General features: G+C 53.0%; 1 protein-coding gene and 2 long non-coding RNA genes across 6 annotated transcripts; 1 reads left to right on the top strand and 2 right to left on the bottom strand.

The window, feature by feature from the left end:
- Positions 1-16,350: 16,350 nt before the first annotated feature.
- On the bottom strand, positions 16,351-19,443 carry LOC309864423. The gene is made up of 3 exons (XR_014311518.1): positions 19,187-19,443; positions 17,267-17,451; positions 16,351-17,025 (listed from the first exon to the last, which is right to left on the bottom strand). It is a non-coding gene; the product is annotated as an uncharacterized lncRNA (long non-coding RNA).
- Positions 19,444-32,354: 12,911 nt separating this feature from the next.
- On the top strand, positions 32,355-35,313 carry LOC309864678. Its single transcript, XR_014311682.1, has 3 exons — positions 32,355-32,617; positions 33,536-33,677; positions 34,057-35,313. It is a non-coding gene; the product is annotated as an uncharacterized lncRNA (long non-coding RNA).
- Positions 35,314-51,751: 16,438 nt separating this feature from the next.
- On the bottom strand, positions 51,752-68,045 carry VEGFA (vascular endothelial growth factor A). 4 transcript variants are annotated; one of them, XM_082733160.1, is made up of 8 exons: positions 66,933-68,045; positions 63,829-63,877; positions 60,213-60,409; positions 59,310-59,386; positions 58,963-58,992; positions 56,984-57,055; positions 55,714-55,845; positions 51,752-53,717 (listed from the first exon to the last, which is right to left on the bottom strand). In XM_082733160.1, exons 1-8 carry the CDS (start codon positions 66,996-66,998, stop codon positions 53,696-53,698), a joined length of 645 nt encoding a protein of 214 aa, XP_082589286.1. In that variant the 5' UTR covers positions 66,999-68,045; the 3' UTR covers positions 51,752-53,695. The 4 variants fall into 4 exon arrangements, with proteins under 4 accessions (XP_082589286.1, XP_082589288.1, XP_082589287.1 ...); XM_082733162.1 differs by lacking the exon at positions 66,933-68,045 and adding an exon at positions 66,142-66,910; XM_082733161.1 differs by lacking the exon at positions 56,984-57,055.
- Between the last annotated feature and the right edge of the window lie 2,132 nt (positions 68,046-70,177).

Below are 70,177 nucleotides of genomic sequence, written 5' to 3'. Positions count from 1 at the left end.
ACATTTCGTGTTGGTGAGGTTTCCATGTTCAGATGACAGGTTTCTCAAAGCAGGGTCTGCTTTTTTCTTTTTTCTTTTTTTATAATGGGCTCCAATTTTCCACGAAGAGAAGGGAGAGAGGTTGGTTGATCTGGTGAGCCACAGCAGGAAGTCTAACTCCAGGTAGAAGAATCAGGCCTCCCCTCAATGACAGTGAATTGCATACTGGCATTGTCTGTGTGCCTTCATATGTGTGATAAAATGTTAACAATGTAATTAGAAGTTGCGGGTCCCTGGCTCACACACAAATTGGTGACAATAAGCACAATCTAGAGTATTATCCGATTTAACCAATAGTTGTGCTGTGCTAACAGGCGCGGAAAAACCAGCCACCAAAAATCGCAGACTGGTGGTGAACGCCATATGTTTAATAAAAATGCATAGAGTGAGTGCATGGGTCTTGGCAGAGCTGGCTTTACATTTTGCAAGCTGTAGACCATTCTAGCCTGCCTAGAATCATCCAATGGGCTTGACTTCACCCAACAAATGCCCTCATAGACTTGGGTGATTCCCCCCAAGGAGCTCTACAGCAGGGCCTCCATGTCCCCAGTAAATTTGGGAAGGTCTGTGTTCAAGTGAAACACACTTGTGTCCACAAGGCATTTCATGGATAAGAGGCTCCAGTCTCTAGGTGAGGACTCCCTCCAGCTGGGGGTGGGGTAGGGGAACAGACAACCTGGCAGTGTCTTTCCAAATTAAAAATGCACGTGGCCTCCGCCCCATCGACTCCAGTCCCTGGCACCTTCCCTACAGAGACGTTCCCAAAAGTACCAAGCGAGGTGTGGACCAGGATATTCGTGGGTGGCATTGTTTAGAATAACAAAGGCCCGGAAACAGCCCCGCTTTCTCTCTAGGGGGTCTGGCAACACTATCTCAGAGTGGGCGCGGCAGCCCAGCCAGCGTTTACTCGGAGCCAGGCAGCAACCTCTGCCCTTCGAGAGCGTTCTCTCATGGAATCTGCGCAGAACGCTCTGAGGTAGACGCCGTTATTAACCCCGGTCCCCAGATGAGGAAACTGAGTCCCTAAGAGACAAACTCACGGGTTTCAACACTAAATGAGTTTTTGTAGCCAAGCAGGGATCTAAACTCCAGAGTTTATGCTCTTTTCCCTCTTCGTGATAAAGTATCTTCCCAGTGAAAATTTGAATCACCAGTTCAACGGAATCCCCTGGAGCCATAAAGAAAAGACAAGACAGCTCTATGTGTGCTCACATCACGTGCTTTCCAGATAGATGAAGTGAAAGAGCCAAAACGCAGAGCAGTGTGGGGGAACATCGCCATTTATAAGGGAGGAAAAAAAGTTTATAAATATATTATGGACTATCTTTACAAAGAGGTACAGAAAGCTGGTAAGTTGGGGGCCTCCGAGAAAGGAAACTAAGTAGTGGCTGGAAGAAAAGTTGGAAGAAAAACTTACATTTCTGTTTTGAATGTGTTTTTAATCTTCTATTTTATTTTGAGGTGATCTCAAATTTATAGAAAAATTGCAAAGAGCTAACTATACCCTTCATCTAGATTCGCCAATTGTTACTATACTTGACTTTTCTGTTTTACTGTGTCCATATAGTATCTCTTGGAAATAAAAACTAATAGGGCCAAGTAAACAAGCATTTTCTACCTCAGAAATTCTAAAGAGTATATGATGTTAGATGTTCAGTCTCTCAGAAGGAAGCCAACTGCACAGCTTTTTCAGGAAGTCAACCTTGAAACACTCAACCTCTGGAACAGATGCTTCTTCACCCAGATGAATGTGCCTGAGCCTAGGCTTGTAGAGAAGGGGCATAAGGAGGCTTCCAGAAGTTCAGAGCTGAGGCCAGAGGCTGCTGTGCCTTGTTCCAGACATTGGGCAGGACAGCGCAGGGACAGGGCAGGACCACAGCAAGTGGGGACGAAATGAAGGTATGCCAGGTGTCCGGGTTATGCCAGCGAGCCCTCCCAATCCTACCTTAGTCCCTTTTATCATCTGCTCAGGCCCTGGTGCCACTGAGTTCAGTACCTGAGATGGACTGAAGTCCCTCGCCCTGTGAGCCAGATACCAGGGGAAAAACCCAAGTCTCAAGACAGGGAGGGCAGAGGTGAATTTTCTGCCACCTTTAAAGGCCTTGCCTCCCCTGAGTACTTGCTACTTAATCCAGGAGCCTGTCACTCGCCTCCTTCCCAGCCCAGTCACTGGGGCTCTGCTACCCTATAATCATCTGCCCTGATTTTTCCAGAGCTTTTCAAGGGTCATCAGCCTGTTTCTTGTGTGCGTCATTCTTTCCTGCCCTCACCCTCACCTGGGATTTTTGTGAAGCCACAGCTGTGTCTCCAGTTCAGACTGGGGCTCCCTGAGGGCATGTCTGTATCTTCCACTCAAGACTGAGATTCTTGAGGCCAGGGCTGTGTGTCCCCCTCAGACTGGGGTTCCCTGAGGGCAGGGCTGTGTGTCCCCCTCAGACTGGGGTTCCCTGAGGGCAGGGCTGTATCTCCCCACTCAGACTGGGGCTCCCTGAGGGCAGGGCTGTGTCTCCCCTCAGACTGGGGCCTCCTGAGGGCAAGACTGTGTCTCCCCCCTCATACTGGGGCTCCCTGAGGCAGGGCTGTGTCTCCCCTCAGAATAGGGTTCTTCAAGTCAGAGTCCTTGGAGAGCCATAGATTGGGCACTCTCCCCCTCCTCTGTCCATCTCTTTTGGTTCCAAAGCCAAGGCTGTGTGCAGGCCCCTATTTCACACACTTCCCAGTCTGGGTGCAAGCACCCCCTGAGGCCTTTTGCCTTCCTGCAAGGCCTGTAGCCTACAGCAGCGGGCTAGTGGTGGGGCCATTGCATAACAGCGGCCTGGCCACAGGTTTCCGATGATTCAGCACTACGGGCTACACGGGACTTGTGCCGGGCCAGACCCAGCACAGGGCTCCTCAGAATCAAGGGACAGGAGGTCCAAGGAATCTGGTTCACCTGGGACTCCACAATGTAACCCTGACACACTGAGAAGGGGACACCCTTCCTGGGCCCCTCCTGGCTGCCCTGAGCCTGAGTATATGTACCTAGGCCTGGGTAGGGGTTCCAGCCTGGTGTCGAGCCAGGAGAGCCATCTCACCATTGAGAGCCCCATTGTTGGGGACATAAACCCCTTCAGCAGGGTGCAGCCCTCGAGGAGAGGAGCCTGGAGGCCAGCAAAGGAACCCCAAGGGCCAGCCTGGGCCTGGGGGGCCAGCTTGGCAGTTCTTTTTCAAACCACTAGGTGTCACTTCCATTTCAAAGGAACCCACTGGTTGGAATTTTCCCTAGTCAGGTGCCCCCATCGGGTCTTGGGTCTTAAAGGCACACAGGCCACAGGAGAAAACTCCACTTTCTCCTGAGGCCCCAGATGCTGGAAACCTGGTCAGGAGCAGCCTCCAAGCCTGAGCTGAGGCTTTCCGGAGCTCCATAATATCCCACCTCACCTCTGCAGAGAGCCAGAAGGGGCAGAGCCCCGTTTCCTCACCAACCACCCACCCTAAAGGTTATTATGGGGACGATATGTCCCGAAACCAAAAATAAAACACAGGGTCAAACTACTGTGAGTATATTTAGGGGGACAACACCTGAAAGAGGAGATATATACCCCCAGAGATCCTACTCAGGGCCAAGAGATTCTGGATTCACCAGGGCTGTGTACTCCATCTCCCTGGCTTCCGACTGTCAATATACTAGTCACAAATTTCTGGTGAGGAGAACTCTGAAGGGAGGTTTGAGGGGCCCTGCTTTTTCCCACCTGTATCCCCAATATTCAGCTGATGCCTCTTGGTTGACTGGTGCCCACCTTAACAATTACAATGCATTTTATTCCACGGCAGGCCCCCAACAACGATCATAAGGTTAATATCCTTTTAACTCCATTTCACAGATGGAGAAACAGAGATGTGGAGAAGGTTAGGAGAGAAAGCTCTTTCCTGGAGTCTTGCTGCTCTCACTTCGCCTCCCTCAGTCAGACCCCCACCAGGCTGGGGCCGGGGTCCAGCTGGTGGCTTTTACCCACAGCTCAGGTGGCTGCTTCAGGACACATTGCCTTAAGCTCATTAATTAGCATGGGCTTCTACCCAGTGGTTTCCAAACTTGGTTGCACATTAGAATCACTCAGGGAGCTTTTAAAACTCCCAATGCCCAGGTTGCCCCCACACCAGTGAATTCAAAATACGGGGGAGCTGGAGTGAGAGCCACCATTGGAATGATTTTGAAGATGTCTAAGAGGATCCACTGAGAGGCCAAGTTTGGGGAGTATTGCCAACTGCCTGACCGCTGCGGATTTATCCATGTGTCTGTGGGGATGAGGAGTGTGGGCTGTGGCACAATTAGCAATGACTGGGCTTATATTTTATAAGAGGGTGCTCAGTCATGAAGACCTCACCCTTTAGGCCGGCGGATGGTGGTACTTTCCTCCAGAGGAAGGACCGAAGCACAGAGAAGTGAGGTGACTTGCCCGGGGCCTCAGCTCCTAAGTTAGCAGAACTAGGCCTAAAAGCCGTCTTTAGAGTTCTCAAACACATTCTGAGCCCCTCTGGAGTTCTCTAAACAGAGGCGCTGGTCTCTGAGGATAATGCCTCTGAGACAAGGTCAGCTTCCTCCAGAGCTGTTAGCTTGACACAAAGAAAACAGTTCCCAGTCAGCATCTGACCCCTTACCCTGGTCACTGAGTGACAGCCAGTCATAACCACCAGTGACCCTTTATCTCAACCACTCCAGGCTCACTCCATCCTGGACGCAGCTTGACCCCTAACCCTGACCACCACTGACCCCTTTTTGAGACCACAGGCTGTCCTAACACTGGCCACTGTCCCACTCATATTGAGCATGGCTCAGAATGTGCAGTGCTCTGGGGAAGCCAGTCACAACAGCGGGAACTAGCTCGACATATGATAATCACTAACAAGAACAGAATCAACACATGGAGGCCCGTGGACAAGACAGGAGGCGTATTTGTAGCCATGAGTTCTTAAAAGGATCTGGAATATGACTCTCTTAACCATTAGGTTCCCCAAAGCTAGAAAACCTCCAGCCAATCCTCCCACCTCCTACCTTCTGAACTCTGTGTACCCAAGTCTCACACCTCCCCATTGTCTGATCAGACACACATGCATGCACTCACGCGTACACCCACACCCCCCCACACACTGTCATACTCACATACCCCCTTGCTCCTGCTGTCCCCAGGCTGGAATGCCCTTCTGCCTCCCCACATCCATTCTCCAGGATCCCCCCAAGCCCTTGCCTCCCCAGGAAATCTACAAGGCCTGCAGGGTCCCATGATATCCATGGTTACTGACCCTCTCAGTAAGTGTCACCAGGCCCAAGACAACCAACAGCATGTCACTGAAGCCCCTTCGCCAGGTGAGGAGGTCAGGGCCCATGCAGCCGTGGAAGGGAAGTTCAGATGGCAACAGGGACACTTGCCTTCACATGCACTCATATATGCACACACTCACCAAGTGTGTTTATAGAGTTTGGAGCAACTGTAAACTTGGCTGGCTCTGGCTGCCCCCAGGAGAGGGAGAACCATAAACACCTCCTGCTCCAGCCAGTTCCTCCCACAAGTCAAGTCACCCCCTGGGATCTGGACGCCTCACTATCTCAGGGAACGGGCTGTACCCATCCACTTTCTGCTCAGTGAGTGACACTCACTCTCCTGTCCTCAACACAGGAGAAGGGATCCCTCCCAGGACTCTGCTTGAGGTTCTCCTGAGCCTTTGCCCCAGCTACCTCTACCCTTGGGAATACCTCACCCTTCTCTTCTTCCAGGCAACCTGGCCACCCCAAAAGGCTCATGTTAAGTCTTACCTCCTCTAAGACACCTCCACTGATCTCCATCACACATAATAAATACTTTCTCAGAAGGGGTTTTAGGACAAGAAAAAAAAAAAGCATCTGTGGAATAAGACCTCATATTTCACTATTAGAAACTCATTCCTTTGGCTTAAGAATTGCTCTCTCCTCCGGAAGGATCCCCAGGTATTGATTGCAGTCAATATGTAGGCAGACACCAGCTTGGAGCACATGTTCTGGCTCAAACTCTATCACTACACATTTGGTGGGGGAGCTTGGCCTTTCTCAGTGTACAGCGGGGGGAGCGGGGTACCCCAGAAATCTCCAGGGCTCCTCAGCTCCAGTAGATAGTGATTCCTCCTTCCAATTTTTTTTCCATTTTTTGCCAGGAAATCGCACACTTGTCCTTGACACTTTGAAATGTTGCCATAACTTTAAAGGGGAAGAGCAGTCCTCCTGAGTCGAACCTGAAGCAGGACACAAGTAGGTTAGCTGTAGGAGGGCACTTCCAGACTGTGCAAGGCTCAGGGAACTATAGGGCGAAACCACAGGTTGTCTCCTCTGGAAATCTTTAAAATGCAGGAAAGATGTTCCTCGAAGGCCAAGTCTGACTTTGCTGGATGTGGCCCTTTTATTATTACTATTAAAAAGAGAGAGCGTGTGACCTCTCTTCGAGCAAGGAAGGGGGGGAGCAGGCGTTGATGGAGTTCCCAGTGCCGAATGATGGAGAGCTGAATGCACCCAGGGCCTCACCCCCACCTCTTCCATTGTCCCCTGTTCTCCTTAATGAAGGCTCAAACCAGAGCAGCCAATGAGGCTTAGAAAATCCGCCTGTTGTGTGAGGGGATTTTCCATAAATCTCCCTCATTCAGGCTGCGACAGCCCCGTGCCCTGTGGAGGGAGGGCTGCCCGACTCCTGGGGACCCTCATTAAGAACAGGTGCTTTCTAGCCAGCTCCCTGCTCCTCTGGGCCCCTCAGCTGTCTGGGGGGCTTGGGGGTGGGAGAGGAAACCCGCCAGGCTCCTTGGAGCATCCTCCAAAGAAAATGACCTTGGACCCCTTCAGGCCTTCCAGGGCAATGAAAGGGGCTCTTGCTCACTGACGGCATGGCAGAGGGTTGGGCGGCACAAATTTGCTTGCCACCCATTCAGGTCCCCCCTGGGAAACTTCACAGACCTGTACTGAGAAGTATGGTAGCCACTAGCCACATGTGGCCAGTTACTTTTAAAGGAATTAAAATTAGGTTTTCATTCAGGGGCACAGTTGAAGGGCTCGGTGGCCACATGTGGCTAGTGGCTCCTGTATCCAACAGAGCAGATCTAGAACACACCCACCATCTATTCTCTTGAACAACTTTCCTTATAACCAGTACTAGACAGAGCAGCTTCCCATGGGCAAGGAGGGACCTGCTCAAGGCAGAAATTCCGGCATCAACAACAGGAGCAGAAGTCTGGTACTGACAATGGAGAAGTCTCCAAGGACTCAGGGTGCCCCATCTGAGGGAGAGATACAGTCCTTGTCCTCAGGGAGCTGCCAGCCCAAAGAGGGTTAAATAATTCCTTGGCCAGATCTTGTTTTCCAGAGCAGGTGAGGACGCAGGGTCCAGCTGTCACTTAGCAGACTCATTAGTGAAGTCTTCTGGGCCTTACCCTCCCCAGGGGTAATTATTAACAGGCCTCAGGTGTGAGAGACCTGCAGCCAAGGCCCCGCCCTCCCAATGCCGCTGCCGCCGCTGCCGAATGGGCCAGCTGGGCATCCTGGGGGGCCCAGAGCTGAGAGTCCCACCTGGAGACAGCCCAGGCCCAAGTCCTGCCCTCCAACCCCCGACACAGAGCCAACCTTGCTTCGTGTTTGATAAGATGAACATCCAGCTGGGGAACAGGGCGCTGACCAGGAGAGTTGCCAGCCTACCACCTCCTCATGAAACCATGGAGACCACTCTGCATTGGAGATGCATCCCTGCAGCCTCAAAGGGGAAAGTCTAATCCCCCCAAATCTGGGCACGGCCTCTGGCCATGTCAGCAGGAATTTTCCACATGTGCTGAGATTTCTGTTTGCCTTCCCCATTAGCTCAACAAGCATGGATGGAAAGATGACTAAGGTAATTAGTGACTGTAGCCATCAATCAGGGACCAAGGGGCCAGGCCAGGACGGGTTGCAGGGGCTGGAGTGGGGCTGAGGAGGCTGTGAGTCAGCCAGAAAGCAGGAGGCACAGGGGCCTACGCTGGACCTGGGAAACTCAGGCCTGAGGAAAGGGAACCCAGGAACAGAGACAGTAAATGGTGGCTTCAGCCTCGTTACCATGGAAACAGCTCCAAACAGGCTCCTGCTACCAAAGAGGGTGCAAGTCCCTGATGGGTCAATGGGCACAGGGTTATTGACAAAGGACTGGGGAATGCCACTGGAGAGCCCAGCCCAAACCTCTTGCTGATGGATACAGAAAAGCAGGTTCTTAGAAACTTCCTGTGGCACATCCCAAGCAGGCCCCAGCCATCCTCCACTTCAATAGGCTCCTGATTCTTTTGATCATATGCTTCCATTAATAAAAATTCTGTGATTCTGTGATATGTGCCCCAGCATATGCATATTTGTTTAATTTAGATATACTACCATATTAATAATTATGTACATTATTGAAAAATACGCCCCAAATAGACATTTTTAAAGGGTGAAAGAAGAAATAAATAGAAGCTTCCAGTGCTTTCCCAAACATTGATGGGCCAGCCTTGCACACCATGTTTCAAGACCACTGAGGTACTTCAAGAGTGTGGGTGACACATTGCTAACTGAGCTCCTTAAATGAGCAAATGTTTCTGTGTTTGCGAATTCAACATCAGCCAGTCTTTCCAGGTTAAGGTTAAGATTAGTTGCTATCTCAAAATTGGTTTGAACTTGAGCTGACCCTCATGCTGGGGGAGAGATGGTGGCAGCACTGGCGATGTCAGCTGACAATGGGCTCAGAGTGCTCCCCAGCCCCCATCGTGACTGTGCTGTGTTCTTCCCTCTGTGTGGACCATTGCCCTGCCGCTCTCTCTGCCCCTGAAAGCGAGTCATCCCTCCAAACTCCAGTTCTGCTCTCTTCTCTTCTCTGGGATATCTTCATTAGGTCTTGGGCTGGCCAAGTGTCCTACCTCTATGTTCCCACGGCCCAGGATAGATACCTCCATTCTGGTATTTGCCCGGGCTGTGCTGGAATGATGTGTTTAACCCTCTGTTCCCTCGCTAGACTGTGAAGTCCTACAGGGCAGGGGCGGCTCAGCTCTTCTTTGTCTCCTCAGCAGCCAGCGCACATAGACACAGACAGACAAACAAACCTGCTCCTATCCCCACAGTACTCCCCATTCTGATGTTTTGTTTTGTTTTTAAAGATTTTATTTATTTATTTGACAGAGACCACAAGTAGGCAGAGAGGCACTTCCCCTTGGGTGGTCACTTGGAGGTGACTATTCTATCCAGTCTCCAAGGGGTCCCCAGTGCGGCCCCGCCGCAGGTGCCTACAGCAGGCATCTGCCCAAGCCTCCTTTCCCTGCCTCACTTCCTTACTCCCTGACCACCAGTTCACGAGATCACCTCCCAAATCAGCTACTGGTGCTCAATCCCTCATCTTGATGGGGAACCAGCCCAAGACACCGACCTAGAGTTAGGTGCTTGACACATTCTAATCAAGGAAGGTCTATTGAGCAAATTCTGCGTCCCAGCCATGGAGGGTTCAAAGAGCGGAAAGCTCACTGGGCTGGAGCAGTAGCAGAAAGTTCCTGAGAAGGTAGATGGAACTGAGCCACTGGGGCCGGAGGGGGTGGGGTAGGGGTGGTGGAACAGGCAGACAGCAGTGGAGATGGAATTCCCAGGAGGAGGAAGGACAGGAGCCAAGGAGGCTGGCAATCAGGCAACCAATCAAGAGGGCAATGAGGAAGCACTAAATGACACATCTTATCCCTGGCACAGGAGCTTTTCCCTTTTCCATGCCTCGTTCACAGTTTCCTCTTTCCTTGAATTCAGAGCCTTGGCAGCTAAACCTGGGGCTTGGCATCTTGGGGGAGGGGCTTCTCAGAAATTCCATGCGCTGGCAGAGAAGCAAGCCCCCTCCCTGCCCCCTCCCTTTGGAACAATCCTCATTAAGAGCTTTCCCAAGACAGGCAAAGGGATTAGGCTGACTTCTGGGAAGGCGGCTGCCTCCACCTGCCCCTCTCCCCATGTCTGCAGAAGGGAGCTGAAGGAAGGAGCCAGGGATTCTCTAGGCTCCTCTGCGGATCATTAGGTACAATTAAAAACAGGCGGGGGAAACAAATCTGGGCATGCTGACAGTGGACCCTGTAAATGCCCTCATCCACTCTAGTTTCTGGGGGTCCTGCCTTAGCTGGCAGCCATCCAAGCAGTGGCATCCACCATTGCTGGCCACCTACACTCGGTCAGAAAGTCCCCACCCCTTAGAGCTGAGCTTAGAGAGGTCTGGACTAGGGGTCCAGATACTTGCACCCTGCCTGCCTCTTCCATCTGCTGGTTGAAAGACTTTGGCTGAGTCCCTTACCTTACATGTGACTTAGTTTCCCCAGCTGTACCATAAAGGGACTGGGTACTGCCAGAGTCACTTCAGTTCCGGTGTTTCATATTCTAAGTCTGAGCTGCTTTGTGTCCAAGATTCTTCAGTCCAGAGAGTCTGGGGTGCTGACCCACAGATCATACTCAATGGCTCCGGGGTCCCAGGCCGGGGCCCAGGTGCTGTTGCAAACACTGTGGCATTCAGACGGAAAGAGGCCTAGCATCTGAACACTCAAGCACGTTCCAGGGGGAGAAGATCCTACAGCAGCCCTTCTCTGAGTCTCCCATGCCTCAGCCATGTCAGGCCCACATATTTCGGGTGAAGTTGTCTCTGACCCCTCCTTGAGGAATGAATCTCCAGAAAGAGTGCTGATTCCCTAGAGCAAGAGTAGTTTCACATAGAACAAATCATGAAGTTAACCTCGTTTTCTCCTTCTACAGGGTCTCTGGTCCTGAGGGACACCACGAATATGGTGAGTCTAGCAATATAGTCTAGCAAGCAATAGGGGCTTGGCATCTAGTCATTCACTAGAGCCTCTCGTCCTATGGTTCCCCTATACCACAGAGGAGCAACCTAGAAAAATGGCATGGTCTTTGGTAGAGGAGGTTAAATAGATTCTTTTTTAAGATTTTATTTATGTATTTGACAGAGAGAGATCACAAGCAGGCAGAGAGAAAGAGAGGAGGAAGCAGGATCTCCGCTGAACAGAGAGCCCGATGCAGGACTCGATCCCAGGACCCTGGGATCATGATCTGATCCAAAGGCAGAGGCTTAACCCACTGAGCCACCCAGGAGCCCCAGGTGGAGGAGGTTAAACCTCAAGGCAACTTCCTCACTGATATGAGGTCCCAGCAACCTGGCCATGATCTGGGAGAAGGCTCTAAGCTGATACACCCAAGACCCCACCCAACCCATCCATAGGCAAAGATAAGCTGGTGTGGCTTTTCCAGGTGCCTCCAGATCCGGAGATGACTTGGGTGGGTCCTGCTGCAGTTAGAGTCTCTCCCTGGGCCAGGTGTCCACAGATTAAAGCAAATAGGGTCAGGTCCTTGCACCCTGCCTTGACAGCTTGGCTCTGGGAAATCCTTCACTCCCTAACAGAACACCGCATCCTTCACCTCCCAGGCGTGCATCTTGTGAATAAAAGTATGTCCAAGTTAGAACTATAGTAAGATACAATTTTTCACCTATCAGATTGGCAAAAAAAAAAAAAATTTCCGGTAGCACATTTTGTTGGCCAGGCTGTAGGGAAATAATCACACTCACCCATTGCTGGTGGGAGTTCAATTGTTACAACCTCTGCAGAGAACAATTAAGCAATATGTATCAAGATTACAAACCCATATAACCATTGACCAACAATTCCAGGTCTGAGAATTGATGCTACAGATATACCTTGTACGTGCGAAATGACGCATGTACGAGATTATTCACTGCAGCATTGTTTGTAAAAACTAAAGAAGGAAATGACCTAACTCAACAAAGGACTGGTTGAATAAATGACAGATCAGCCATACAATGGAATATTATGCAGCTGTAGTAAAAAAAAAAAAAAAAAAAAAGCTCAAGGCATTCTTTACATACCACTATCAAGAGCCCTCTGAGATGGAGTAAACTGAAGAAGTAAGATACAGAACCATGTGTAAAGTATGCTACCTTTTTTTGGAGAAAGGGGACAAAATAAGAATAGAAATTTTAAAATTCATGCCTTCCCTCACAGAGGCAAGGCAAAAATTCAAGGGACTTGGAAGGGACTTGAAAAGGACTTGGAAAGAAATTGCCCTACCCACCTCTCCACCTTGGAATAAGAATATAAGAATAGATCCTTTTGTAGTTCATAAGCATGATGATTGGGTGTTCATGCTCCTGTGTGACATGTGCCTCCCTTAAACCTTGTTATGACCTCGGCACATTACCCATCTGATGTGGAAAAAAAAAAAGAAAAAAGAAAAAAACAAAGAATGTAAGAATAATCCTGTTCTCAGACCTGCTTCTTATCCCTCAGGGCCTTTGCACTTACAAGCTAGCCTCCTTGCTCCTCCCCTGACCTCATTAATACCAATTGTCCTTGGCCAATGAGGAAAGAGCAGAGGCGGTGCTTAATATGTAAATGAGGTATTGGGTCCAGTAGTTGCCAGCCTCTCTCAGGTCCCCCTTCAAAGGAACAAAAACCTGTATTCTGGAGGTCCCTAGTTTGTTCACACTGCAAGTGATGATTTGGTTTCAGCACTGAAGTGTATGTGTCCTCCCTTTGAAATCAATTGCTTGTACTGTTTTCTTTGTACTTAAACAGCAAATTGATTTTCCTTTTGAGTTGTGCAAAAGCTGAAAGTGTAAGGCATTTTATATCTAGTTGTATGTCTGCATATATCTAAGCAAACTTGATTTGAGTTAATACTGGGGTCCCATGAGAATATTTTTCCTTGAAATGAGGTCCTAAACATTACTGATGGTCAAGAAGAATCTGTTTGATTACAAGCTTCTCAAGAGCCTACAAGAAGTCTTTTCTTCTTTTGAGGGTGAAGGGGATATCTTCTCAGGAACGCAGTAAGTGGTTAGTTAATGTCTGTCAAAGTAATGATCTAATTTAAGTAGGAATCTCAGCAGCAAGCAGGCAAGGTCCTGTCCCTCTCCCTCCCTGATGCAATTGGCAAGGAAGCCAGAACTTCATGATGTGGAAGCAGACAGCGCATGGCCCAGCGCCAGCACCTGGCTTGCATCCTCCACGCACCTGCCTGGGAATGGGGGTGGTAGCGGCGACAGACCAGGGCAGACCACTGCCGATGTCGGGTGTGGTCCCCCAAGTCAATGGGAGCGCGTTCTTCAGATAGGGGTGCGATGGTTGGAATGTGAGACCAGAGGCAATGATGGAGCTCGCCAGGCCAAGAGCTGAACAAATATTGACCCTGAGCAGGGCAGACTCTTGAAAGCCCTCCATGGGATGCCTCTCGGTGTTCCCCTATCTCCAGTCGGCCTCACAGCTGGGTGTCTCCAGCCAGGGTGGGGGTGGGGTTGGGGGAGGAGGGTGCTGACTCTCTCTCTGGGGCCCAAGACCCAGAGACCCTGCGTCACCTGACATGAGGTTCCATGGGCTTCCACTCTTGGCTCTCACTGACCTGTGGGCTCTCTAGCCTGGACATGGGTGGCACCTGGATTAGGACACATGCCTCCCTGGAGCCAGGTTGCCTTTAAAATGCCCCATGGAGGTGCTCTCCCCAGGTCTTCATTAAAAAAGAAATGCACTATGGGCCAAGGACAATTGCTCTCCTAATTATTAATAATAATAATGATAAGAAACATTTATTTAGTTTTTTAAAAGATTTTTATTTTTATTTGTCAGAGAGAGAGGGAGAGGTAGGCAGAGGGAGAAGCAGACTCCCCACTGAGCAAGGAATCTGATTCGGGACTGGATCCCAGGACCCTGGCATCATGACCTGAGCCGAAAGCATATGTTTAACTGACTGAGCCACCCAGGAGTCCCAATGATAAATAACATTTAGTAACATTTAGTAAGAGTTTTTTGTGTGCTAGGCACTAGATGCTTTATATGTATTAACCCATTTAATCCTCACAACAAGCGTGGGAGGTGAGTATTATTTTTCATCCCCATTTTACAGATGCAGAAACTGACTCACAGGGAGAGTGAGAAGTGCTAGATGGAGAAAAGCCACTCAAAGATATCATGTAAAACATAGAAATGGGGGGGGGGGTCCTTTAAGAAGGCTGGGTACCAGTCTCCTTTTACAGAAGGGGACACTGAGGCCCAGAGCGGGGATGGCCTGCACAAGGTCATCTGAGCTGAGGAACAAAGGCGCTGAGTCAAAGGTGCGGCTAAGCAGCCGACATTCCTAGGGAGCTGACTGGGGTTACCTGAGGTCTTGTCTTCCAAGATCCTCAATGCTTTGTTTTCTTTTCCTGCAGGCCCGATACTCTGGGCAGACACCCCCAGCCCCTCTCCCCATCGAATATCTTTCTCCTTTCCCATCTTATTCACCCTAACCCTGACATTTTCCCCACATCATACCAACAAATCGCTTTCCAGGACCCAGTCCCAGGACCCTCTCTTCTGAGGCTTCTCTGGGATGTGTTCCCAGAACCTCTAATGGACCTCTGCTTCCCAACTTGTTCAATGAGGACGTTTGGGCCGGATCATGCCAAGACGCTTCCTCTGTGTCTCTGAGGAGCTAGGAATCTAAGATTCTGAGTCTGTACCTGACAGGGTGGCTGCTGGCCCTGCCTGGGCCTCCTGGGACCCTGCAGGCAGCTGGGGTCTCCCTCTCGGTTTCATGGCCAGGCTGGGAGGAGGAGGAGGTCAAGATTGGAGATGGGAAGATGGGGAGGGTATTCAAGGGGTTCACCCCATTGCCACCCCTCAGTCTTCCAACCAGATTTCCACCCCTCCAGCCCCACATGCTGTTCCAGCTTCCAAGGCCTTGTCCAGATTCCGAGGACCCCTCTGCCAGTGAGGAAAGAAAAGGCAATGTAGGCTGGGGTGGGGTGGAGTGAGCACTGTCCTGGGACAGAGTGGGATGTGGTTGCCTCACTGGCCTCACAGCCTGGTCTCCCCTCAAAGACTCTGAGGAAGCCCGGCTGGGAATGTGATGGGCCCCTCCAGTTCTGCCAAGGGCAGCACCTTCTGCTTAGAAGGAAACACAGCCTGTGTGTGTGTGTGTGTGTGTGTGTGTGTGTGTGTGTGTGTGTGTGTGTGTGAAGGCGCACGCACGCACACACACGTCCCGCCTGCCCCACCCCAGGCTTGCCCTTGCCTTCCCAGGTCAATGACCTCTGGTACTCCGAGAACACTCAGGGACTCCCATCCTTCTGCCTCGTTCCGGGTCAGACTCACTGAATGAGACCCCCAAGTAAAGAGAAAACCTCCTGAGCCCTCTCCTCAGTGCTCACGGCCCACATGCTCCTTGGGAAAAGGGTAAGGCAGCCCCCAGATCCCCACATGGACTAGAACTCTGGCCCACCCTGGCTCAGCCTAGCTCAGTCTGAGTGACAAGATAGTCTGTGTCCTGCAAGGGAGATTCTCAAGGAGGCACTCACCTCCTGCATGCCCTCAGGACATGCATTCCCTGGTTCCAAGAAAAACTGGAAGCAAGGAGAGACACACAGACATCTTCTGAGACCCAGGAACAAGTACTTGGGGAAATGAATCAGGTGTTGACACCCTGAGCAGACTAAGAGTGAAGGAGTTTCCTGGGATGGGAAGGAGGAGCCAGACCCAGGGCAGAAGCGGACGCTTCAGAACACAGAGGAGCCCCTTCACTTCTCTCACATGGTCCAGAGGAACTGGGCTTGGGAATCCTCTGAACACAGGGATGTCTCCCCTCAGATGGGAGCTCCCTCAGGCAGGGCTGTGTCTCCCCTCAGACTGGGCTCCCCGAGGGTGGGGCTGTGACTCTCCTCAGACTGTGGTCCCTAAAAGCAGGGCTCTTCCCCCCCCTCAGACAAGGGCTCCCTGAGGGCAGGGCTGTGTTTCTATCTCAGACTGGGGGTTGTTTGAGGGGTAGAAATCAATTGTTTTCCTCATCATACTGGAAGCTTCTAGAATAAGAAATAGGAGCCAAGGCTATAAGTTAAAGACCAATTGTTAAGTCATGACCAGAAAGAAGTCACTTCTTTTCTGTCATCTAAATTAATTAATTGATATTTATGGAAAGTAAGGTCACACACATTCTGGATATCAAAAATGTTCAGCTTGGGGATGCCTGAGCAGCTGAGTCAGTTAAGTGTCTGCCTTTGGCTCAGGACATGATCCCAAGGTCCTGGGGTGGAGCCCTATGGCAGGCTCCCTGCTCTGCCAAGGGTCTGCTTCTCGCTCTTCCTGCTGTTCCCCCTGCTTGTGCTGGCTCTCTCTTTCTCTGACAAGTAAATAAAATCTTAAAAAAAAAAAAAAGTTCAGCTCAGTCATCAAGCTCACCTACCCTGAGAAACACCTCTTCTACCAGGAGGAACAAAATGAACAGTTAAAATTTTATCTCATTTGCTTTTAATATTAGATAATATATCTAATTATTATTAGATACGGTTATATGGATATGGTTATCATATGGATATATTGGTTATCATATCAATGTAATACCCAGGGATATACCTTGAGAAACCTCCTGTACCCCATTCCTCCCCATTCCCCCCCATATGTAGTCACATTAGCTTCTATGTGTCCTTCTGGTGTTTGTTTATGCAAATGGAAGTAACTACTCCTGCTTTCCCCTCCCCAGAGAGAACTTTCTGGTAGCTAGAACTAGTCCAGTCAAATGCCCAGGCTTGTTTCCCAGTTGTGACGTTGACCTGCTTGAATTTCAGGCCCCTCTCCTGGGGGGGCGGGGGGCAGAGGGGACAACCGGTGTCCCTGCGTGCCATGAGGAAGGAGGAGCCTTTGTAACAGGCCAGCATACAGCAAGTGCTCAGTAAGTGAGCTGACTGATTTTTTTTTTTTGTTTTGTTTTTTAGGAAATCATCTGAACTCCATGTATTTCCTATGCCCTTAAATCAGGCTTAACTGGGCTTGTTGGCAAGTGGATTTGGAGAGAAGAGGTCTTCAGGTGAAGAGGTGGTTTGCGAGAGAGACTGAGGAGTGGGGCGAGGCCAATGCACGCGTAGAGGCAAGTGGCACTTCTGAGGTCTGTGGGTTCTGAGACTCTCCCAGCAAGCCATCCTGGTCCTGGGAACAGAAGGCCAGCCTGTGTATCCCCAGCAGGTCGGGGCCCAGCAGCCTCCGGGGCCGGACCTAAAGCCCTATCTAAGGTACACAGCATTATTTCCATTCCTTCCGCGGGGAGAGCCCAGGCCTCCCAGAGGGCCTGCCACCCACCACTTTGTTAATATTTACCGCCGCTGGAAAATGGCAGGCGCACTGGGGACAGCCCCCTACCACCCAGGAATGCACACAGGGGTGCATGTACCCCACATGCAGCAGATCATGTCTGAGGGTCCCCCCGCAAGCTCCTTCCGTAGCCAGGCAGGCGCCAGCACCGAATCCCTGCACGCCGGCGGGCAGACCTGGCTCCTTCCAGTGCAGGGAAGAACGTGAGACAGGCAACAGAGCCCTCGACGCCCGGTGCGGGGATCTGGCCCAAACTGAGATATGCTGTGAGTAAACAGAGAATGCACACGGCTTCTGAAGACTGAGCATAAAAAAATCGTGTAAATTATCTCATGACATTTTCATGCCTTGATTAGCTGTTGAAATGAGACTATTTGTGGATATTGTAGGTTAAATAAATAAAGATATGTGCAAATACATAAAATAGATGAAAGTGTATACCACCTGTACATTTTAGTCTCTCAGTGTGGCTTGCTACTTACTAATGTGGTGTGTGGCCACACCATCTCCTCCAACCCCTGGAGCCTATTCCACAACCCCCCCAACATCAGGCTGGGGGCCCAGGGCGGACAGGAGCCAGTTCTCTGCTCTCTCCTGGTTTCACCCCAGCGCCCAGACACTTTGGAGGGGAGAGGGCTGGCACTGTGTGAGCTGGCTGTCCCTGCTGTCTGCCCTGTCAGTGACAGCGTGTTCTTAGGAAGGCCAAGCCCCCAGCCCTGCGGCCTCGCATGATAACCCTCCTTGGCCTCGGTTGATGATCAGATTAGAAGTTGCTCGTTTCATTCAGCTGATCTTGAGAGAAAGCATTGTTTTCCCAAGACTTGAGATTGAGGCATTCAGCAAGTCGTGGGTCACTCCTGGGTCAGAAGTGGCTTGAAGTGCTCACAAATTACAAAATTTCATGGAGAATCCACAGTAAATCTAGAAAAAGTCACAGCACCGAGTCTGGTCACATTTCAGCTTCTGCTCCCTCAGCCTTGTTCCACTGCTGTGAGACATACCTTCCTAGGAGAGCTCTTCTCTGAACGGTAGACACACATCTCTGCTCCACAAGTCCACTCCTTTGCAGGCCGTTGGCCCTCTGTGCACTCCCTGCCTGGATCTGATGGGTCCACTCCCAGCTCCCCTCCCCCAGCTGAACCCAGTTCCCCCATGTGCCTTACACTGCTGAGCCCAGCAGGTCAGTCACCTCCCTCATTCTGGATACGATATGTCCATTAACCCAGCTTGTAATTGCCACGCTCTTCGGATCACTACACGTCACTGCTGACACACCAGGAGCTGTCAACAAGCCTCAAGTCTTTTGTACTCAGATGGTTGATGTGTGGGACCCCCATGCCGAGCCTGGTAAATGCCACCTTGTATCTCTATGTCCCTCACGGCCACCTATCGTGGCCCTCCTGTGTCCCCACTCCCTCCCCAGTGGTTCGATTTTCTTCCCAAGAGGATCGGTTAACATCTGGGCCCTCCTCCAAGTCCTAGCTAGTGGGAGGCAGGATGTCACCCCCCACCTCTCCAGCACGGTGCTCCCATCCTTCCCAGGGTCTCTCCTCGGTCCTCATCCCAGTTCACCTCTCGGCATCATTTGGAACAGTTGGTTACGCCTCTTCACTGAAACCTTTTGCCCACTTTATTTTCAAGCTATCACACTCTCCTGGTTCCCCACCCACCCACCCACCTCCTGGCCTCTCCTTCTCAGCCTCCTTTGCTGGTGCCTCTCTGTGATCCAACTCTGACATTAGAATGCCCCATGGCTAGTGCTTGGATCCCTTCTCCTCCTAGTCTTCACTCACTCCCTGGGCGATCTCAAGCAGATGAGAGGCTTTAAATAAGATTTGTAAATTGCTGGATCCCAGACTTCAGCCTCCAGCCCAGCCCTCCCCTCTGATTCCCAGAGCTGTATGTCCCATTGTCCCCATTCGTCGTCTTCCCATCCGTGTATGTCCCAGGCATTTCAGACTCAGCATTCCATCCCAGACATCCCGTTCATCCCATTCACCATCTCAGGATCTCCGGGCAGGTCAACTTCATCCTTCCGGTTGCTCAGACCAAACGCCTTTGCCATCCCATTGCCCTCGTCCCTTTCTTGCACATCTCCTGGCCAATGTGTCAACAGATCCTGTTGGCTCTACCTTCACAACATAGCAGACTCCAATCATTCCTCTGTCACTTCCAGTCAGGTTCAAGCCACTGTTATTTCTCGCTTGGATTTTTGCAAGAGCCTCCTGACTTTTGCCCTCTTGCTCTTTGGATCACTACAGTTTCCCTGCTCTGCCCTCCGTCTATGCTCAGCAAAGCTGCCAGAATCAGCCTATGAAAACCCAATTCAGACGCCACCCCTCCTCTGTGCAGACTCTCTGAGGGCTCCTGTCTCAGAGTAAAAGTGTCAGGCTTCTTGAGGGCCCCCACAGCCTGCACCATCCAGCTCCCTCCCGACCCCAACCTGTCTCATCTCTTCCATGCTCCCTGTTCCTCCAACGCCCAAGCATTGCTTCAGCCTCCGTGGCTTTGCAACAGCCTTCCCTCTCTAGAAAGCCTCACAGCTCCCTTCCTCCTTTAGGTCTTTGCTCGAATGCTACCTTTTGAGTGAGGCCTTTCCTGGCAGCCCCATTTGGAATTGCAACCCCACTCTCTGGTACTCTTTATCAGCCTTCCCCACCTAATTTGTCTCCATAGCACTTTTTTTTTCTTTCTAATATGCTATATATTTTTTTCTTTATTATTATTATTTTTAGATTATTTATTTATTTGGGAGAGTGAGCGAGAGAGGCTAAGAGGCAGACACTTAACCAACTGAGCCAGCGGGCGTCCCTGTTTTTCTTACTCAATTTGTTAGTGTTGGTCTCCTACCGATGGAGTGTCAGCTCCAGAAGGGCGGGGACTTTCGTCTGATTCGCTCACAGCTGTATCCCTAGTTCCTAAGGTAGCACCTGACACAGAGCAGATAGTCAATCACTATTTGTTGAATGGACAAGACGGGACTAATGACGGAGCCCCTGTGGCATCTATTGTCCTTTTCTAGACCAATGTGGATTTATTAAGCAACATCGTTGACCTATGGCCTTCTAATATAACACATAATTTACTTATTTGTTCTGGATTTCATTCACTGTCGGTCTCCTCCTGTAGAATGTAAGCTCCATGAATGTTTGTTGAATGAATGGATAACCATTTTTCCAGCTACTGACCCATAAAGCTACTTGAGGATCATAGCTCTATTTCTCCATCTTGACCATCAAAGCATCTGAGAGATGTTATCAAGAACTTTGTGAAGTTCCTGCACTTCCCACAATTTCTGCATCTACCAGTATCCAACCCTCTTGGGAGTCAGAAAATCCATTAGTCAGAAATATTCTTTTTTTTTTTTTTTCTTAAGACTTTATTTATTTATTTGACAGAGAGAGATACAGCAAGAGAGGGAACCCAAGCAGGGGGAGTGGGGGAGGGTGAAGCAGGCTCCCTACAGACAGGGATCCTGATGTGGGGCTTGATCCCGGGACCCTGGGATCATGACCTGAGCTAAAGGCAGACACTCAACGATGGAGCCACCCAGGCGCCCCCATTAGTCGGAAATCTTAATAAGAGAAACGCATATTAAAACTAGAGATTCCGTCTATCTGACCGCCCAGCACCAATAAGACCTGAAAGTTGGAAAACACAGAGTTCACCCAAATATAGGGAAACAGACCCTCTCGTATATGAAGATGGGGACATGAATCCGCACAGCTTCTGTGGAGTTGGACAATTTGACAATATCTATCCAAATCAAATGTGCGTAAATTCTCTGCTCGGCAACTCCCTCTCTGAGTATTTATTCTATAGAAATGCATACATATCGCATATGTCAAACATGCAGAAAGTGATATGTATGCAAAGTTATTCATTGTAGACATGACAATGAGAGAGAAGGCCTGGCGGCTGTGGGGGGCCGGTGGGATAAATGACAGGGCGTCCTACTATGGTACTCCCAGGCTGTCGAAAGAACAGGCAGCCCCACTTGCACTGTTGCGTAAAAATCTCCGCAATCTACTGTTAGAGGAAGAGAAACTTCGATAAAATGTGGCAAGTGAAATATGCCATATTTGCCCTTTTTAAAGAGTAGGTAGATGGGTGCGTCATATACATGAGCAGTGGTAATAGTGGAGGCCTTTGAGGAGCGCAGCTGGGGGGCTAGCAGACAGCGGGGAGAGGGGGACTCTGCTCTGTATACTTCTTGGTGCTTTTTGAATCTTATTCTGTGGGTATTTCTTATCTACTTCGCAACACTCTTGTTTTTAATTGGTCTGACATGTTAGTCACGGAGAGCCCCTGCTGGGTCCCTGACACCACCCCGCCACCTCCCTTTCTAAGTGCTCATGAACCATCCCTGTCCCAGTCTGCAAGGATCCTGGCCCAGAACGGCCCTCAGCTGTGAAGTTATAGATTCCAAACCTCTCTTTTTGAAACTCAGAGCCACATTTTCCCTGCACCCAGCCCCATGCTCTGAGCTTTCTCAGAGGGGAGCAAGAAGACCCAGCAGTCTTATCCAGAAGATTCCCTTGTGCCTGAAATGTTTTACGGTGAGAGCCCCCCTGCATACCCCAGGAGCAGCTGCTGGGGAAGGGCTTCTCTTTCTTCTCCCAATGTGGCCTTGTCTCTGGTCTCTGTCAGAGGGACCCCGACAACACAGCCCGAGGAACACCCCCTTTCTCCACTCCCCATTGCTTAGGCCTGGCCTCGGCCAGGTCTCCACGGGCTCTTCAGTTGCTCCTGGTATCTCACAAAGTTCTGCCTATTTTTGTCTTCCAGGCACTGTGTTCACAGGCTCATGGCCCCGTCTCGGATTTGCCCTTCCCTTCTTTGCTCGAGCCTTCCTAAAACAGCAACGCAGCGCCGAGCTGCCATGCCGCCCACTGATCTTAGCCGCCGCTCCTCTTTCTTCAGCACTGGGACATAGACTACCCTGCGTGTGATTGCACAGTCTGATGTACATTTTGGGGAGCTTCCCAGCCCTCTTGAGACATCTGTCCCTCCAGAGATTCGTGCCATGGAATCCTTCCTATCTTGTCGCTGAGATATTGGCAGGCAGATTTGGAAAATCTTACTACAGGCCCTTAGCAGCTCTTGTCTGGATGGGGCAGGAACCTCCCTGCTTCCGCCTGAGCTTCTCCCAGCCTCTCCCATCCATTCGCAGTGCCCCAACTTTCTTAAAATCCCAGCTCACCGGGCCCCTCCTCTGCCGAAAGCCATTCAAGACCCTACAGGATAGAATCCAAGTAAGCAGCCGGACTTGCAAAGCCCACTACGGTCTGGTTTCTTGTCACATCTCCACCTGCATCCACCTCTACCTCTCTGACTTCTTTCTTGAACTTAATATCTAACTGTGCACGCCTGTGCTTCTCCTCCGGCTATTCCTTCCACCTAGGTTCCCCTTCCGACTGGTCTTGATAGGTGTGCCCCAGACCTCTCTCAGGGATCACCTTTTCCAGCACCGCTGCCCCCCCACCCCCTGCTAACTCTGCAGGGGGCTAACTCTGCCCCTCTGGTTTCTCTCTGCATCCCTGGCCTGATCTTAGCTCTTAATGCATGTAGAAAACACTGTTCTTTCTACCTAATGGCCCAGCACTTCCTCCAGAACCCCCACCTTTCAGGTGGCAATGGATCCAGGCCCCAGGGATGAACCAAGGCTCATCTAAGATGTCACGAGCATCCTGTCCGCCCTCCCCCACCCCCAATGCCTGACCCTCACTTTCCCGATCTCCCTTGCAGCGTTGCCTTTCAGTCCTGGCCAATGAGACATGAAAGGTCCTTTTCTGTGGAGTTTCTGGGAAATACTTTTCTTCCCTGATAAAAATGCAGCTTCATTTTCTCCTGGGCCTTTTTGTTTCCTGCCTTGAATATAATTATAGGAGGCGCTGCAGCCACCATCTTGCAACCCTGAGGTAACACGCAAGCGGACAATAAGTTCATGGGTTGAGGAGAGCAGAGCAGAAAGACAGAAAAAGCCTGAGCTTCTGATAACATCACTGAGCTCTTTCACTAAACCTGGAGCCATAGCAAGTCCTCGAAAATGCTCTTGTTGGAGTTTGTCTCCATGGCCATATGATAGGCTCTTGAGGACAGGAATAGTGCCTTAGGCCTCTTGTTGTTCCCAGAATGTGTTCCTAACGCAATGACTCAGGAAATGACGGTTCAAGTGAGTTGAACCGAAGTCCCTTCCCTGACAGTTCTGAATAAGGGGACAGGTTCACTTTTATCCCACATTTCTCAGATCACGGCCATTCTTTCCACCAATCCTTCTTCCTTCATTCTCTTCCCCCAATCGTCTGAGACAAGAAATGGTCTCCAGCACCAGGCAGAAACGAGCCAGATGCCTGGCAAGTCTTCACAGTTGAGGGGCCCATGCACTGGGTCCTGCCCTGGGCCAGGGGGACTCCATGGGTCAAGAAAACACCACCTCCATCCTCTCCCTGTCCCCGTGGGTAAGGGCACAGGACACACACTGTCAGCTTAGACCAGGCCTCCAGACCTGGATCCTGACTGCTTCAGGGCATCTCCTCTTTGCTGTCTTCAGGAAAAGAAGTTCTTCAAAGGCAGAAGCCTGGCCTTCAGGATGGACCCCAGCCTCTGAAAGTGTAGACACACAAAGAGGGCACTGCCTCCGCCATCCCTGACTGCACTCCCCGCTGCCCCTCCCAGGGCCTGGCTCAGGAAAATGTGAAATTCCAGAATGAACTGCCAGCCCTGTGCCCCTGTCTGGCTCTTTATTAGTGGACTCAATGATTTGAGTTACGAAACGTACTTTTTTTTTTTTAACCTTTTTTTCCCCATATACCCACTTTTCTTTATTATTGTCTTTTTTTATTCTTCTTTCTTATTTATTTATTTGATTTCTTTTCAGTGTACCAGAATTGATTGTTTATGTACCACACCCAGTGCTCCATGCAATACATGCCCTCCATAATACCCACCACCAGGCTCCCCCAACCTCCCACCCCCCGCCTCTTCAAAACCCTCAGGTTGTTTTTCAGAGTCCATAGTCTCTCATGGTTCGTCTCCCCTTCCAATTTCCCCCAACTCCCTTCTCAAAACGTACTTTTTAAACCTAATTGATGCTGGGCGCCTGGGTGGCTCAGTGGATTAAGCTTCTTCCTTCGGCTCAGGTCATGATCTCAGGGTCCTGGGATCGAGTCCCACATTGGGGGTGGGGGTGTCTCTGCTCAGCAGGAAGCCTGCTTCCCCCTCTTTCTCTGCCTGCCTCTCTGCCTACTTGTGATCTCTGTCAAATAAACAAATAAAATCTTAAAACAAACAAACCTAATTGATGCTGAGCACTTAAACTACTGATAGCATTTCATGTTGATTCCCAAAGGCTCCAACAACCTGTACTAAATATTGAACACAGACTCAGTCTTCTGGTAACATATGACAGAGAGCGTCACGCCGCAGCCGCGCACTCTGCTTTGCCCACATTCTCAGCAGGTAACTCACCTGGCCTGGGGCTCCATTTGCTACCCCTCCGCTCTCTCCGAGAAGCCTGCAGACGGATGCCCACCATCCACCCCAGGGGGGATCAGCAACACGCCCACCACTTTGGCTCCCACAGCCCAACCCTGGAGGGGCCTCAGAGCCACTGTGTTTGTCCTCAGACCTGTTTGTCAGTGGCTCTTGTTAGTCATTGCACAATTTAGTCGACTCCGGCTTAACACAATGAAGTATGACTGTGAGAAGAAAGTTTTCCTGTTTTCTTAAAAATCCAAGTTTGAATGTTTGGAAGAGTCCCGTAACAGCAAACCACTGAAAACACGGCCATTGAGTTGGAGGTGTAAAAGGCAAACCGCAAAGAGTGGGGCCGGCAGGCCACATGGTTGTGGTTGCTCAAAATCTGGAAGAATCCTCCCCTTGATTAGTTCTTAAGAGGTGTGATGTTCTCCCTGTACTTTAAACCAAAACTAGAACCCAGAGAAGACAGCGTGTCACAGGATGGTTTGTACGAGAGAAAACATTCAGGGCTCAGGAGGGGCTGGGCCCAGAGGAGGCCTCAGTCATGTATCAAAAGGCTGGCAAATATGAGCGCATCCATTGGTCTCCACTTAAAATGAGCTATTCGCCCCGTGCATGTCTATGAGCCCTGTGCTAACCAGCCGACTGCAAGTCCTGATGGAGAGAGGTGTTAGGAGGGCTTCCCAGTGCCAAGCGTAAACCCTACAGCAGAGGACTTATCACTCTGAGCCTCCGTGTCCTCATGGGTGATATCCGACCCACTTCAGAAGGCTAGGAAGATTAACTGGGACGGTGAAGTGGTTAGCCTAGTGCCCAGCACATAGGAAGCACTTCGATCACCAGCCAACCAATTAAGCAAGTAAGAAATCTCAGACCTGCTCCTCATGGATCCCTCTCCCACCCCTCCCAATGCCACTCCAGTGACCCCGGAAACCCCATGCGGGCTGCTGCTGAAAACCTCTTGACGCGGTCCTAGGGGGCACCCTCCTCTCTCACAGGAGGACAGTCCACACATCTCTCCCCACCTCAGATTCCATCCTCTTCCAGCAACAAGAAGGGTGTTTTTATTTATTTATTTAAAGATTTTACTTATTTATTTGACAGAGAGAGAGATCACAAGTAGGCAGAGAGGCAGGCAGAGAGAGAGGAAGGGAAGCAGGCTCCCTGCTAAGCAGAGAGCCCGATGCGGGGCTTGAACCCAGGACCCTGGGATCATAACCTGAGCCAAAGGCAGAGGTTTTAACCCACGGAGCCACCCAGGCACCCAAGAGGGGTGTTTTTAAAATGCAAATCTGATCACATCACTCCTTTGCAACGTTCCAGGCTCCTTCTAATAGCTGAGAAGGCACTCTGCACATACGTGCAGGCCCTCGTGTACGCACACGCGCGCAAGCACATAGAGAGCTCTCCGGCCACACCAGCCACCTGTCAGCTCCTCAGAAATGCACTCTGCCCCCTCCTGCCTCAGGACCTTTGTACATACTGCCTGTACCTAGAACAGTACTTACCTCTTCTCAACCTGGTAAATGCTCCTCACCCTTCAGGCCTCTACTTACATGCCACATTCTTGGGAATACTTTCTCTTTCACTTCTTCAAAAAAAATGTTTATTCAGCACCTTCTACGTGCCAGGCTTGTTCTCACTATTGGGGATACAACATGACCATGACAGACAAGAATCCCTGCCCTCATAAAGATGATATTCTAGTGTGAAAGAAAGATAATAAACAATCAGATAAATAATATTTTCAAGCAGTGGTGATAAAGGAATCTGATCAAAAACAAGATTCATTTTATTGCCAGAAGAAATAAAGGGTTAGAAAAAAAATGATTTATATTTTTTATTTAAGAAAAAATTAAGTTTCACCAGTATATGGAAGGCATTTTTTTGATATATGTCAAACATGTGACACAGAATACACATACATGTATTTGCCTAGAGTAATATACCAATTTGCATTAAAATTTAGTTCTAGAATGTTGTTTTCTGTTGGTGTAGTTTTGAGAAGGTGAGTCTGGTGCATTCCATGACTCAACAGGTAAAATCCAATACGATGGCATTGCTTCTGTGTATACACACACGAACACACGATACCTGGAAACCAGCTTGCAGAGCCCATCACAGGTGGCAGACTCACATGTGTACATACGCAAAGATATTATTAACATCACACACACACACACACACACACACACACAGAGTGATGAACACAGAAACCAGGGTCAGGGTATGAGCACTCCCCCCCACAAAAGCTGGTGCTCCCACCAGAGGTATGATTGCTGAGAGAGGTGAGTTCCTCTTCTCTTAAGATGTCATCATTCAGATGATAAGCAGCAGCTGGGGTGGCAAGTGGAGGCCCTAAATCCCCCCCCCCCAACAGTTACCCAGCAACCTGACCCTTGGCAAAGGCTGAGGTTAAATTAAAATAAAGAGAGATCAAGGTACATTGTAATTTTGTGGTCACTCTTTTCCCTGGCCTGCACGCAGCCCCCAAGCCCAGTGGCACATTCACAACCCACCCCATCACTGACAGAGCCCACCTCACCCACAACACGCACACACACAGTCCCCACACCTCATGTGACCCCCTCATGGATCCCCCCTGCACTCGCACCCACAAATCACACACTCCTACATCAGCCCGTCTCGCACAGCACACAGAAACACAAGGCAGCCACCAGACCTCCCTCCCCCACCCACACATATCCAGTGCCCCTGCCCTGCTCTCTTTCTCCTCACCACTGCCTGCGAGAGGTGACTCACTGCTCTTACACCCAGAGCCAGCCATGCAGGGCAAAGTGGTACCCCCACCCTAGCCCCAAGCCAACATCCAAGTCTCCCCACTGTCCGCTGGCACCTGACCTTGCTGCCGCACTGCCCATAAATACCCAAAGAAAGGCCAAAGTCTTTGGGGACAAGGTCTCTCCTAAGTGGGGCGGGGCAAGTCATAGGATCTGAGGTGACATCAGAGTTCCTGGGACATCAAGAACACAGGGAGGGTTGAACCCTGGGCAGAGCGCAGAGCTGTCCACCCAGGTCCCTGTGTGCCTGGGACCCATGGGGCACAGCTGGTCGTGGCAACAATGTCCACGAATAGAGGATAGTTGGGGGGTCCACAGAGGAGAGATCCAGGGAAGTCCCCAGGGAAGGATCAGGAATGATCCTTCAACCCTCACTCCAAGCCTTGGCTCCAGGGGGCCTCTGGGAGTAATAATGCCTAGGAGATCATCAGGAAAGTCATATCAGAGAGCATCTGGAAGGAGACATGGCCAGGACCCTCTCCAAATGCCAAAGGGTGTTCTCTTCTCTCTGATCCCCTGGTTCCAAGGGAGAACCAGGCAGCCAACAAGCTAGAAGGAAAACAGGCACAGAATGGTCCAGGCCTTCCTGGGGGAGGAAACCAGCACTGAGATTCTATGATTCAGTGACCTGGCACAGGGGAACACAGGGGAGGAAGAAAAGGAAGAGTGGCTGCCTTCCTCCAGCCCCAGCCTCTCCTGACCTGCCACCCCAGGCACACAGCCCCTGTCCCAGCCCAGCCTCAGGATCCCTTTACTAATGGCTAAGAACCAGCGGTTTACCTCCCCTCGCAGGGTGGGGGGGTTGGGCGGCAGGGGAAGACCAAGACCCAACCATGAAGCAGATCGATAGAGAACAGGGCAAAACAGGCCAGGGAACCACCAGGAGAAACTAAGGGCGGAGTAAGGAAAGACTGCCTGGTTGACAAAAGACACTAAAATCCAATTAACAAATAGTGACTGAGTACCAGGTCTGCACTGGGCACTGGGCACTGGGCTAGGTGCTAGAGCCGCCAAGACGTAGGGAATGTGTTCTCTGACCTCAAAGAGCTGAGACTATAATAAAGTAATAATAATAACAGCCAGGACCTGTATCATCTTGGTGATATGTTAAGTCTTGTTTTATGAGTCATCTGATTCTCATAACCAGCCTTCTAAGCTAGAAACTGTTATGCCTCCTGTTTCAAAGATGGCAAAGAAACTGGGGCATAGAAGGGTTAAGCAACCTGCCCAAGACTGTACCGCCAAGAAGAGGATCTGAACGAGGCATTCTGGCTCCAGAGTCTGTGCTCTCCTCCATCTTGTCTTCCCCCCCTGGACAGCCATCTCACACCCATTCTCCACAGCACCGGAAGCCCCCCATCTCTCCCACCATGCTACCCCCAGCCCAAATCACGGGTCATTACAGATCGTCTTCCTTTCACCAAACACACACATAGAGCACCTGCTATTTGCGGGTCCTGTGCTGGTATTGGTCATGTGTCCCTCAACCAGGCCAGGGCCTGACTCCTAGGGGGCTCTGTGGTTGGTGGGTGAGGCCAGCCAGATGGTCCCACTGTCAATGCAGGGAGACAGCCCTAGACGTGACTCTGGAAACTCAAGTGAAGTAGCCAGCCCCAAGCATGGCAACATCAGGAAGAAGGGTCATTCGTGAAACTTAGAATCTTCTCTGCATCTGGACACCTGGCTGTCTCAGTAGAGCATGCGGCTCTTGATCTCGGGGTGAGTTCAAGTGTTGCACTGCATATGGAGATTGCTTTAAAAAAACAAATTTTAAAGAATCCTTGGTGCATCAAAAGATTCTATCAACAGAGTAAAAAGGGCACCCCCCAAATGGGAGAAAATATTTACAAATCATATATCTGATACCCGATAAGAGATTAATACCCGGAATGTGTAGAGCACTCCCAAAACTCAACGAAGAAAATACCCAATTCAAAAACAGGCAAAGAACTTAAAGAGACGACATACAGATGGCCAATAAACACATGAAAAGACGCTCAACTCCACTCCTCATCAGAGAAATGCAAATCAAAAGTAGAATAAGAGACACCTGAGTGGCTCAGTTGGTTAAGTCTCTGCCTTCAGCCCAGGTCATGATCTCAGAGACCTGGGATCGAGCCCCACATCGGGCTCTCTGCTCAGCAGGGAGCCGGCTTCCCCCTCTCTCTCTGCCTGCCTCTCTGCCTACTTGTGATCTCTCTGTCAAATAAATAAATAAAATCTTAAAAAAAAAAAAAAACAACGTAGAATGAGGTATGCCCTTACACCCATCCAGATGGCCACCATCAAACAACCTGAGAATCACAAGTGCTGACTAGGATGTGGAGAAATTGACACTTGGCGGGAACAGAAGATGGTGCAGTCTTTGTGGAAAACAGTTTGGTGCCTCCTCAAAATATGAAAAATGGACTTACCATATGATCCAGCAACTTCGTTTCTGGGCATATGACCCCCAAAGAATTGAAGGTAGGGTTTGAAAAAGGTATGTGCAACCTGTGTTCATAGGGAGGACGTGGCGAACATTATTCACACTGGCTACAACGCGGAAGCAATCCAAGGGCCTCTCAGCTGATGAATGGATCAGCCTGAGGTGGTCTATACAAACTATGGAGTATCATTCACCCTTCAAAAGGGAGGAAACTCTACCATTAAGCCACAACATGGATGGACCTTGAAGACGTTTTGCTAAGTCCAATAAGCCAGCCACATAACGATGGACACTCCACTGTGAGCTACCTAGAGTAGCCCAATTCACTGAGACAGGAAGTACACGGCGGCCGCCGGGGGCTGGGGTCAGCCGGGGAAAGGGAGTCCGGGAGTCCGTGCCTCATGGGTACAGAGCTGCAGCTGGAAAAGATGAAAAAGCTCTAGAGAAGGATGGTGGGATGGTTGCACAACAATAGGAATGTACTTAATGTCACCGAACTGTGCACTTTAAAGTGGTTGAGGCAGTAAATTTTATGTTAAGTGCGCTTTACCACAATAAACAAAAATTAAGTAAAAGAATTAGAGGCAAAGTGTAACTCCAAAGCGAGCGAGCCTGAACAGAGAAAGTTCTTTGAGGGAGGGCTGGAGAAGCAGTGTAGTGGGAAGCCGTGTGAGGCCCAGGCTGAGGAGGGCTGGTCGCCCACCAGGGCTCTCTAGGCTTCGGTCACAGAACTTCCTCGCTCCAGGGCTCAGTGTCTTCGTCTATCTAGTGGGATTAATAAAACTTTCTCTGCCAAAACCCTAAGAAATTGTGTGTGCAAAGGGCTTGAGGAAGGATAAGCTGCCAGCCTGTGGTCTTTGAGCCAAATGATAATAGTTAAAAGCCACAGGCAGGAATCTGGGGGAAATCATTAGATTTCAATGCCTGCAAAAAGACAAAAGTCATGAATTGCTCTGTGAACCATGAGTAGGAATGGAGAGTGAACTTGAGTAAAGCCTTCACAGAAAGAAGAACACTCCTGTCCTGCCATGGCTGCCATGTCTCTCCTGTGAGGTCATCTTGTCCATCCCTCTGCCTCTTCTGGGCCTGTGCTACTGGACAAGCCCCCTCAGGGCCCCCAGGCCCTCCCGTAGGGAACCCCCAGATGCCACAGCCACTCGCAGCCACAGAGCCCAAGGCAGTAACAGACAATGCAACATGGCCAAGCTTGAGGCCACGAGATTGCTGCTGTTTCCCACCCTGGCTCGCACACACTGACATCTGGGACTAGTGTGACCCCATCCTGCTCTTCCTGCGGATTTGTCCTTTTGTGACCGGAGTAGCGCACTTAGCAAAATGTCCTCCAGTTTGATCTACGTTGTGGTGTCTGGTAGAATTTCCTTCCTTTGGAGGGCTGAATAGTCCTCCATTGTATGCACAGACCAAATTTTGCTTATTCCTTCATCCATTCCCAGGCTGGCTAGGGCAAATCATGAAAGCCTTCTGGAGCCTTGACTGAGCCAGTGTGCTGGAGAAACAGCCGGGCCGCAGCCCATCACCCTCTGTGGTAAAAAACACAAACCTTTGATACAACCCAGACCAGGGGTTGAGTCCTGCTCTGCCCCTGCCATGTGTGTGATCTCAGGCAGTTACATAAGCTCTCCAGGCTCCCTTCTCCACTCTGGGAAACGTGGGGGTGAGATCCGTACCCTCTCGCAGGGCTGTTGATAGGATCACAGATGACTCTCTTTCTTTCTCTCTCTCTATATATATCCTCAGGGCCCAACAAAGGGTGGCCCTTGTTATCAATACTATTACTTACTATTCTGCTTCCCGAGGCTGGAGGGGTGGGACTGAGAGGGAGAATGGAAGGGCTGGGCAGTTCAGGGGTGATGCTGGCAAATCTTCCAAGTGTGGGGGACATGCATATGTCTAGTGGTTGAGGATGAGGGACCCCAGGGACCTGCCTAGCCATGGCCTGACCTCCTGAGGGCCCAAGACCTGCTCTCCCCTCTCATTTGGCTGGAAGACCCCCCCCACCCCTACTGTGGGAATTCTAAGCCTCGAAAGTTTTTTCGTCTCCCAAACCGCTCTCCTGTCAGAGCTGGGGGTTGAGGGGAGCAGCGCCCTGGACTTTACCCTCCCTTTCAGGCTCACAAGTTCCCTGGGCTGTCTGCCCTTAAAGACACACATGGACCAAGTTCAGCCAAGAGGGGAGGCAACCCCAAGAGGTATGTTCAAAGGGCCACGATCCTCCTCTTCATGTGTCAGCCCAGCACCGCCCCAGGCCACCCCTCTGTCTTCACCTCCCACCCATCCTCGTACACACTGTCCTCCGGGGCTGTTGGTGACCCAACAGGTAACCATTAACCCCGAGTGAAGGTGCTGGCCCTTTAAGGCTACCCTGGGAAGAAATGACAAAATCACCCCACTGGACTTTGTGCCCTGAGGTTGTGGGGGGGGGGGGTGGACAGGAATAAGGCCTGGGAGCTACAAGCAGCCGGCTCAGGCCAGCTGGCAGCCAACAAGTCCCTTTCCTTCTCCCTTCCTCTGATAGGTTAGCCCTGCTCGTGAGAAATGGGACCTCTGCTGTGCACACAAGTGTCCAGGAGGCACACTCTCGCTGAAGAGCATCCTCTCTGCCCCAGCTGCTTCTTCATACCCTTCTCTTTCCAACAGGTATCTCAGCCTGGGCCATCTTTTCAATGCCTGTCTGCCACTGGACGAGGAGGAGACCCTGGTAAGGACCACTTTCTCTGTGCCCCACCTCCAGACCAGCCTGGTGAAGGCACTGGCCTCGTGAAGGAAAAGGGACAAAGGGTGACTCTGGGAGGGACCTCAGGGGGGAATCAGAACACTTGCATTCTGGCCCCTTTGGGTTCTGGCCACATCGCCCCATCCGGACCAGACCCTGGGTTCTAGGTCACTGCGGGACCTCAGGAGTATCTCTGCCCATCTCCGAGCCATCATGTTTGGCAGTAGGCGACGGGCCCTCTCATTGCAGGCTGCTGGCTGTGGCTCCTGATGGGGCAGGGCTTGCTGGGGAACAGCCTACATTCTCCCCTTCTCCAAGAACCAGGCCCCAGGTTGGTCACTGGCATATCTTGGACTAACAGAGATGAGCAAGGGCTCTCTTAAACACCTTGACCACATGAATGGTTGTGTAAGAATGCTTTAAGGGCCTCAGGGGCCACCTCCTCAGGGAAGTTTTCTCTGACTGTCCCAACATTTGGCTCCAATGCTGAAGACTGTTCTGGTAAATATCTCACCTCCCTGAGGTCAGGAACTATATCACCTCCAACTCTGAGAACCAGAATGAGCACAGCGCCTGGCACATTGAAGGCTCTGGCCGAAGGTCTTTTTAGTGAAAAATGCATGAACATCAATAGTTTTAAAATATCAGCACTGCACACCAAAGGGGCCCCAGCTCTGAGGAAGGATGTGCTGGTTGGGCCAGGACAGGCCCAAGCTCTTAAATTACAAACTTGGGTGACCTTGAGAGATTATCTGACCTTCCTGGCCCTGCTTTGGCCCAGATCCCACAGGCAGTTGGTTAGTAAGCATCACTTAGGAGTCCACTGTGTGCAGGACACAGGGTTGGGGTGGGGATCAGGGGGTGACGCGAGAGAATAAGAAGACCCAGTCTCTGCATTCACAGAGCCTACCTGTGGTTGAAGGCACCCACCTAAAAGAGCAACAGCGAGCAGAAGTCGGGACAAGATAGAGAGGCAGACCAAAGGCAGGAATGAGAAGATGATAAGAGCAGTGTGGAAGCAAGCCCGGCAGGTTTCCTGGAGGAGGTGAGTTCTGAACTGTAGACCCAGGACGTTAGTCTCGATCCTCCATTCACCAGTCTATTGGATCAGATGTTGTCACCGGCCTGTGAGGACACAGTGGTAAACAGACACTGTCCTCATGGATAAGTGAGGACAGCCTTATGAAGAAGCCAGCATCTTGACTCAGGTGACCACATAATCTGAGATGAGGCCTGATAGATACAGAAACCACGTGCAGAAACAGGAAGTGCATCTTGGAAGGTCAAATGAAGAAATCTTCCTGGAGAATCTGAGCTTCTAAGGAGGCAGGAGACAAAGTCAATGAGAAGGGCAGGAGGAACCTTATAAGGCAACAGGTACCTGACAGATAAACAAGGTTAATGAGGACCTGTTGTTTCTCCAGGTTCTTGGTGACCTCACCTTTGACCAACAATTTCCTGGCACTGGCTCAGGCTGCCAAGCGGGGTAGAGGGGGAGGAAGAGGAGTATAAACAGCAGGTGAGGCCAAAGGTGGTTCTGGAAGGCAAGGGGCACATTCCGAAAAGTCTCCCCAGCCTGAGGCCTGTGGCAGGGCCCAAAGTCCGATAGCGAACCCACACCTGCATTCCAGCCATCCAAAGGGACCATGAGTAACTGAGAACCCACCAGAAAGGATGGCCCCCGGTGCCTGGGAATTCCTCCCCTCCCCAGCTCCCCAAGTGCCCCCTTCTCCAGGAGGCCTTCTGGGTTCAGTGGAAGGAGCTGAAGATTTCCATCTGGGCATGACCTCCTCCCCGTCGGCCTCCTCCTCTTCTCCCTTCTCCTCACTCCCCCTGCCCAGAGTGCCAGTGGGAGAACCTAAGAGGTAGTTGCTAGCTCCAGGCCCACGCTGCCAGTCACAGTCTGTGTGATCTCGGGTAAGTCACCCAGCCTCCCCAAACCTTGGGTTTGTCATCTGGAAGACAGAGCTGCTGACAGGGAAGGCTTTCACAGGGTTTTTAGAAAGAATAAATGAGATAATGTACATGAAATAAAAGTAGACATTACTATTCTAAATGCTGGGTGTTATTCTGGTATCACACAAACTTCTCATTTACTCAAGAGGAAACAGGTCCAGAAAAGACATGAAAAAAATTGGGGAATGGGGTACTCTCTCTCTCTCTTGCTTCCCCTCCTCCTTCTATTACTCATCTTAGTCAGCCTGGCCTTCTAAATATGGGCTCCTAAGCTTTAGGGCACACAGAACCCTTGGAGAACGCAAGAGCAGAGAACTTTCTGTCCCCCAGACACATTCATTGGCCTACCCCCCAAATCTGTGTGAGTGATTTCAGGCAGCTTATTTGCCTCAGGCTGGAGGTGCTGTCTCTGTGACAGATGAGAAGGAGAGGCTGCCACAGTCTTCAGGTCATGCTTCCATAGTCACAGCTCCGGGAAAGTGAGAAATGACAAGGGGCAAAGCCCCAACTTCAGGGAGCAAACCTCAGCTAGAGGGTCCCCCAAAGCCCTGGGAAGGAAGTCCTATCTGAGACCCCACCCCTCCAAATAGCTCACCACCCTCTTCCTACCCGCCCCCCACATTCCCAATCCACAAAAACCCCTGAGCTAGTTCATTCCATTCTGGTCCTTGAAAGTCAAAAAGTCAAACAGAATCTGAGAGGCTATCTGTGCAAACCTCTTTATCTTTCCAGATGAGGAATATAAACAACAAAAGATAGATGGACTTGCTTGAAGTCACCTGGATAATCAGTACAGGAGCCAGGCTGAACTAGCCAACGCCGTCCCCCAGTGTGCGCCAAGAACCTACTGTGTGCTCTGGGCCCTGCTGGTAGGGGTGGGGCCGCCAAGAATTGATGAGCTGCAACTTGATTGGCCAAGCAAGCCTAAAATCCTTGGAATGAGAGCACAAACAGGTTACCAAGCTCCTGATTGTGTAAGAGAGCTTGCAAAATCTCTTCAAGTTAGCAAAGGCAGAACTGGAACGTCGGTCCATCCATCCATCCATCCATTCGTTCATTTGTTCATTCATTCAACAAATATGTATCAAACCCCAAACGCTAGGCATGAGCACGCAGTGGTAAATCACCCAGACCAGGTGCCTGCTCTCCTGGAACTCTAGAGAGGGAGAAAGACAATAAACATGTAAACAAAATTAATTCAGCTAGTGAGGAATACTACGGAGAAAATAAATGATGTAATGGTTGGCGTGACTGATATCGTCGAGGGGAGGTGCTCAAGGGAGGCCTCTTGGAGGAGGTGATATTTGAGCTGACTCCTAAAAAATGAGGAGGAGGCATACAGACAAAGGTGTGGAGCTGGAATGTTCTAGAAGGAGGGAACAGCAAGTGCAAAGTCCCTAAGGCAAACATGAAACTGATATGTTCAAGGAACTGAGAGATCAGTGTGTATAGGGGGTGAGAGAGGCCTCCAGGAGGTGGAAGAGGTGGTCAGGAGGCAGGTAAGGAGGGCAGGATTTATGCGGCAAGTGCGGAGGGTTTAAGCAGAGAGGCAGCGTGATCCCACATATGGTGTCAAAGCTCAGCCTGGCTGCTGGGAGGGGCACGAATTGGAGGGACTAGAGGGGAACAAGGAAGCCACAGAACCCAGGAGAGACGGCAGGAAGAGTGGAGCAAGGGGTGGAAATATTTTTGAAGTAGAACAGGCCCCAGGATTGCTGATGGATTTGGATGTGGGCCTCAAGCAAAAGCAGAGATCAAATATGAAAGCCAGGCTGTGGGCCTGAGCGACCATGGGGGTGGCGGTCCCATTTCCAGGTACAGGAAAGTAACAGGTTCCAAGGGAAGCCAAGGGTTACCAGTTGTGTTTCAGGACAAAAGAGCCCAGTGTCCTTTGCTCACAACCTTTTCCATTAATGTCTAGCATAGAAGAGTGTCCACATGACAACAAAAGATAGAGCCTTTTCAAGAATTCAAAGGAGGTTGTAACAGAGGATGGGGAAGCAGAGGCCTGGCTCTGAAAATGGTCAAAATCTCCAGAACTGTATCCATCACAGTAGAATTTCAAAATTATTTTCCTTCTGGGTTTTCTACACGGTGCAGCAGGCAGCTGGGCCATGCGGCCGGGGACAGCGGGGCTGGCAGGGCACCCTCGTGTACTGGTGTTCGTGGTTCTCTTGCTCACTCTTTCAGCCCATTTTCACGTTATACAAATGCAATTGCTGGATTTGGGCATGGTTGCTTTTTCTAAGCCGAGAGTTTCTTTTTATCGGAAAAAACTACCAGCTGGGATCAAATACAAAACCACACTCTCGGTGTCACCTTCTGAGGGAAACCCAGGTATTAGACCCTGCACCCAGAGCTCCTGCTGGGGGCCTCCTGGGTTGCGGGGTGACACTGACCATCTCCCCTGTGCCTGTTAGGGCAGACCCCAGAGAAAGGTGACGGATTTCTCATCTAGGGATTCTGGGTGGGAAACCCAGCCTCTTTCTTCCTGTATCCTGTAAGGCTTCACTGGAGCCCCCACCCCCATTAAGCCCTTGGGGTTAAGCCCTTCTCAGCCCTGCCTCAGCCGTGCTTCTCACCTGGGCTTCTGCTAACTCCTGCCACATCCTTCCTCTTTCTCTTCCTCCTAGTAACCACCCTATGGTCCTTGTCTACTTTTTTTTTTTTCTTTTAAGATTTTATTTATTTATTTGACAGACAAAGAGAGTGAATAAGAGAAAATAAGCTATGGGGGGGGGGCGTGGAGAGGCAGAGGGAGAAGCAGTGTTCCCACTGAACTCAATGAGGGGCTCGATCCCAGCACCCTGGGGTCATGACCTGAGCCAAAGAAAGATGCTCAACCGACTAAGCCTCCCAGGCGCCCTGGTCCTTATCTACTTCTGACTAGAGATGTCCAACAGTCTTCCTCATGTGCCTTTCTCGCACTAAGCCACCTCCTCCAGAAAGCCCCCAGTGGTTAAGCCTGATGCCATCATCTACCTGGTAGTACAGTTTCTGCCCGCCCCCCTGATCTGGATACAGATGTATGATCATCCTAGGGAGAGATAGAGCAAGAGCGAGAGAGCTTCCCCTTCAGACGGGGGAGATCTTACAGGGCCTCAGAGTGACCAGTGGACATGCCCCAATTCTCTTCTGCAGGAACTGCCCTCCCCCTACATATGGGCTGATTCCTGGTCATTGTCCTGCCTTCCTACTCTCCCTGGTCCCTTCCATTCAGCCAACAAATATTTACTGGATGCCTCCTCTGAGCCAGAGAAGTCCCAGGAGCACACCAGTGAAGGAGGAAGACAAAGCCCCAGGTGTCTGGGGGACTGTTGTTCCAGGTGGAGGGACAGGTTATAAACGGAGACATTGATGGGGGAGGGGTGAGAGGGTAAGTAGAGGCAGAGGGAACAGGTCCCTCCCACAGGGATAGGTGCTAGTCCCTCTCTTAACAAAATGAGCACCTACTATGTGCTGGATCCTGTTCCAAGGATTTAAGATACATCAGTGAACAAAACAGAGACACTTGCCCCTGTGGTAGTTTAATTCTAGTTGGAGGTGAGGGGAGACCAGCACTGTATCATGCACATAACAAAAGCTTTTTATAATGTGAGGGCATTAAAAAGTGATCAGCATTTATGGGGCACTTGGGTGGCTCAGTGGGTTGAGCCTCTGCCTTCGGCTCGGGTCATGATCTCAGGGTCCTGGGATCGAGCCCCGCATCGGGCTCTCTGCTCAGTAGGGAGCCTGCTTCCCCCTCTCTCTGCCTGCCTCTCTGCCTGCTTGTGATCTCTCTCTCTCTGTGTCAAATAAATAAGTAAAATATTTAAAAAAAAAAAAGTGATCAGCATTTAGGAGACAGAGTAAGATGAGAGACAAGAGCGTGGGGGAAATGTTGCCATTTTAAACAGACAACTCCAGGGAGGCCTCATTTTGCAGGTGGTATTTGATCAAAAATTTGAAGAAGGTGAGGGAATGAATCCTGTAGACAGCTGGAGAACATTCCAGGCAGAGGGGGAAGGTTGTGCAAAGGCCCTGGTGCAGGAGTATGCCGCATATGTTTGAAGGACAGCAAGGAGGCCTGTGGAAAGGGAGGACCTGAAGACCAAAGTCAGGGAAGAAGCCAGGCTGGGAAGGGAATATGGAGGTCCTTGAGGGCCATGTGAGGGCTTTGGCTTTTACCCTGAGGGAAATCAGGAGCCGCTGCAGGTATCTGAGCCCGAGAAAAATGTGATCTGAGCCACCCTTTCCTCACTAAGGGGCATAATTGTAGAAAGTGATGGAGGAGGAGGCTGCTGCTTGAGGTAATGAGATCAGTGGGTCTCTGAGGAAGAGCATCTAAGCTGGGGTCTGAGGGGCAGAGATTGGGTGCCCCCCCTTCTTCCCCCTCCTCATCCTCGGTCTGTCAACCAGGCCGAGCCTTCTGCTGTCAAACTGCACCTCTCTCTTCTCCCCTCACATCTCCTTTCTGCTCCCTCATCCTCTCTCTCCCTCCCTCTCTCCTCCCACCCCCTTGCTGACCCTCCCTCTCTCCTCATCTCCCTCCTTCTTCTCGCCTCTCTTTGTCTTCAGCCTTGCCCCATGGGGATGAGGGCTTCCCCCTTCCCAGAGTTCCTAGGAAACAATTGTAAAACCACTAGGAAAGGCCACAGCAGGCCCTTGGCAGGAGGGAGGAAGACAGATTACAGTGTCTGGTCCTGGATGCTCACCCTGTAATCAGCAGGGTGTCTTAGGTGGACAGGGACACTGGGGCAGGCCCTGCCAGGCCAGGACTTCTCATCCCCAGTCCACTCCTTCCCAGCCCCCCACCTCAAGCAAGAGCGGGGAGAGAGAGAGAGAAGGCATCTTGCAGGCTTTCCCTCAGCCCAGTCTTCACACCTTAATAGGGGGAGAAGCGAAAAGAAACTTCCAAGGTTTCCAACACAAACCCTCATGGTGGGACCCAAGGGCAACAGTGCAGCCCCGGGTCACATAGTCAGATTCAAACCCAGGATGCTGTCCACAGCCATGACTGTCTCATCCTGTGGCCCAGTCCTCAGGATCAAGCAGCAGGTCAAGGCTTCTCCAGGAGCCCCTGCCTCAGGCAAAGAAGACAGGGCTGGCAGACACTCTCTAAGAGCAGAGCAGGATAGCGGGTTATGGGCTGCTGGCTGCTGTCTCCAAAGGGAAAACTCTCCCATTGACCGTGACCCTAATCCCACACCTCTTAGGGACAGTGGATATGGCTCAACACAGCAGCTCTCCTGTCCTCTAGGAAAGGAGCCTCACAAGGTCAGCCTCCCGGGTCACCTGTCTGTCCAGGAACAGAACCAGCTCTTCCCGGCTATCAGGTGCCACGCGTGGATGTGGCCTCCAGCACCTGAGTCATCTGTGACTCATCGCCCTCTGCCCTAGGTCCCAAGAGGGTTGGGCTGGGTGGACTCAGCTTGGGAATGGGATAAGACCTGTCCAGTGTCCCTGCTTCAGGCAGACCTGTCCCTGTCCTCTCTGAATTGAGACAGAAAGAGTCAGACCCCTCATGGAGGACACCCAGGTCAACACACATTTGCTCACAGAGGAGCCGGAGCCCTCCCACCCTCACACACACATGCACGTGCGCACGCACACACACATGTACATACACACACTCCCTCGCAGTGCCTTCTCACTCACACATGTGCTGTTTAGACCCACATCCCCCTGAGTTTCCATCTAGCCCAGAGCACAAGTCTGGGAGTCAGGGTTTACACTTACTTCCCTGTATGACCTCAGAGAGGATTCTTCCCCTTTCCAGGCCTCAGTTTCCTCCTCTGATCTGGGACTCACAGACCTCCAACATCCCTTCTATTCCTAAATCACAAGAGGGATTTTAGGAAGTGACTTCAGACCTGTGGTCAGCCAGTGAAGGAGAGAGTTAGCAGGGTGAAGGTGAGCATGGCTGAGAGAAAGGACACTTCCCTGGTACTCTCCAGATCATATAGCAAGAAAGGCTATAGGCAAACACTGCAGGGAAGGGGATGGTAAAGCCTCTTCCCCAAAGCAGTCAACTCAGGGCCTCCAGGGCCCCACTGCAGTCAGCACCCCAAGGAGAAGAGTCACAGAGATAGACTTCCACAGGTCTCCCCTTCAGACTGGGGCTCCCTGTGGACCCGGCTGTGTCTACACCTAAAACTGCGCCTCCCTGAGGCGGGGTTGTATCTGTCCCTCAGACAGGAGCCCTCAGGGTTGTGTCTCCCCACCTCAGACTGGGGTTCCCTGAGACAGAGCTGTTCTTTTCCTCAGACTGAAAGCCCATAGGTCAAGAGCTTTTGGTTTTATCTTTTTTTCCCAAACCAAATCGTCCCTCCCTGAGTGAGCCTGACTCAGCACTAGGACCTGTTCCCCATCTGCCTGTTTTACCATACGTGAGTCGGACCCCCAAGAGGACAACCCCTACAGAGATAGAGGCAAGAAGTGATATAACAATCTAGCAGCCTACCAACTTCCCAACTTTTTCCCATCTTCTCCTCAGTTCCTCTCCAGAATGTGGGTCCTACCTGGTCCTTAATCCCCAGAGGAAAGGGCAGTGAGTTTCAGAGAGCCGGAGATCTGTCAGGTCACACTGCAGAGGATCCCCAGACCCTCACCCTTTCTGTCACGTCCACCCACCCAGACCCCACAACTACTCCTGGAAAGGACCCCTCCCCCAACCCTCAGGAAGGGGTTAATGAGTTTTAGGGCTGGCAGGGTGGAGGGCAGTTAGGAAAGTTAGGGAGGGAACAGTGTTTCTCCACTTGGCCAGAGCTTCGGTTTCCCAACACAGTATTACTGTGGGGCAGAGACAGGCAGCCAGACGGGCTGGGCACCACCAAGCTGAGGATCTTAGCACTTTCTTCTGTTGCACTGGCTGGGGAACCAGCCCCAGCCCCTGAGGGCCCTCAGTGGGGAGGGGCCTGATCTCTGGGGAGGGTGGGTCAGCGCCCACAGAGGCAGGGCAGGAAGATACGACTACCACCTGGGAGAGTGACCCCTCAAGAGGGAGCTGCCAGCTGGCCTGGCATCCATGAGGTGAAGAAGAGTAGCAGACACCTACCTCCAGGTCTCCAGCTGCCCCTGCCACCTTCTGTCACAGCTTCAAAAATAATGTCCTCCTGACATTTTTGTTTTACCATCATCCCTGTGAAAAATACAACCTTCACTGTGACCCCTAAACACGTATGAACATACATACCCCAAGAGTTTCAAGAAATAATATTTACCCTTACTACACGCAAGCCTGTCGAATATTTTATATTCTCTTTCAAATTTAAGAAAAAGCATAATGCTGCTGCAAACCCTTAATCTGACCTCCTGACCTCCTGACAGATCACAGTTCATGGTTTGGAAAACACTGTCCCAAGGTCAGCAGGCTGGACACATTGCCACTGTACACAGAGGGACATTGAGGCCCAGGGAGGAACCAGAGCCTGCCCCATGGGTCTCAGAGCCCCATCCAGAGCTCAGGTGGCTCCTACTGCAGAATTTCCAGAGCCTGGGGACTTCTTGAGAGCACTGCCTGCAAAAACAAGGCTGAGGGAGAGGATTACCACTAGTAGACCCTCAGAAAAGAGGAGAAGGAGGTCTACTGAGAAGCAGGCTCTCCTAGGGCTCCCCTAGGTCCTAGCACTTGAGACATCAGGCTTGGGCATAAGGTTCATTTCCTCCAGAGATGGTCTTAATCATGATGGGGAGGAGAGTCGGAGGTTCCCGGTTGGAGGGGCGATGACACAAAGCCCCTCCCCTCTGGGAGTGCCCAGTCTGAGGAGGAAGACCCTGCCTGCTCCCAGAGAGCTCCTCATTTGTTTCACATCTCTGCCGCAGGCAGAAATTATGGACATATCCAGAACAGGGGCCCAAATATAATGTCTACACAGGGAACCTTGCTGGCAAAGCTGCAAGAAGGATGAGGAGGAAGGAGAGAAGGATCAAAGCACCTGGAGGGGGGCGCCTGGGTGGCTTAGTCTGTTAAGTGTTCAACTCTTGATTCTGCTCAGGGTCATGAGATCGAGCCTTGAGTTGGACTCTGCACTCAATGAGGCACCTGCTTCAGACTCTCTTTCCCCCCCATCCCTCCCCACTCTCTCTCTCTCTCTCACTCGCTCGCTCTCTCTCTCAAATAAATAAATAAGTCTTCAAGGCACCTGATGGAATCGCCTAGGAGGAAAGTCTAGCCACTCCTTTCAGGTAGGGTTGCCAAACTAAGTACAGGATGCTTAGCTAGATTTGAACTTCAGACAAATAATGAAAATTTAACTGGGTGTCCTGTATTATTATTTGCAGGGTCTGGCAACCCTGCCTCCAGGATATTTCCTCTCTGTACCTATCAGGGTCGGGGTGAACAGGAGGCATGTGTAGGACTAATAGCAGAAGCTCAGATACCCGGTACCCAGGGCTATGGGGGGGTGCGCAGAAATAAGAGTCCCTAGAACCCCTTCAGCCTCCAGCAGGCATACCTCAGACCCACAGACACCCCTAGCTTGAGCAGCCACCTTCCCTCTCTCCCCCAGAAGTGTGGCTGGGATGGAGAAGGCCAGGAAGAGCCTCTGGAATGGGCATGTGGTGGTGGGCAAGGGAGCGAGTGGCTTCCTTCGCTCCTTCTCAGCAACCACACCAGGCCGGTTGAGATAAGAGTCTTCGGGGAAACTTCCTTTTAGGCCAAAATCAACGGCAGGGCCTGGCACCTGTGGGCAGTTTCTCTGAAGTCATAGGGTCTGGGGAGGGTTTACCAGCATCAGGAGGAACTCTTTCCCAATTCATGTCTCTTCTGCCCTCCTTCCTCCCAACAGCCCCCAGCACACAAACCCACAGTTTGGGCTTTTAGCATGGCCACTGGCTTTGCGCAGGGCAGAGGGTATGGCTGGGTGGCCACAGCCAGAAGGAAAGGAGACGAGTCCACCGGCCTCACTGGGAGGGTATTCTCTGAGCTCTCATAACCTCTGTGGGCACAAACATCCCCTCTCCCAGGCCCAGGAGCAGGGCTAAGTGCTGGGTCCCAGATCCTGCCTATCCCCCACTCATGACTAAGAGGAAAGGAAAAGCTGTTTCTGTCTTCCCTTGTGGGTTTCTACACTGGCTGTTTCCACACTTCTTACCAACTCAAGGGAATAAATCATCTGAGTTGCTGAGCCTTTGTTGGGTCCTGTAGACCAGCCTCGAGGAAGCAAGCCCAGAGTTGCACCCCCATCGTCAGAGACTCTATCCCGGTCCTTAGGGACCCTGACAGAGGGATGTGACTAATGCTCAGTCTTTTTCATTCAAGGAGTACTGTAGTTACTGAACCCCTCTTAGGTGGCAATCACTTCATATTGTTACCTAACTTAACCTGCATCAACAGCTGAGAGATATTATGCCCATTTCACAGATAAAGACAATGAGGCCCAGAAAAGTCAAGTAACTTGCCCCAGGGTCGGACGGCCAGAAATTTCTGCTGATGTGAAAAGTAGAGCCCAGCTCTGTGGGATCCCAAATACTCTCTTCCCACCACCCTGTGCCCAGTGACAGCAGCAACAACTGCTGACCTTTCCTGCACACCTACTCCATGTCAGCCACCGCCTTAGGTCTATCCACGTTTGCCAGATCCTCAGGGTCATGGCACCCATTTAACAGCCAGCCACTAAGACTCAGAAAGGTAATTCTGCCCTGAGACACAGTTTAGAAGTGGTCAGGGTTGGAGCTGTCTTTTAGGTTTGGTTTTGGGGCCTTGGCAACACAGAATTAGCAGCCAGGATTTGAACCCAGGCGGTCAGGCCAGGCTGGACCAGAAGTGACCCGGCGTTATCAGTCCTGTGGCCGCCAGACAGAGGGTTATTAATATCCAGGAGGTGCTATTGCAGAAAAATCAGCAGCTCCCAGAGGGCAGCTCTGGGCCATGGGACGACAGCCAGGTCAGCACCCGCGCCCCCACCCCCAGCCCCATGGGGGCTCAGCCTGAGAAGCCGGATCCCTCCGAGGAGCCTCACAGCCCCTGCCCTGGGAGCCCTTACCCAACCAGGCAGCCACCCCGTGACTGGTAGCCGTGACCCCTGTCACACTTGCATGTGTGCGAGCCTGTGGACGTGCTCGTGTGCTAGAAGACCTGTCTTACCCCAGGAGAGAGGATACCTTGAGGGTGTCTGCTGGGGATAGGCCTTCCCCCACAGGATTCCAGCCTCAGCAGGCCAGCAGGCCCTAAAGGCAGGTCCAAGCACCTTCTCTATTTCTCAAGTTGGATGGAGGGGACTGAGAGTGTATCCACCAGGAGGAAAGCCTTGGGGAGTGAAGCAGAGGGGACTGAGGTTGGAGATGGAGATTCCTGTGTCAGAAGCAAAACCAACCGCAAACACCCTCCCTGAATATTTCTCCAGAAGACATCCTCCTGCGGCCTCCCCAGGAAATGGAAGTTTCCAGCTCTCAAAGTCCCAGGGAAAGGCTCCTTCTCCCTGCTCCAGTCCCAGAGGGCTATACCTAAACACAAACCTTCTCCCCCACAAAGATCCTAGAAGAACAGGGCTTCAGTCTTGGCGGGTTTCTGAGGTGGGCCCCCTGAGAGCCTCCTCCACGGGGGGCCCCTCAGATGTAATCTGGGAACAGTCCGAGAGCAGTTAGCCCAGGCAGCCGCACCTCAGGCCTGCAGGTTTTCTGCCCAAAGCCCAGCTGTGTATAGAAGCGTGGACACAAGACCTCCTCTTTCAGACTGGAGACCTTTGGTGTGTTTGGGGAGACACGGAGAAAAGAATGGCCTTGTGTTCTAGTCCTGTTCATTTGTTCCTTAATTTCTCAAATACTCATGGCAGGCCCACTTCACTCCTTGCCCTGGATTCGGAGCCCTATAGGGCATCATCCCTTACCCGGGGGGGCTCTCTCCACACTCCCTCCCCTTAGTGCGACCCCTCTTCCCACTCCTGGGCTCCAGGGCTGGACTCGCCTTGGCTTGCCTCACTTCTCACTGAGAGAGAAAGGATCTCTACTCACAGATTGGTTAAAAAAAAAAAAAAAAACCCGGTTGTGGTATTTCAGTTTAAAAATTTTTAAGTGAGGGGGCGCCTGGGTGGCTCAGTCTGTTAAGCAGCAAATTCTTGGTTTCAACTCAGGTCATGGTCTCAGGTCTGTGGGACTGAGAACCCTGTGGGGCTCTGCCCTCAGTACAGAGTCTGCTTGTCCTTCGCCTTCCCCTCTGCCCCACCCTCCCCTTTTTGCAAGCATACGTGCTCTCTCTCTCAAATAAATAGATAAAATCCTAAAAAAAAAAAATTTTTTTTTAAGTGAGAAGGAAAAAACCTAGCCAAATTACACCAAAGTAGGAACTCAGAGAAGAAAAAAACATTGACGTGGGGACTAGACCTACGAACATAATCATAAAGACTGGCTTTGAGCACAATCTCCCTACCAGGTGCTGTACTAGGTACTTTGAGATGTCATCCTCACCTCTTCTCCTCAAGCTCACATGCCGGTGTGATTGTGCCCATTTAAGAGAAGAGAAAGTTAAGGCCCAGAGAGGTGATTTAGGCCGTAGCCAACCCAGGCTTCTGACCTAGATCTGTCAGAAGGCTTGGAGGGGCTCAGGGCAGCACAGACTGGTTCTACAGGGGCACCAGGCAGGGCCCGCAGACCCACACCTCCTCACCTGGGAGACTTCCAGTCCTGGGATGATGGCGTCTGCTGTACACAGGATGGGGAGCGGGGATATGGTCTCCCTGCGGGGAGTCTGAGAAGGTGGTGAATGAGGTTCTCAGACCTCCCCAGCAGAGGGGACAAGCCAGGCCCCAGGAGGGGGATCAAGGTTGGCTTCTGTCCCACTTGGAGCGAGACCCAGAGACCATGAGGGGATGCGATTCAGGGCCCAGACTGGTAAGCTGCGCTCAACTCTTAACAAATGGACGCCTGGGTGGCTCAGTTGGTTGAACGACTGCCTTCGGCTCAGGTCATGATCCCGGAGTCCCGGGATCAAGTCCTGCATTGGGCTCCCAGCTCCATGGGGAGTCTGCTTCTCCCTCTGACCTTCTCCTCGCTCATGTTCTCTCTCACTGTCTCTCTCTCAAATAAATAAATAAAATATTTAAAAAAAAAAAAAAAAGGACAGAGAAGCCTTGAGGGACCTGTCAATGTGTGTTGGGAGAAGAGGGAAAGATGAGGGTGAAGGTCCCAGAAGGGCTCAACAGGCACCCATATCCTGTGATTCCAAACTTCTACCACAGCCAAATGAAGGCACGGGAGTACCTTCCTGAGAGTGGTTTCCATCTTAATCAGCAAAGAAGTGTCTGCCGGTGGGTCTTCTGTCTCCTCCCTCAGACTAGAACCTCTGTGAGGACAGGACACTACCTGAGGGCAAGGGCCGTATCACTCCCTCAGACTGGGAGTTAACTGAGGGCAGTCCTTTACTTCTTTCACTAACAGACTCTCATTCCTCCATCCAACCACCATCAATGCCGAATGCAACCTTTTAAAAGCTATTTCAGATCTCAGGCCTCTTGTCCTGAGGAGACTCAGACCCAGGCCTTCTCCCCTAGGTGTCTCAGCCTGATGGGTCTTTTCCCTTTGAACTACTGCTCCTCTCCATTCTGGCTCTTCCCACTTGTGAGTGGCTTCCGTCCCCTCCTCTGCAGATGCTCAGCCAGGCTCCATCTTTGCTTTGCATTTTTCCTTTCCAAGTAGATAATAAATATTTACCGATTCCTTCTCTCCCCTCCCCTATTCCTTGAGTCCTGATGCCTGATGGCCTGTGGATATGGCTGAATTGTCTCTCTCCCAACAATTCTGAGGCCAACCTAGCAGGGCCTCTCAAGAGGATCACCTCCTTCATTCCCCCATCTCTAGGCTGGGATGTGCCACAACCACCCCTAGTAAAGGAGAGGTCACTCCATGCCAAGGAACAGCACATCTGACTGGTATTCCATAAATCCTGGAGGAGGGGAGGGAGATGGAAGGGAAGGGGGAAGGAAGATTCTATTGGCATTTCCTCCAAATTCCTTGTGTTTTTCTCTCTGCCAGTTCTCCTTAACGTCTAGTCTCTCCCCCTCATGCTGTAGATGGGGCCCCTTCCTCCTGGGAAGCCCTTGGTAGAACTGTCTTGCTCTCCTCACTCCAAAACTTTGGACAATACTTTGTCCTGCTTGGGACAGCCCTTGTCCTGAGTCTTCCCACCAGAATTCCCAACAAGATAGACCCCTGGTCTCTGAGTCTGTTATACATATGTCCTTCCTTCCTTGAACCTCAATCTAGCCCCCCAAGACCATCTCACATACCAATAAAACACTATGGGTGGGAAGGGACAAAGGACCAAGCCCTGAGGAAGTGACCATTTAGTTGGATGATATAGTTATGATTGCTTGGTAATACCCACCCCAAAAATCATAGCTTGAAATAGCAACAGTCCATGTATTTGCTCATAACTGTGTACATTTAGGCAACGATGGCTTCTCACTCTATGTGTCCTTGGCAAGAGCTGCTCCCCTGGGCCTAGGGAATGCAAAATGGCTTTGCTCCCGTGTCTGGTGTCTCATCTTGGGGTGGCTGGAACAGCTGGCAGCTGTTCCTGCCTGAGCCTCTCTCTTTCCCTCTGTGGCTCTCTTCCCAGCAGGGTAGTTGGACTTCCTCACAACATGGTGGCTGCCTTCAAGGGGGACAAGATGGAAAACTGCGTTGTCTCTTAAGGCCTTGGCCAAGAAGCCCTAGAACGGCTCTTCTGCCATATTCTCTTTGTCAAAGCAAGTCCTATGACCAGCCCAGATTCAAAGGAGGAAAAACGGACTCTGCTTCTTGATGGGAGGAGCGGCCTGTGTGCACAGGGATGGCAAGAAGAGTTGGCAGCCCTGGTCTCATGCAGGCCACCATGATGGTCCTCATATTATGAAACTGATCCAGAATCAGCCAGGTCTGTATGGATCTACCCAGCTTCCTTGTGGGGGTCAGGGGGTGGGGGAAGAGAGGAGGCTGGCATTGTCCTTGGAGAAGCAAGAACTCGCAAGGCCTTCAGGGCTAAGGCCAGGGTCTGTCACTGCTTAGGGAAAAGGGAGGGGGAGTCAGGCTGGACAGATCAGAGCTGAGAAGGAGCATTGTGTATCTCTGGGGAAAAAAGTGGCCAGGCCAGAGAGAAGAGTGTGAGTCCCACAGAGGGGAGATGATTTGGAACAGCTTGGCACTAGGCCTCGCACCAGGTTGGGGGTTGAACAGGTCTTATACAACTGGAGGATGCAACATTTTCATTTTATCCTTCTTTTCCCCATGGTCTATTTAAAGACTGTTTCTCTCCTCCAAGGCTGCATGTTGCAATTTCTTTCGTGCTTAGGTTTCGGATCTTCCCCTGACAAGCCCCAGCCCCTGGAGACATCTCTTGCCTCGCCTTGCCTTACCACACTTGGGGACTCTGGATTTCAGCCCTGGGTTTTGGCCACCACCACATCCTCCCCCTGTCCCACTTTTTTTCTGGCTGTTTGTATTCAGTCTAGACGATTCATTTTTACTTGTTGATGTTCTGCCCTAGCCTGGGGCAACCACGGTGTGGTGGGACCGAGCACTAGAGTTGGAGTCAGGAAAGCTGGTTTAAATTCTGGCTGGGCCATTTACTGGCTGTGCATAATTTCAGGCACGTTATTCACGCTCTCTGAGCCTCCTGCTTCTCATCAGCAAGCAGAAATCGTGAGCCCCATCTCCAGGGTGGCTAAAAGTGGGAAATCGTGCCTACCACTGGCTTCTGTCCCTAATCCCTGCCATGGACTCATTTCTGTCCTTGCCCAGCCCTGTTCAAGTGTCTCCACCTATCAGTGAGCTCCTCCACCAGACACTGCGGCCAGCCTCTCCTGCCTCCACGGCCTTGGGATGAACCCCTTGGTTGCCTCGGCTTCAATTTCACAATGTGTCATTCAACAAACGTTAACTAAGCATGTGCTATATTCCAGGCACTGTTGTGGGAGCTAGAGGTACAGCAATGAAGGAAACAGACAAAAATCTTTGCCCTCACACATTGCCTGCATTCTAGTGGGGACAGGGGTGGGGCATGAGGGGTGAGGGGAGAGACAGACAAAAGGGAAAGTAAATTTTAGAGCTATCTGGTCCAAAACAGTAGCCACTAGCCAATTGTGTATACTGAGCCCTTGAAATGTGGCTGCTCCCAAATGAGATGCACGATTTAAGAACAAAGCACACATCAGATTCGAAGATTTCACTCAGAAGAAAAGGGAAATCTCTCTTTAATAATTTTTACATTGATTAAATGCTGGAAGTTAGGGTTAAGTAAAATATAGTATTAAAATGAATTTCACCATTTCTTTTGACCTTTTGAAATCTGGCTTCTAGAAAATTCCAAATCACCTATGTAGCTCACAGGGCAGTTCTCCTAGACACCACTCTAGGGTGGGTGAGAAGATGGCACATGTTATGGGGAGAAGGGGTGATAAAAGGAGGATCCAAGTGTAGAGTGAGGAAGGGTTGTCAATTGTAAATGAAGTGGTCAAGGTGACCTCCCTAAGAAGGTAACAAGACTTGAAGGTAAGACAGCCCCCACGTTGCCAGGATTGGAGAAGAGTGCTCTGGGAAGTGGAGACAGCTAGTGCAAAGGCCCTGAGGTGGGAGAGTACCCATAGTCTGAGGAACAGAGAGGCCACAGTAGCTGTTGTTGAGTGGCCAAGGGGGTTCAGAAGTCATAGAATCAGGAAAGTAGAGGCTGCCCAGATGGTACAGGGCCTTTTCAGGCCATTGTAAGGACTTTTATTTTTTTTCTCTGAGTGAAATAGAGTCTCTGCAGAGTTTTGAGCCAAATGGTGACATGATTTGGCTCACAGTTTCCCAGGCTCACTCTGGCTGTGGTGTGAGAACCAACTTAAAGGGGGTGAGGCTGAAAGAATTAGGGAGCCAGTTCAGAGGCTCCAGCAAATACCCACTTGGGATGAAAAGAGTCCCTATCGCACAGGGCTGTGGTGTGGATTCCGAGTTAACCAATGGAAAGCTCTGTAGGACAGAGACCTGGCCTCCCATCTTCCTCATGCTGTAGTCAGGGGAGGCAGAAGTAGCCACCACCCCCTCAGTACCTCCCCCTGGAGGGAGACCACAGTCTCCTTTTGGCCTCCGTGCCTCCTGCCTGCCACAATGCTGGGGTACTCCTTCGAAAACCCCTCAATTGCTGCTCATCCCTGACAGGCCAGAGGCTCCTGGCATGGCATTGCAAGCTCACTGTGAGCCAGCCCTGCCTCCCCCCTGCCTCCACACCTCACCCCTGCCCACCAGAGTCCCCACTCACACTTTTGCTCATACCGTGCCTTCTGCCTGGGATATCTGCTTCAGCCGTTCCTCCCCTCCCCTCCCTGCTCTATCTTCTACCTGTTCTTCGAGGGGCTACAGAGAAGTAATGTCAGGAGAGGACCCCCAGACTCTGCCACCCCCAATACCCCCCAAGCTGGACAGGTAGCCCCCTCACATGTTATGTATCTTTCTACTCATGGATTTATAGTTTCTGTGACTCCTCAGCCACCCACCCTCACCAGACCCTTGAGGAGTCCTCTACCCTAGCGTAGCCCCATAAATATAGTTTGAGGGAATGAAAGAGAGGCAAGAGGAGGTAGATTTGGAAGCTTTGCTTATAAATGCCAAAGACCTAGACAGTGTCTACTCTCGCCAGGACCACGGGAGAGTAGGCTCTCCACAAGAAGGCGGGGCAGGGAGTCCTCTCAGGGGCCACCAGAGCTGCAGGTCTATCTTCCAAGGGCTTAAGGAACTCCAGGACCCACTCTGTAAAATTTAATTACACTCTAGGGTCACAGGGTGCCCGTGAGCACCCCTTGCCACTCCCAGCCTGTTGCAGCCAAGGCCCCATAGCCAACCTTGGCCCTCTCCTGTGCCGCAGGCAACAAGCTCAGACACATGGCCAGTCTCTTCCTCCACCCAGGGACTAGGCCTGGATCACGCAGTTCCTGAAGGCAGCACTGCTCACTGCAGGCCCTGGCTCCTCTCTAGTGGACTGTTTCTCCCTCCCCCATTGCAGAGCTCCCTCCCCACACATCATGGCAGAAAGTGGACGGGCCGGCACCTGCTCAGCCAGAATGTAAGTGCTATAACCCCCAGCACAAGAAGGTGGGCCACCCCATCACCTGCACCCCTGGGACCCCTTTCCCAGACCTAAGACAAATGCCATTTTCCCCAAGGGAGGAGGGAAAGGGGGCAGGAGAGAGTCTGGAACAAGGACCCAATGGAGAAGGAGAAACCAGGAGGAGCTTTGAGATCAGAATTAAATTCTTTAATACAAAATGCTTTTTTTAAGATATATCTGTATTTCTTTGTTGTTGTTTAAAAATAAATATGTACTACGGAATATCTCGAAAAACTGTACTAGAGACAAAGATGTGATGTTAATATCTTTTTCCCCCACAATTATTACGGATAAACAGTAGCACCAATAAATAAATGATAACAAATATTAAAATTAAAAAAGGAGAGAGATTTAGTATGTAGAATTCTCTATTTTTTCTTGTTTTGTTTTTACATATAAAAAACAGAATAGCAATGTCTATTTTATCAGAATCACATATATACATAAACATATATATATATATATACACACACACACACACACAAACGCAAGTTGCCAAATATATATATAGTATGTAGATGTATACTGAAACCTTATTTCAAAGGAATGTGTGGTGGGGAGCCAAGGGAAATGGGAGGGCAGAGCTGAGTGTTAGCAAAATTAAATATCTGTTCAGGACAACCTAGTGACTGTCACCGATCGGGGAGCTAGAGATTGGAAACATGAATTTTAAAACACAAAGACCAGTACAAGTAAGCGCAAGAGAGAGCAAGAGAGAGAATACATCTCATAAATAGTTGAAATTAAATATTAACCAAGAATACTGAAAAAAACCCTACTCTTTAATTAAATTAACTGTTTTAATTTCTAATTAAAAAGGAATATTAAATAAGTACCGTATATAAAACACTTTCTCTGCCTCCGTGGTGGGCACGTGGATCCTGCCCTGTCTCTCTGTGCCGCGGGAAGGGTGGGGTCTGGGGACAGGGGAGGGGTGAACCACTCACACACACACAGCCAGGTCTCCTGGGGGGACAGAACTAGTGGTTTCAATGGTCTGAGGACATCAGGCCCTCCAGGGCTGCACCAGGGAAGGGGAACTAGGAGAAGGCCAAGGCAGGAGTCCCCTCCTTTGGAGGACAAGCTGCCGCCAGGAGACCCTTTCCCCACCAATGTCTCTCTTCTTTTCGCCAAGACTTCTGCGGGCAGTGCCCTGGGCCTCTAGGGAGCAGGCGAAGAGCCGGTGAAGGTTGCCCAGTCTCCTGAATCTTCCAGGCAGTGCCCCTGGAGGCAAGATGCCTGTGCAGCAGGCGGAGAGGATCCCCAAAGTACAGTAGTGTCCGGAGGCTCCCCAAACTCCTGGTCAGAACCAGTGTCCTCATCCCTGTACCTGCTGTCTGCCCATTTGACTTGGGGTAGAGGCTTGGGGCCAGGGCTGGGTTTGTCGGTGTTCCCAAAAGCAGGCCAAAGTTGCCCCCGTGCCCTGGCCACGCACGTTCCTGGGCAGGGAAGGGGACCCTGGCCTTCCTAAGAGTAGGATTGTAAGATCATGCCAGAGTCTCCCCTCCCATCCTCTTCCCTGTTGGGATCTGGGTAGGGGCATTCTCCTCCCAACTCAAGTCCACAGCAGTCAAATACATCCAGTGAAGACACCAATAACATTAGCAATGTTAATTTAAAAAAAGAGAATATATATATTTTATATATATAAAATATATATATTTATTTTTATATATATATAATATATATATATTATATATATATATAAAAGTATGTATGTGGGTGGGTGTGTCTACAGGAATCCCAGAAATAAAACTCTCTAATCTTCCGGGCTCGGTGATTTAGCAGCAAGAAAATAAAATGGCGATCCAATTCCAAGAGGGACCGTGCTTGGTCACCTGCCCGGGAATGCTTCTGCCGGAGTCACGCCCTCCGGACCCAAAGTGCTCTGCGCAGAGTCTCCTCTTCCTTCATGTCAGGTTTCTGGTTTAAGGATTGTTCTGGTGACGGCGGCGATGGTTGCTGTGGTGGTGGTGGCGGCGTGGTTTCTGTAGTGTTCTGAATCAGGCTTTCCCGGTGAGAGGTCTGGTTCCCGAAACCCTGAGGGAGGCTCCTTCTTCCAGCCCGGCTCACCGCCTGGGCTTGTCACATCTGCGGGAGATGGGAAACAGAGGCTGGGGTCAGGGCCAGCCGTGGGGACGCAGTGGTGAGGCAGGCAGCCTCCCCATCCCAGGAGCTCCGAGTCCCCGGCCAAAGCACCATGCTGCCTTGAGGAGCCCAGCGTGAGGGGAAAGCCAGCCCCTGCGTCCAGGGCACCCCTCTGCCCTCTATAGCTTATAGTCTAGTTGAGACAGCACAAGGACAAAGGGACATGTCATCAGAGGCAACAAATGAATCCACACTCAAAAGTCCCTCCTTGACATTTAAGAGCTGATGGTAACCAGAGTTAGGCTGAGTTAGTCAGCGAAGAGTGCCCACAGAGAGATGTGCTTCGACTCTGCCTCCTCTGTGGGGCTGGCTGGTGGGAGGCAGTGGGGAAAGCACCCTGACGGGGGCTAGGGCCAGCTGAAAGGGAGGGGGCGCCGGCGAGGCGCTGAGGGACACATCTCCCTTTACCATGCCCTCCCTCTGGGCCTCATTTCTTGGGCACGCTGGCCACAGCGGGCACCAGGTACCAGGCAGCTGTGTGACTGACACTGGGGAAGACGGGATCATTTCCTGCACTGCTCCTGCCCACCCAGAGGGGATGCCGAGAGCTTTCGTGTCAGGCCCTGACCCCTGGCACTGATGGCCTTTGCCCTTCTCCACTATGAGAGTTTGGAGCAGTTCCTGCCCTTCTCAGAGCCCGGTAATGGCATCCTAAGCCCCAACTTGGGGTCCCGAAACCCCCACATATGGGGGAGGTCACTGGAGGTTAGCATAACTTCCATTAGCCCCAGGTCACTTCCCACACCCCATCCCAGACAGTCTCTCTGCAGAATAATCCCCACAGAAATCCTAAAATGATAAAGCCCTCACTTTCCCCAAAGCCCCTAGGGCATGTGGAGACCCCTCACTGGGCCCTAGAGTTAGGCAGAACCCCAAGGCTAGCACTCACTTTTACTTCCTGTCTTCATGTACCCCTGAGACAGACAGAAGGCTGCACCAAAGCCCCAGGGCCTCATCCCCGGTACCCCATGAACATCCACAGCCACAGGAACACGGGGGGGTGGGGAAGGCAGTCACATTTCAAAGACTTTGTTAATGGAGCATCTGGAATGGCTGGGTGGACCCCAACCCTGCGCAGGCATCCCCATAGAAGCCCCCCTGAGTGACACTCAGGCTGGCCCTCCCAGCCTTGGAGCAACAGCCAGACTGGTATAAACACCACCAAAGTCTTCGAAAGATTGCCAGCCAACCTGTCACGGCTCTGTGCTCCTGACCTTACCCCCTGAACTCAGCCATGCATTTTCTTACATGCTGGACACTTTCTAGGTCCCCATTGTGCTCCAAGGACAGAGCTACAGATGCCTGGAAGGTCCCCCCCAGCGAACAAAAGCCAGGCCCTCCCATGGGGCGCTCCCGACCCGCCCATCCTGGAGGCATCTGGAACTAATGTGGGCTGTTTGGGGTTGTCATCGTGACAAGAACGTATTACAGGTTAACTCTCCTAGGATCCCAGTTTCAGAGGGCCTCACCCCCTGCCCCATGAGAGACACTGAGGGGATGAGAAGCCCAGCAGTACAGACTTCAGAGGGTGGTGGCAAGGCCCCCAAGAGCCTCTGCACCCCCTCAGACCAAGAAGGGCCCTCCGTATTAGTAGCAAGGTAGTAGTAACCACATCAGGACCAACAGCCACCACAGGACACCGCGGGACCACAGGACACGACACTTAGCCTGCGTCCACACCGTCACATGAAGCCACACCAGGCTACCCCCTCAGGCAACAACGTCTGAAGAGGCCCCACCAGGCCAGGCCAGCGCCTGCCACCCCCTGCAGGGGCCTCTCGAGCACAGAAGGCAGCAGTCAGTCACCAGGCAGGCAGCTAGAAGCCGAGCAAGCAGCTGGCCCCCTTGGGTGCGTGTGCGCACCATCTCTCTCTCTCTCTCTCTCTCCCCATCTCTGTGTGAAGCCCCTCTCTGACTCCCTCACCCTCTGGGAACCAACCTGCAAGTACGTTCGTTTAACTCAAGCTGCCTCGCCTTGCAACGCGAGTCTGTGTTTTTGCAGGAACATTTACACGTCTGCGGATCTTGTACAAACAAATGTTTTCTCCGCTCTGAGCAAGGCCCACAGGGACTGCAAAAAGGCAAAAGGAAAGACATCTAAGCTAGAGCGTCAGCAGAGAGAGAGAAAAAAAAAAAACAAAAAACCATGCAACACCCCCTAACAGTCCGCAGCTGCACCACCCCCCAGCTCACTGGTCCCCCTGCCCTTCCATGCCCTGGAAGGATCCAAGGGCTGCAGCGGAAGACGGAGAGAGCAGCGAAAAGAGGCAGCACTGGCTAGGAAGTCTGCCTGCAGGAAGAGGCAGGCACAGATGGGCAGAGAGTGCAAGGAGAGGGCCCCTGTAAGGGGGGTGCTATCCCCTGGGGACAAATACAAGTCTTGGGCCACAAGGCCCCAACAGCTACCACCCCAGAAAGAGCACACCTTGACTCTTCACCTGCTGGGGACAGCAATCCGGGCCACCTTCCCTGTGCCAGGGATCGGGCCTGGGCCCCTCCACCAAAGGCAGGCTGAAGGAGGGCACCAGGGCAGGCCAAGCCTAGAGGCAGCATCCACAGCCAGGCCACCAGTGGCCGAAGGGCCCACCACAGCCTCCAACCCAGAGGAAGAGCCTCCAAACCTACAAGGAGGTTCCCATGGGTGCCGTGGGTTGGCCACATTACAGGGCTCCCCTCCAGAAGCCCCAGGTCCACAAGGATGGGCTGCCGTGCAGTGCCTGACCCCACCCGGCCTCTCTTTCAGCTGACGACAGGCTGCCTCGTGTCATTCGCGCCCCTTCCTTGCGCCACGTCTGCCCACCCCACCACCCTCAGCTTCCAGACAAGTGTGCAAGCCCAAGAGCAGTGGAAACCAGTTGAGTGAGAAGGCACCCGTGCCTGGCACCCGTGCCAAATGGGCCCGCCACCAGTGCCCAGTGGGTGAGGGAAAGGCGGTGCCCAGCCAAGCCAGAGTTCCCCCCTCCCCCCGAATCCTCCGGGACCACTCTGCCCGCCTGCCCACCCATCCGAACCCTGGACCAGCCACGCCACCACCAAGTCTAGCCACTGGTGCCAATTAGTGGAGTGAGAGTGAGAGAGAGCCACTGCGGGGAGAGGCGGAGGAGAGCTGGGGGAGGCCGGGGGGGGGCAGGGTTAGGGGTCCCGCCGGCAGGAGTCTGACTGGGGGCCGGGGAGGCTCCAGGCAATGAGACAGCGGAGGCACCACGTACACGCTCCAGGGTTTATACCGGGATTTCTTGCGCTTTCTTTTTTGCCCCTTTCCCTTTCCTCGAATTGATTTTCTGGAAAATAAAAAAACAGAGACAGACAAAGAGAGAGCAAGGGGGAAGGGGAAAGGAAAAGAAGCAACAAGGAGGGCAGGGTTTGGGACGCACTCCCTGGAACAAAACATTGGAGGCCAGCGGGCTCCAGGAAAGGGCCTGCATATGCACACACACACACACACACGCACGCACACGCGCACACGCAGGCTGGGCAGCAGGCATGCAATGGCTCCTTCTTCTCCCTTTGGCCTCCCTGGGGAGGCCAGTCCAGCCTTCAGCAATGCTCTGTTTTGGGAGCAGAGGCTGGGTGGAGGACACAGGACCCAAAGGCCTGGATACTCGTGGCAGCTCCTGGTCCCAGGCAAGGACCTGTCGGCAGGCTCTGGGGCCAGCAACCCTGGGCAGGTTTGACCCTGAAGGTCGGGCAGGGGGCTATAAAAGGTACGCCAGAGTTTGGAGAGACCTGACTTGATGGGGGTAGGAGTCAGGGCCCAGGCTGTGCTCCAGGTACCTTCTGCCTTCATTTCCAAGTGCACTAGCAAAGGGGTCCCTCAGGGCCCTGCCTCAGCAGATCCTGGTGTGGGAGAGCAGCTACCCTGGGAGCTGGCACAGACCCAGGGGCGGCACGTGAAAGGCGCCAGCCTGCCCAGCTATAACCTGGGCCGAGAGGCGGGGATGGGTGTCCTCAGAGCCCCAGGCAGGCGGTAGGGTGGGGTGGGAGTTAGGGAGGCACAGGAGGAGGGGCCTGGGCGTTACTTGGCAGGAAGTCCTCTCCCCAGCCTGTCAAAGCCTGCTACACCATCTCACCAGACTCTCTTCCGAGCCCAGGCGAGCCCCCCACTCTCCCTGTGGGCAAAGCAGACATTTGGGAAATGGGCAAGGGGGGGGGGGCAGGCTGAAGCCTGTTCCCCTCAAGGGAACCAGCACTCTCCACACCTGCCAGGCCAGAGAGTGCCCAGAGTGTCTGCCATGGGGGAAGAAATGAGGGGGAAGGGACTGAGGCGAGGGGTAGAACAGCTCCCCTAGAAGAAAGCACTGGGAAGGCAGGAGATCTATACACACAAATGCACACTCATTCTCTCTCTCTCTCTCTCCTTCTCTGAGCCTAGTCTCCGAAATCACTGCTCTGGGAACAACAGCAATCCTGGAAGTTGGGGACTCAGGGAAGAGGGAAGGGGTTGAGGCCCCAGAGTTTCGGAATCCCCAGAGTTTTAGGGGCAGACGGGATGGTGAGGAAGGGGAGGAAAGGGCACAGTTGCTCTCTCTCATTCTCTTTCCCTGCAGGCTAGTCCCCTTTGCTCACCAGGTCTCAAAGGCCCACTGCCCCCAGACTTGCCCCCCTGCTCCATCCTGACCCAGCCCTCCACACAGAACAACTAGAAGACTCAGAAAATGACCAACTGTCAACTCATTTCTCTCTGGCCAGGGAGGGCTGAGTGGCTCTGACCCACCCTCCTCCTACAGGGCATCACCCAGAAAACATCTCAGCCGGCCCCCAAGTCCAATCACACCACCAGAGCAACCACTGTGAGAGGCCGTCCCCTCTGACACACAGAAGCTGGCCTCTTTGCTACCTGCTCCCTCTCCCCGCTGTGCGTGATGGGAGACTAGAGCAGGCCGGGGAAGCCAAGTCCACATGACCCCCCAGCACACCAAAACTGCAAGTCCCAGCCAGGAAGGACCTGGAGACCTGGAACGTGTGGTCTCTCCTACAGGAAGCTCCAAGCTCCAGACTGGGGTTTTGCCCCTAATCCTAGAGCCATAATCCTCGAGTTTGCTCCAACCCCCTCCTGCCACCACAGGTCTTTGTGAGGCCAACTCCCTGACCCGGTGAAGCCATCAGACCCCCTGAGAGAGGAAGCCAAGAGCCCCAACCAAGATAACCGGCCAAGAGAGGGAGAGGAGCTAAAGTCATGGCCACTTACTTTTCTTGCCTTGCTCTATCTTTCTTTGGTCTGCAGTGGGCAGAGAAAAAGAAAAGAACAAAACAGAGAAGGATTCAGACGGTGAAGCTGACAAAGGTAGTTAACATATTATTCATGACACATCAATGCAGTTTTAATCCCTTTACATAACTCAAACTTTCCAACAACATTATGAGAGACATATCCTATGGTTGTACCCATTTGACAGATGTAGAGACTGAGGCACCATGGAGTAAAATTAAAATGCCCAAGGTTCCACAGTTGCAATGGAGCAACGGCTAACAAGTGGAACATGCTTAGCCCTCCCACTGTCTGCTGAACGAGCCAATCCGTGCCTCTGTCCTCACCTGCATTCACATTTGCTGTGCTGTAGGAAACTCATCTCCCCTATGTGCTGGCCTTGATGAGGTTTGATCCGCATAATCTAGAGGGAAAGGAAGCAGATCACAGAGTCAGTGACCCAGCCAGCCATACCCAGATGGGACACCCCATGGCTCTTGCCACTTAGCACCAAGGGGTTCTACAGAGCAGGGGTGGGGGCAGAGGAAGGAGGGACCTGGGGCTCTACCAGAAAGAGCCTCAGGCCCACCCCCACTCCCCTGACTCCCCGGACCCTGCTGACCTCAAGGAGCCCCCGCTCTTCCTGGGGGCAGGCGTGGCTGCACGGGTTGGCCAGGCTGGGAATGTGAGTCCTGGGTTCTTGCCAGTCCCCGCCCCTCCCCTCCTGTTAGCCCCTCTAGGCCTCACCCTGACCCTTAGTTGCTACCCAAGAGCTACCTTCCCTGGGGTCTCAGAGCTCCCTCCCACCCTGTCCGGCCTGAGATGTGCCCTGTCCCTGGGCAGCAGCAAACGATGTCCTTTGAACACTCTCCATGCGCCAGGCTCATTCAGCACCCCAAACAGAGCCCCCAAGGAGAGGTGCCCTCTTCCTCCAAGAGAAGAGGAGAGGGGTACCTGTCACAGGTATAAGCCCCTCCTGAGCCCGGGGCAAAGGTCAGGGGGGAGGAGGAGGCAGCAGGGACTTATGGGGAACCCCAAACCAGAAAATGCAGGCATCTCTTAACGCAAACGGGCAAGACTCCCCACACCTTGCCGTAACTGACTTAGGGACAGGAGCTGAGCAAGGCAAGTCTGGCTCTCCTCTCAAGAGCTGCCCAGGAAAAGGCCAGGGAGCACCTGCTCCAAAGTCTAACCCCTGCTGCCTCCTACCCCCTGTCCCACCCCCACCCTCACTCCCCACAGATGCCCACCTGCATAGTGATGTTGAACTCCTCAGTGGGCACGCACTCCAGGCCCTCATCATTACAACAGCCCCCACACCGCATCAGGGGCACGCAGGATGGCTTGAAGATGTACTCGATCTCGTCAGGGTACTCCTGGAAGATGTCCACCAGGGTCTCAATGGGACGGCAGTAGCTGCGCTGGTAGACATCCATGAACTTCACCACTGCATGGGATGGGGTGACATGTGAGCCCCGCTGGTCACACAGGAGATGGCCGGCCCCTATCTCCCGCGAGCTTCAGAGGGCAACCCCATGGGGTTCCTGTACCCCTACTGGGGTACCAGCCCTTCCCACACTCTAGCTGAAGTCCCTCCAGTTGTGTGCCTGACATCCTTCCCTAAGCTTTCCACCATGGGCACTGATGATTCCAAAGTGATCACACGAGGCTGTCGGGTTCTGAGGAAGGTGGTCTACCATATCTGACCCACTGCCTCGCCATGACCACCAAGCCAATTTGTGGGTCAACCTTGACGCCAGGGCACAGTCTGAGGACGAGTATACTTGTCAGGGTTGGGGGGGAGGGGTGATCTAAGTTTTCCATGAAAGGAGGAAGAGCCAGCTTGGCAAACCTACTCCCCATTTCCCTACAACTTCTGCCACACGAACCACCATACCGACAACCGCTGAACGAGGACTTATCATAAGGTGGGCATTGTGTGCTGTCATCCCTGGTTTTCATGGCAAATAGTATGAGGTTCCAGTAGAAACCCCATTTTACAAAGGGGGCCCTGGAGGTTCGGAGGGGCTGAGGAACTTGCCCCATGCCCACACTTCCGAACAGCTCTGATCAAAGCCTTCCCAGGACAAATTATGTGGAAGCATGGTAGGGGGAGCACTTTGCCACCTGCCAGAACCCTCCCCAGACACCGGCTGGGGAGGCAGTGAGCATCAGCACAGGGGTCAGGCCTGCCTGGAATCAGCAGGTGGCAGCTGGTGGGCACTCTGCAGGCCCAGCCAGCCCCGATAACCCCGCCCGCCCCAGAGGGCAAACTGCTTGCATCATGGAAAAAACGGTGCTGCTGCCGTTGCAGCCGCAGAGCACTTCTAGAAGCTGATCTGGAGGGAGAGCAGGGTAAAGACAGCTTCCCAGGCTGGCCATGGAGCCTGCGGTGCACTGGAGCGTGAAGGGGTAATTCTAGGCCACAGGGGCGGGGTCCTGGAGAACAGATATACTCAGGACCTGGAATGATGGCTCCCAGTTGTGGCCCAGCCTGTCACTCTCCATCACACACACATACACACACACACACACACACCCTACTACCACAAAGTAATCATTTCCCTGAAATGCTCCCCCCGCTACCCCACACGGGAGGAAGAAGTGGCATCCAGGCTGTGAAGAAGTCCCGGCTCTGGCCATGACTTGGTGTGTGACCTTGGGCCAGTCCCTCCCCTCTCTGGCCCTCAGACTGCACATCCGTGTAAGTGGGCTGGGCAGATCCTTAAAGACACTGAAACTGAGACTGAAAATGTGGGGGTTTGTATCCCATTTCCAGCCCCGAGAACAGGTGCTCTTTCTCAGCCCAGATAACACAAGGCTTGGAACCTTACCCCCAAGTCATCTGAAGCACAACCCCCTGGCCTGCCTTTCCCCAGGGACTGTGGCTGAGCCTCCTCATCCCTTCAGAGGGTAAAGGAAGATGAACCTGGGTGTTATCTATGTAACAGGGAGGTTGAGAACTGGGGGAGCTGAAGGGCAGGGAGGGGAGGGCCACAGGTGTGCAAATAGCAAGGGAGGAGGAAGGGGCTCCCAGCCAGTCCCTGGCCCTGTCTGAGATCTACTACCCCTCTGCAGACAACAGACACAGAATTCTCCTCCAACCTCAAAAGGGTTAAGGTCAAGAACCATCAGAACCGAGTACAGATGAGATCAGGGATCTGAAGAAGCGCTTTTCTAAGCCAAGTCCATATCAAAGAAGATGACTAATCAAGAAATCCTGACCTAGGCGTGCCTGGTGGCTCAGTGGGTTAAGCCTCTGCCTTCAGCTCAGGTCATGATCCCAGGGTCCTGGGATCGAGCCCTTGCACTGGGCTCTCTGCTGGGCGGGGAGCCAGCTTCTCCCCCACCTCACCCCCATCTGCTTCTCTGCCTACTTGTGATCTCTGTCAAATAAATTAATAAAATCTTAGGGGAAAAAAAAAAAAAGGAAGAAAGAAATCTTGACCTGACACTTCATCATGGTTTGGAACAGAGATGGCCCAGGCTTTGTGGCCCCAACCAGAACAGGAAGAAAGCAGGAAGGTCTGCTCTGGACTGTGGCAGCTGGTAGCTGAGGGTAAAAAGTCACAGACTAGGGATTCCTTGGAAAAGCTCCCTGGAATCCTCAAGGGCCACAGGAGAGAGGTCGAGGGAGCAACTTCACCCATCCCCTTCAGACCCCAGCCACCACCCCCAAACAAAGCCGGCCAACTTCTGCCCAGGCCATGGACATGCATCAACTCCCACAACAAGCTTTCTTGCTTTTCCTTACTTCTTGAAGACAATCTTGTCCCCAGGAAACAAAGGCCATTTGTCTTGCCTCTCCCAGAACACAGAGACCACCGGGAGGCTGATGGGGGGTGGGTGCCCACTGGCAGCCAGGAGCCTCTGGGGGCCACAGGCTGTGGAGTGGCTGGGAAGCCAGGCCCTGGGCCAAGGAAAGAGCTCCTGAGTGAAGAGAGAGATGGAACTAGCTGGGCATCACCCCTGCCCAGGGAGTGCCAACACCACCCCTGGCCACCACCCTGGGCCACAGTGGGTTTGGGGCTGGAGAACTGGCCGGAAGGAAGACCTGGGGGGCCTTCCCACCTCAGAGGTGGGGAGTTGGGGGAGTGGCATCAGGCACTTCTCTCCTCAGGCTGGAGCAGAGGCCACATTCAGTGAGGGGGGAGAGCCAGGGCTTCCCTAGAGAAATGGGAGGATCCCTACTCCAAACCACAGGAACAAAAGGCAGGCTGACTCTTAGTTGGGCAGGGGGCGGGGCACCTGGGAGCTATAGCCAGCCCTCTGCTGGCCCAGGAGGGAAGTTCACAGCACCCAAACCTATCCCACCCAGAGGGCAGAGGGAGACGGCAGGGCCTTCTTTCCACCCCCAAAGGAATACAGGCTGTGGGGGCGGGGGTTCTCAGGAAGTTGGGCCCTCTGGACCTCCAGCTCACGCACAGCCAATCTGCTGGACAGCCAGGGGCACAGCCCCCTCCACACAGACCCCACAGGTATGACAAGGCTGGGCTGGATGAGACATGACATAGTCTATCCATCCTCCCCTCCGGGCAGGTGGGACAAGGGACACCTCCTGCGACACCTGGGATCTTTGAACACTGTCTTTCTGACCTGTGCTCACTGCTCCCTCTCCAAATAAAATTTTACTGGAAAGACCAGAAGGAAAAGACAGCAAGTTCTATTTCTAACAGAGACCTGAGTAGGAAAGAGAGTCCTCCTAAATGAAGGGTGACTCTCACGGTGCTCCCCTCTTCCCTCCTTGATCCCCATTTCTACACCCCTTCCCCCGACCCATGGCCACAGACTTGAAAGAAAGGGATCGGGCCTCCCCACCCCTCCCCTGGGGAGAGGGATACCCCTCCAAGGGCCAGAGGGACTCACCTTCGTGGGGTTTGTGCTCTCCTTCTGCCATGGGTGCAGCCTGGGACCACTGAGGACAAAACAAAGAGCAAGGCACGGGCATGAGCAGGGATGGAGAGGCCCAGCCACATGCCTGACCAGCAGCCTCTAGCTTCTCTGAGGCTTCTGAGAAGAACAATGCACCTGCCCGGCTCCCCAGAGCAGAGAGCATGCCCACTGTCCCCTGTGAGTTCCAGTTCGGACAGAAGAGAAAGAATGACCCACTATGGGGGGCATGGGGGAGGGCAGAGAACTGGAAACACAGGAGGAAAATACCAGAATGCTGTGCTGCCTGGGTCCCCACCCCTTCCCCCACATTTCCCTCCCTACCCCTCACTGGCCCACTGCTGAGTTCAGTGAATATTCTCAGGCCCCTGACTCCCTGGTCCAAAGCCACTGGTAAGTTAGTAAGGTCAAACAGGAGGACAAATTTGGAATGGAGCAGGAAGGAAGGACTGGGGGCGAGAAAAACAACATGGTGACCTTCTCCTGCTGACATGACAAATACCAGGGTGAGCTGGTGCTGGGGAAGGAGGAGGGTGCAGAGGAACGAAGGGCGCCAACCACCCTCCCCCATCCAAACTCCTCTGCTCTCCGGAGTTTTCAGCAAACCTTCTCAGGTATATTCAGCAAAGCCACAGGTTGCCTAGAAGGGAAAACCAGGGAGGAAGCCCTGGGGGAGGGCAGAGCCCCATTTCTCCCAGCACACAGACCTCCGGCAGTCAGAATGTACCTCCAAAGCCCGGAGCCTCACACTCCCACCTTGTTCCCTGGTTTCTTCTCCCTCTCACACTGAGGGGTGTTGGGGTCCAGAGTCCCTCTCACCTAGCTCGGCACTCTTCCTCCAATGCAACCAGCAAAGTCTTTATGCCTTAGCACTGCCCAGCCCCTAGGGGGCCCCCTGCACTACCCAGCCTTGAGGCCTCCCCTAGCCCTAGCCATCCCTCCCTACCCCCACCAGATCATTCCTCCCCTCCCCAGAAGCTGTGAAGGTCAACATGCCCAACCATGTGGACCTGACAGCTCTGAGAAGGCAAAGGCTTCTCCCCACCCTTCCAGAGGGCCTCCGGTTCTCACCAGCTGCCCACCCCACCTGCCCTTCTTTGGGGACGTATCCCAAGCAGCAGAGCCGTACACCAGCCTGTGGAACTGCAGACCCTACTGACAAACTGTCTCCTTCCCACACACCCCCAATGCACCCTGGATCTCTGAGTCTTTCCCCAGGGGCAAGGTCAGATAACAGTTTCCAGGATCCCAGCTGGGCAGCCTCCCACAACAGCTCCCTCAGGGACCCCCAGGGTCTCCACCTTAGCTCCTGGCCCATCTCCGGGATACCCCCTGGTTTCCTTCTGCCCACATTCTCCCTGTGCCCTCCACTCCTCCTGGGCCCCCAGGAGGAAGGGGGACAGAAATTTAACCCCCTCCAAGGCCAGGGGGCACTGGGAGGGGCTGTTCTGGGCAGGGAGGGGCCAGGTGCCCTTCTCTGGGGGCCTCTGAAGGTCACACTGTGGCCAGGCCGCCACTCCTCCCCCTCTCCCTCCCCCCCAACTAAGAGGCCTGGAGCCAAGGCCTTTGTGCCAGGGTCTGAGGCACCCAGGGTGCAGCAGGGACCCCAGCCCATTTCTTTCTCTCTGCCTCTCTCCAAGGGGAGTCTCTGTGGCCGATGGAAGGTGTAAGGGAAAAGTGTCAAGGACCCCTTAGGTGGTTCTGAGAAGCGAGTTGGGTGGGCAAGTTTTAGAGTTCCAAAAAACCACCTGCTCCTGCTTGGACACCCCATTTCACCAGGACAAAGTGTGTTTGCAAGGCTAGAAGAGCTCCTTCCAAAAGGGGTGGGGGGCGGGGGGAAGCTGGTCCCACAATGCCCATGTTACAGCAAATTTTAACCCATTTTCCCAAAAAGTGTAAAGTGGGGTAATGACACTCTTTTCATTCCTACCTTAGGCCACCCCCATAAAAGCTAAAGCACGGCTCGGAAGTGTGGGGGAGGGGAGCAAAGCAGACTGTCACCAAGTGGGGACTTTAGGTAGTCTGACAAAGCACCAGGGTGGACCCCTGCAACCTGACCTCTGACAGCGATCATTCTGTCCCTGGCCTCTAGGGTCGGAGAGGGGTTACATGGGTCTTCTCAGCAGAGGGGAGTAAAAAATAGAAGGGTGGCAGGGGTTTCTCTCCACCTCAGGGAGGAAATGGGGAAAGGGCATCAAGAAATCCGTCCCAGCACAGGAAGGGGCTAGGGGCTGGGGACAGTGGAAAAGACGTATGGGGTGGCTCTCCGCGTCCCCCGGCTAGGGATACCTCGAGAGGTCACCTTCCCGCGGAGGGCCGGTGGGGGGAGGGGCGCCGCTCGCCGCCCGGGTCTCCCCGCTCGGGGCCGCCGAGGCTCGGGGAACACGCGGCCGGCCAGGCCCGGGCTGATGTAATCGGCTCCGCGCCGCGCGCGCCCGGCCGGGCGGGGGAGGGCGGGCACCGAGCTGGACGCGAGCGGGAACGGGCGGGGGTGCCTCCGCGCAGGTGGCCCGGCGGAGACCGGGGGTCCCCTCGGCAATCCACCCCGAAACTTTTCTCAAACTCGTGGCGAGGGCCTAAGAGATCGAGCGCCAATGACAGCAAGCCCCCTCTCTCTCGCTCGCGCCCTGCCCCCTCCACGCTCTCTGCCCTCCCTCGGTCCAAGGTCCGGGCACCCCCCTGTCCACTGGGCTCCGGCTCCCGCCCCCGCTGCCCGGACTTCCAGTTTGTCCGGGACCAGCGGCCAGGAGCAAACTTCAGCTGCCCGCGGCAGCGCAAGCCCAGCCCCCTCGGCCTCCTCCTCTGGCTCCCGCCCTCCGCTGGTCGGCCCAGATCGTACGTGCGGTGACTCTGGTGGGTGGGCAGGGCCCGCGTGGGCGGTGAGATTCTATCCCGGTGCCCTCCCACCTAGCGCGCGCCCCCTCCCCCTAAATGTACGAGAATCGAGGGGGAAGCCACGCGCCCAGTGCCCAAGGACCCGCGTGGGGTACGGAGCCCCCACGCGCGCGCTCGCACGCACGTCCCCAGCCGGGAGAGGCGCTCGCAGCGGCCCGCGACGCCTGGTGGGCACGGCCGCTTACCTTGGCATGGTGGAGGTAGAGCAGCAAGGCAAGGCTCCAATGCACCCAAGAGAGCAGAAAGTTCATGGTTTCGGAGGCCCGGCCGGAGCCGGCGCGGCTCGCGCTCCCTCTCCGGCTCGGGCTGCGGGGCGGCCCGCTCTCTTCGGCGCCTAGGCGGTCTCCTCTTCCTCCTGAAGCCGAGGCCCGGGCCAGGGCCTGGGGCGCGCGCGCGGCTGGAGCACTGTCTGCGCACACAGCCGCCTCACCCGTCCATGAGCCCGGCTTCCGAGCTCCAAGTCGCCACCGCGGCCCCCTCTCCTCCTTCTCTTCTTCTTCCTCCTCCCCCTCCTCCGACTGCGGCTCCTCCCGGCCCGAGCTAGCACTTCTCCCGGTTCCGCTCGGCTCGGCTGCCCCGGCACGGACCACGGCTCCTCCGGAGCGGGAACAACCCAGAAGTTGGACGAAAAGTTTCACTGCAACGCCGCGAACCCCGACCCCCTCCACCCCGCCTCCAGGCGCGGGCTCCGGCTCTTGCCCGCGGCTCGTCGCCGCGTCCACCCTCGGCCGCCCGCCGGGGAGGAGGTGGGAGTTGGGGCGGGGGGCGGTGTCTGTCTGTCTGTCCGTCAGCGCTGCTGGTCCGATGCAGGATCCCGAGGGGGAGGGCTCACGCCGCGCTCTGGCGGTCACCCCCAAAAGCAGGTCACTCACTTTGACCCTGTCCCTGTCGTTGCTCGCTTCGCCCGCGCGCGCTCTCTGACCCCGTCTCTCTCTCTTCCTCGACTTCTCTTCTGGAGCTCTTGCTACCTCTTTCTTCTCTCTGCAGGTTTCCAAAATCCGAAGTGATTGGGGGAAGTAAAGGAGCGATCTCCCCAAACGGTCGGCCCGATTTTAGCGGGGAATGGGAAGCAAAAAATAAATTAAAACGGGAAAGAATGTGGATTTTTAAATTGCTGAAGAAAAAAAGAGGAGGGTAAACCCTGGAAAAATGAATATCAAATTCCAGTGCGGAGACCCCTGGCCGGTGACCCCGCCGGTTCGTCCGCCTCGCCGCTGCGCCTCGCGACCCAGCGCCGCTGCCGCCGGTTGCACTCGCCCCCCGCGCCGCGGCCTCCTTGCAGCCTGCCCCAAGCCTCTGCGCTCCCTACCACTAGCGGCCGCTTAAAATAGGCTAAGCCCCGCCTTTGGCACGCCCTGGGGCGGGGTCAGGCCCAGTGTCTTAGCCTTTCGGACCGCTCCGCACGCCCCTTGGGCCTTCCCGGGGGACGTGTAGCAAAGCCTGCCCCCCCCCCCGCCAGTGAAGGGGAAGCTCGACCCCCACCTAGGTCCACAGCCTGAAAATTGCCCAGCCCCGCTTTGCCCAGACACACACACGCCCGCGCCGTTTTGGGGGGAAGGGTACAGGGAAGTGAGGTTATGTGCGGACAGGGCTAGGGAGCTATTCCTTCTTTACTGGGAATATTGGAGGGAGGGGGGGGCTCTGGGCGGGCAGACCAGGGCGTGACCCCTGGTCTTCTCCCCACTCCAGCACTCTCAGTCCGCCCCCCCCCACACACAACACACACTCACACTGACACACACACGCGTCGTCCTCGCTCTCACTCAGACGCCGCTTTCCCAAGTTCACCCAGCTTCCCTGTGGTAGCCGAGCGCCCCCTAGTGACTACTGCCTGCACACCCCCAGCTCTGGCTCAAGAGGGAATGGGCTCTGGGAAGAGGGTGGAGGGAGACTAACCCCATCCCATTTCTGACCTCCCAAACAGAGGCATGTTTGGGACTCGAATCGACCCACGGGCAGAGAGCCCGATGCTGGGCACAGGAGGCATGACGTATCCGTGTGGACAATGTGCCTATCTGGCCTGCTGACATCAGAGTGAGCTACAGCCAAAGGACTGGGGTGACTGGGGTCCTTTGGGAAGTGTCCAGGGAAGCTTCCTTGGGGGAAATTATTTGGCACCAGGTTTGTAAGACTGAAAATGGGAAGCCGTGTGGTTCTGGGTTAGTCAGTGGCCCAGAGGGAAGAGGACCTGTTGGAGCCCACGTATGCACTGTGGAGTCTGGCAGAGCCCAAAGGGAGAGGCAGCCCGGCAGACAGAAGCCCTTGTTCCTGCTCTACCCCCACCCCCCAGATGTTGCCAGGGAACTGAGGCCAGGGGGCTGGTGGGGGCGGATGGAGGCCAGGGCCTGAGTGATGATTCAAACCTACTCACCAACACTAAGGAACGTCTGTAGGCCAGCTGCCCAGAGCTCCCAGGAGGCTGGGGGCCAAAGCTTCTTTCTATCAGCCCCAGCCCAGCCTCTCAGCTCATCTTCTGAACAGAATTGGGGTTCCTCCTCAGGACTTCTAGACCCCCCAGTGTCCCTTGCCCACTTCTACTGACTGGGAGCCTCTCTCCTCTTTCCCCCAATTCCCCCCACCCCACACTGGCTCCCTTCAAAGCCCCCTTTTCCCCAACTCCTCCGGTCTTCCCTAAGTGCTCCCCGAGGCCCCCACCCCACCCTTGGATATAGGAACCAGCCTGGAAAAATTCCTGGTTGGGCTTTGACCCAGCAGCTCCCAGGTTCCCCCAGGGAACAAAGAGGGGGCTCTGATACCTGAGGGAAGAGAGGGACCAACTAGTCTCATTTTTCATCCAGATCCAGCCAGGGCCTGGCCCAGGGCTGATGTAGCCTCTGTGGGTGTCTGGGCCGAGAGCGGGAATGCCGCAATTTCCCCCAAATTGACCCAAACAATCCAGGAAGGTTACTCAGCCAACCCCTTGCCTCGGCACATGGCCCTGCGGTTGGGTGAGGGTGCTAGGTCACCTCTTTAGGAGCCCAGTTCCACGGGAGTGGCGTCCTGAGGCTCCTATGAGCAGAGGGGCTGCCCACCCCACCCCATTCTACCCTTTGCATCACCCATGCCTCCAGTCCTGCCTGTACCACCTGACAAGCTCCCCAGCAGCAAGGACAAGGTCTTTTTCCAGTTACTAAACGTTTATTTGCTGGCTCAGGGGGCCCTCCTCCCAGGCAAGCCTTCTTACCTAGGCTCCATGCTCCAAGCTGCTGCATGGGAGATGGAAGGAAAGCCATTAAACCTCCTCCTTCCAACCTGGTCCGCATGTAGCACCACCAGAGCCCAAGATGTGGGTACTTTGGTAAGGCCCCCCCCCATCCCTGCCCTGGAGCAGGCAGAGCGAGGACTGAGGCTCCCAGCAGCAGGAGCAGGGGCTCACGCTGGCCCCCTCCACCGCATCCCTCCTCAACTCAGCCTTGCTTGACCCCCAAGA

Source organism: Mustela nivalis, assembly GCF_964662115.1.
Source record: "Mustela nivalis genome assembly, chromosome: 5".
NCBI lineage: Eukaryota > Metazoa > Chordata > Mammalia > Carnivora > Mustelidae > Mustela > Mustela nivalis.
This window is presented reverse-complemented; position numbering and strand designations above follow the sequence as displayed.

Coding starts and splice junctions, on each gene's coding strand:
- VEGFA (XM_082733160.1), bottom strand. CDS start 66,998: ATGAACTTTCTGCTCTCTTGGGTGCATTGGAGCCTTGCCTTGCTGCTC. Junction 63,878..66,932: donor TCTACCTCCACCATGCCAAG/GTAAGCGGCCGT, acceptor TTTTGTCCTCAG/TGGTCCCAGGCTGCACCCAT. Junction 59,387..60,212: donor AGTTCAACATCACTATGCAG/GTGGGCATCTGT, acceptor CTTTCCCTCTAG/ATTATGCGGATCAAACCTCA.